General features: G+C 37.0%; 2 protein-coding genes across 3 annotated transcripts in view; both read left to right on the forward strand.

The window, feature by feature from the left end:
* The window catches only part of ttc12 (tetratricopeptide repeat domain 12), a 25,447-nt gene extending 18,337 nt beyond the window's left edge, over positions 1–7,110 (forward strand). Inside the window, exons 13-15 of the mRNA XM_038298587.1 lie at positions 1,482–1,581; positions 3,054–3,282; positions 6,652–7,110. Coding sequence (XP_038154515.1) covers positions 1,482–1,581; positions 3,054–3,282; positions 6,652–6,718 — 396 coding nt within the window. The 3' untranslated portion in view covers positions 6,719–7,110. The remainder of the gene's footprint in view (positions 1–1,481; positions 1,582–3,053; positions 3,283–6,651) is intronic.
* Positions 7,111–30,046: 22,936 nt separating this feature from the next.
* ankk1 (ankyrin repeat and kinase domain containing 1) lies at positions 30,047–42,881 on the forward strand. Of its 2 annotated transcripts, none has more exons than XM_038298545.1 (9): positions 30,047–30,400; positions 30,883–31,165; positions 31,239–31,390; positions 31,737–31,786; positions 34,878–35,033; positions 35,560–35,684; positions 36,327–36,360; positions 38,235–38,475; positions 41,768–42,881. In XM_038298545.1, exons 1-9 carry the CDS (start codon positions 30,216–30,218, stop codon positions 42,813–42,815), a joined length of 2,274 nt encoding a protein of 757 aa, XP_038154473.1. In that variant the 5' UTR covers positions 30,047–30,215; the 3' UTR covers positions 42,816–42,881. The 2 variants fall into 2 exon arrangements, with proteins under 2 accessions (XP_038154473.1, XP_038154474.1); XM_038298546.1 differs by having other exon boundaries at positions 31,093–31,165.
* The last annotated feature ends 29,208 nt before the right edge of the window (positions 42,882–72,089 follow it).

Raw genomic sequence — 72,089 nt, forward strand, 5'->3', positions numbered from 1 at the left:
TGGTGTTCTGAGCAATGTCCTGCCTCAGTCATCTAAAGCTGTTCAACATGCTGTTCAAAGAAAAGTCATTCAAACCATGTGCTCCCTGCTAAAAGTGTGTAACTGTACAAAGATAAATGCAATCGAAAAGACATTGCAATTTGTTAAATTCTTATTTGTTTTATACATTACTTAGAATAGCTAAATAAGCTTTTTAAATCTTAAGATAGCAAACGCTACTTAGCACACTTTGTTTAAATGCATATTTTAGAAATCTGTAAAGGTACTAAAGGTGGTGTTCCTTTTAAAACAAGAACAGCTGCTTGTAAAAGATTCCCTTAGGAATTTCGAAAATTGACAAAGATGTTAAAAAGATACCAGCAAGCAGTAAGGGTTGAAAGTAGTGCCTCCTTGGAGCAATTCTCCTAAATTGCTTAAACTAAGCAGTATAGCCTCAGTGGCTTAAATTATTCATCTATAGTCACCCTGTAAAATCCCTGTGGACAAATTTAATCGTTGCAATTCCCACAAGCTGAGTGTGGCGCCACACACAAAATTATAAGAAATAAAAATGTTCTTGTCAGGAGCAGACAAACAGCTAAAAAGTTGGATAAATCCAACAACTATAGAAATATATATTTTGAGAGGTGAGTCTTATGTCTTCCAATGTGGAGACCTTATTTCTTTAGGGGAAAAGATAAATATTATGCTTTTATGTTCTTGTTCGGAATTCACTACAGTTTCTTAGTTTTTTTTTTTTTTTCTCAAAGCCTCAACTGCCATCATTCTTTACCTGCATAGCCACATTCAGCTCAGGTAGTAAGGGAATGTTTTAAGCCACGGAGGCTCAAGATATAAAGGATCCACCTATAATTGTGGGTTGCTGGTTCAAGTCCCTGCTCCATCCTTCTCAGTCATTACCACCTTAGCCTAAGCTCTTCAATTGCTTGCTGTCTGTTGGTGGCCAATGAGCCTGATGGTTCCATTGTCTGGCAGCCACAATTCTGTCAGTCTGCCACTGACAGACAGACTTATCAGTTGGAAATCCTACTCTGTGCTAACATGGCCTTAACAGACCAGACCAGTGACAGTGAATTTAAGAACCACATACTGTCTATCAATAGGGAATCTCTTCTTTTCACTTTTTGGTGTTAACTGGAAGGGTATTGATAGTTTTACCTCTGGTGCCATGATGGTGGAACTAACTGATTTTTTGTGCTAATATTAGACAAAAAACAAATTTAACAGGAAGGTTACTCTACTTTAAGTTAATTTAAGTGTAGTTAGAGGGAGAGGCGGTATGAAAAACAAGTCCTACTTCTTCATACCCCTTTTCAGACAATTTTCCATTAATCAGTCTCAATTCTCTGGCTCTATATACTGATAGGTTTATTTGGTGGAGGGTTTTGTTTCTATTTATGTTCAGGTGAATTTAGTTAGCATGAAAATTGGTGTTTGGTTTGTATGATGTTAACTAGTCTCTTTTATCTCTACTTTCCCAGGGAGAAAGTCAGACTGCAACCAAGTTTGCCATTAAGACATTGACAGTTTGCACTGCAGTCAGTGACATGGCAAGACAAGAGCTGGTGAAATCTGATAAAAGTGAGAAATTATTAAATTGTTAGCATCAAAAGGCTTCTTGGTTTGTGTTAAGTCTGCAGTATTAGATAATTTAAACCAACTGTTCATTATATTCACGAGGCAGAACTGACATAAACAAATTTTGATCTATTTGCAAGTTTAGTATAGAACTAAAATTAGATCTTTACAATAGTGTATAAGAATGAGTGATGGGCTGTTACCAGCAAATCAGTGAAACCTGTGTAGGACTACTGTGAAATTACCACATTGAACGTGATGTGCTGATAGGGATGCAGCTATAAAAACACCGGGTTTGCTTCAGGGAAAATTTATTTTTAAGAAGCTTCCCAATGGAAACCTCAACAAGACTAAAGCTGTTTGCACCTTGTTCAATGCGGAATTAGTTTACTAGAGGAGTTCTTCCAGTCTCAAGTACCATCTAAACGCAAAGCATCCCTTTGCCAATGCGGAGGATGCTGGCCGGGCCAAGATCTGATATAGCGCAGGGGAGGGTCGTGTTCGTCAAACTAATAATAAGCCCTTTTAATCAAGATTAATTCCAAGATTTCAGTGAAATTAATCTGGATAAAAAAAAAAAAAAGGAATCTATGTTCACCACTAATTAGAATACACCTAATGTTTTATCTCACTGATACAAAATCAGAACAAATGTTTCCTGTTTTTTGCTTTTTGAGATTACCACAATTTGTTATGTTGGCTAACAACCAGTATTATGAGACATAGACTTATACGCAATATTAAACAAATCCTTTGTTTCATATAGGTTAATTCACAACATCCCAAACACTGGTTTGCTCTATTCCAATCATGGTAAAAGAAAAAGAAATCAGCTTTGATATAAGGAAGTGTGGACCTTTACAGGTCTGCTTTCTCTTTGTATCCAATTTTTAGATGCCTGTCACAGGGCCTGGTCACAGGGTTATCTGATCAAACTATAATCCTTAAAAATGAACTGCACTTCAAAGTCCAGCCATTATACTGTTATGAAGAAACAGTTTCTGTGTCCCAGAAAGGAATGTTTGTTTTTATAAAAATGTGTATTAACCTGAACACAAAAACAAATTACTTTGGAAAGACCCTGGCTGAAGCTGATAAGACAGAGAAAACTGCAAACTGATCTTCCAAACAGAAGTTTAATCCAGCATACAGAAAATAAAGTTATATTAAGGAATGGCCTAAAATAGAAGCAAACTCTTGTGGCTATCTTATAGAAGAATGTTTTAAATATATAAACCAAGACAAAGATTTTAATATCCAATTCTAACAAAGACTCAAGAAATGTAAGTACATCTCTGAAACAAAGGAAATTCTGAAAAAAACAAACAGACTTCAAAAGCAGTAAAGGATAAGACTGATTTGATGTAAGATACTGGTTTAAAACATATCATATGATGTTTCTGCCTCTGTTTAATGGTTTAGAAATCATTCATTAAGTATATTCTCTGTTTGGTTTCATCTGTTTCTCTGTGTAGAATTGTCCATGTTACGTCAGTTTCTGAGTTCTAGCTGTGACGAGGTGATTTCAGGAAATGCAGCTTTGTGCCTGGCCCATTGCTTTGAACTGGAAGGTGTTGCCACCCACCTGCTGGGCACTGATATTGTACTTCTTCTACTAAGACTCGCAGCGGGGGATGCTAAGAAGACAGCTGTGCAACAAAATGCAGCTATTGCTCTCAGCAAACTATGTCAGTCTGAGCCCAGGTACACCCTCAATTCACAGACTGCAAGACATTATTTACATTCTGGAAACAAATTTTACTACTGTACGCAGTAAACTGAAATATTTGGCCAATGTTAACTATCACCAATGTTCAATTCTTCATCAATTCAATGTATAATGAGTAGGTACTGTAAGTTTGAATTGGAAATCTTTTGAGACTTTAAAGTTGGATTAAATAGAACAATCCTTTAAGGAAGAGGTCTGGTCATACTCAGAATTAAAACTTCTGTAAGTACTTTAAATATGAAATTATTACATACTTTACAATAAATGATAAGTGTTTTTAATGAAGAGTAATTTTCTAACTTTTGGGACAATATAGTCTGATAAAGAGTACATTTATGTTTAAGCCAGAATGACTTGCCATTTAAATATGACTTTCCTACTACTTTAAATGTGACATGTAGCCACTCAGAAAGTTTTTTCCAAGGAAAAAATACCAAAAATAACCTGTTTAACAAGTCCCTGCATGCGCTGTCTCTACTTCTTTACCTGATGCCTTATCCTTTTTTAATGTTTTTTCACTTTTAAAATTAGTCCACAAAGTATACAAATTGCTTGTAACTTACTAGGCAGGTGCATTTGCCCTGAACCCATAGTTGTGTCAAAAAAGCGGGACAGATGGGTCCAATATTCAAGGTTAGACAGCCAGTAGGAAAGGTTAAAATGTTTATTAATACAAAAAAAGACAGAACAGAAGTGCGCTGCTGTGGAACTGCGACAGCAGCGACCGCAGGTGTGGAGCGCAACCCATTACTGATTTTGGATTAACAGTTCAGTCCACTCAGGAACTGACAGATCCGGGTTCCAGGAATCCATCAGAGTGTGAAGGCAGGTTCAGAGTCCCGTGCGTCGAGCATCCAGCTCAGACAGAAATTCACAGACAGGCAGAATGCAGCAGGAGTCCGACAGAGATTCAGGCAAGCAGATCATACAGGGACAGACAGGGCCAGTGGGTGAGAGGAAACAGAATCAGGAAAACAGAATCACCTGGGAAATGCTTAAACGCTCTCACGACTAGGGATTAAACTAGCCTGAAGACATGGGCTCAAAAATAATCCCCTACTGGACAATGGGATATGAATCTTGGAAATACCGAAAACTGACAAAACCGACACTAACAGAAGGCAAACAGGGAACAAACAGAAACCAAAGGATGACTTGTCAAGATGGCTGGGCTGGACCGAGTATAAGGGAAACGGGCAGGTGGATGAGATCAGAGATGATTAGGAACTGGGCAGAACTAGGCAGGTGAGTGACATGAGCAATTAAGGCCAGTTAACAGGGCAGATCATGACAATTTGATCTTGATGTTTCTTATCTGACATCTGAATTTTCTTGATTGCAACCTGTTTTTCTGTGGTGTTGCTTTACACAATACACTATATGGCCTGTTATATGTACAGTTTTTTTATCTTCAAATGTGGGGCTTCTTAAGTTTTAAAAGTCCACCTGACACTTTTTTAAATCATGTTTATCAGCCATTATTTCTTCTCTCCCAAGTCCCAGCTTCCTACTAAATAAAGATAGACACGTTTTCCAACCTACAGTTTAGGAATACAAAAAAATTCCATGTGTGGGTGTGTGTGAATAAGTTAAATTTTGAATGTAATGTAAAAGGCCCTGGAGTTTCCTGACTTGAAAAGATACTATATAAGTACAGACCATTTACCATCAACCACCACTGACATAGATTTTTATTTCACTTTTCTTTTCATTACAAGTTATTAAGAGAGCTTTGCATTGTGCATTTATCTTTAAATATATGACTACCATTATGCGATATTTACATTGAAAATGTAGAATGGGGAAACTGTTGTCCACAAGTTATGGAAAATATTATTGGTGATTGATTTAATGTTGCTGATGTCTATTATACATGGTAAGGGTGCTGCTGCTAAAGCTAGTCTTGTGTTGGAGGATAATTTCTCCATGCAGCCAACTTCATTCTGGACTGTTCCTTCCTTTTTACATCCTGTTCAAGTCAGCTAGAGGAACATCTCAATGCTCAAGGCTGTTTTTCTGAGTTAGATGACTTATACCTTTGAGGTATAAGTCAAAGGTATATAGGTATATTGACTTATACCACTGTTACCTTATTTGAGGGGTGGATGCAGAGATCAGCTATAGACTTTGGAAGAGCCAAATCCTAAGCTAAGTTAGCCATAACCAAGTTTCAATCTCCTGTGGTTACTCTTCCTCTATGACATTTTATCTGTCAAATAACACAGAAATGTTTCATTCGCTTTGTTATTTATGAGCAAGCCAAGATCAGTAGAAAAGCCTGGCACCACCTGGTTGCTGTTAAACTCTATCCTATGGCACATCCATCATATGCAGAGCAAGAGTAGTTTGCATATATTAGTAATCCTTCAACCAAGTAGGATGGATGCTCAATAACCAGCATTAAATTCTTATTATAGCTAAGACTCATGCACAAATGTTGACATGTGCTATAACCAATCCCCTAGTGTGTACATCAATCAAGAAGAATCTAAATTTGTGCAATCAAAAGAAAAAGCATTGTATGGCCTCATGTCTTTTTCTGTTTTATGTCTCTCGGATATCGCATTGCTGTAGGCTGCCAGATGTTTGTGTTCTGTAAGTCATTTACTATACAGATGAGGTTATGAGTTGAAAGCACAATGAATGGCTAAATTTCCCTTCAGTTTTGTTGCTATTGTATCAACATGACATTTGATTAAAGTCACTACAATTCGTCTGACTGTGTGATGATAAGTTTGGAAATGCAGAAATGATAACATCATACTGTAGCTTTCTATATTTATAATAGTTTGGATCATTTTAATTATAAAAGCTGATTTATTTTAAGATGCTGTCTAAGACATACTCTTTTGCTATGTGCAAATGTGAGGCATTCAAAAGAATTAAGGAAGGAAACAGTGAACCTCCTTAATGCAGATCATTTCCTGTGCTGACCTGCATCTGACCTCCTAATGCTGACTGTTGTCTTATTTTAACAGAACCCCCCCCCCCCCAAACAAAACTGTCCCTACTGTTTACATTTAGACAAATGTTCTGAATCATAGGCTCAGGGACAGTGTGTCAGGCTTACTTAAAATGTGCAAGAGCATCATTTGATGAGCAGATAACGCCAAGCATGAGTGTGTTTCATTGAGCAATAAATGCTAAATGTGATGTAAGTGTCCTTTGCGAAGGACTTAAATGCACCTTCAGGCTGATGGGCTTGGATGTGACTGTTTTTAGGATGAGTTGATTGTTCTATACCGAAGGTCACACTATTGTTTAAACTGAATGCCAGCACTCTGTACATACTGTCAAAATATGTTCTGTCTAAAAAAAAAACGTTTTCATTTTTTCATTTTCAGACATATTCACAAACTTCGGGAGCTTCATGGCCTTGAGATCCTTCACTCCTGTGCAAAACTCCTATGATAAAGCAGTAACAGTTAAATTCTGTCCAAGTCCAGAGATTGGCATTGACATTTCATCATTTGTTTGCCTTAAATTGTTTCTTTTCATTATGGAAAATATTTACTTTCTCTTTTATCTCTAAACCTACCAACACTTGAATTCTAATGAACCAAATTTTGAAAGTATTTTAGCTAGAAAGATGTTCATGTTTAGCCATATTGGTCTTCAAAAGGATAAAAAATTTATTTGACTGAGAATATCCTCATGAGTCTAAGTATTCCCTCTATAACAAGGTCACCTCCTTAAGTGATATTCTTTACTGTTACTGTTTGCATATGCAGTGCATTTTTAGTATGCATTTCTTTGTTTGTTTTCTTCAAAATGGAATGGTCTATTAAAAGTTGTATTCATTCCTTTGCATGAAGTTTGATTTTTTTTCTTTTCTTTTTAAAACCGTTTTTAATGAATTAAGTCGTGGATCCTATAAAACAAAGAAAACAATCAAGACACATTTCCTACAGTAAAAATGTCCAAAAACTGATGTTGCAGTATCTTTATGAAAAAGGTCATCTAGCTTTTGCCTCTCAAAACAAAAACCTCTGCAGCTTTATTGATTAAATCGTAAAACGACTCCAAACATGTCTGAAAGCTAATTTTGGAATTGAGAAAGGAGGCTAATTTAAAGCTTCAGATAATATAATCTAATACAAAGCTGGAAATGCGGCCCTTCACTCCAATGGAACAAAATAAAAAATAAATAAACTAAGTCAAAAGTCAGTTCAGAGCGTGGACATCATCCAATTTCAATTGATTACATTTGTGGTAAGAAGAGGGGTGAAATATCTAATTAAAAGGACACCAGAAGCTAAAAGTTAAAACTTGGAAAACACATTTATCCATATTTTAGGGGGAGTCTGTTTATCACTTTTGAGCAAAAGCAAATTAAAGAAAATCCACAATAAATTAAAACCAGGGCAATAAATAAAAATACCTTTAAAAAAAAAAATCACTTAAGCTTTATGAAGCAGTGTTATGAATATTTCAACCTTGACAAAAATTGCTAAAAAGCATATGTTAAACTCCTTTTTTATAGATACATTTTTAACATTAGTAACAATACATAAGGTGTTGTGCATTCAAACAAAAATAAGGTATGACAAAAGATAATAGTACTGCTTGCAAATCTATTTAACATACACACCTAACCGCCCACTTCAGCGCAGCTTCACTGCAAGAACAAATATGCAGTATGTACATACTCACAAATACATTATCGTTCTTCAACAGTACATAAATAAGACATAGGTAATAACATATAAACACATGCAGTATAGACAAATATACATACATACATACATACATACATACATACATACATACATACATACATACATACATACATACATACATACATACATACATACATACATACATACATACATACATACATACATACACATGTATGCACACAAATACATTAATACATACATTTATACATAATTATATTTACAGTCATACACAAAGTAAAAACAATCAAGAAATAGGTAAAGGGAGATGGGGATTTATTATCTCTACTCACCCTCTATATCACTCATGAAATCAAGACACTGAATATTGAAACTAGGATAAGATTGTACAGCATATGGTGTGAAATAAAAGCATTTTTAAATGCACAAAGGCAAAATTTTTGTGCAAATAATGCATATTAGTTTTAATTCTCCATCAAAACTTGATGAAAATAAAATAAATGAATTAACCTTTATTGATCTCACAATGGAGAAATTAACGTAGAGCAGAGGGCTGCCACTGTGCAACGCATGGAGGGCAATCTGGGGTTAAGGTTCTTGCTCAGGGAGTGGGTTTCGAAGTGACAGCTTCAGGATTTTAAGCCTTATGCCCTAACCACTTCAGTACAACATTCAGAATTTTTTTGACCTGAGAATATTTGAAAAAAGGAAAGAGCTACTGAGAAATGTCATCTTTGTAATAATGAACTCTAGAGGAGAGCCACCCTCTGAGTGATGACACTACCAGGGTCCATGAGGATATATCTACAAACAGATGAAACCTTGTGCTCTGCAGTATAAAGGACCACTAACAAATACCGAAACACTCCATGGTGTTTCGGTATTTGTTAATAAAAAAACAACAACAAAATGCTGAGGTTCTGCTTACTGTTACGTGTTATTCGTGTACTTATTTCTGGGGAAAATAGTAAAGAATATGTTCTTTGTTTCAGAATAATTTTTTGTTAATATTGTTGAAAATTGAAGCATGTTAAAATTATGATGATTATTTCATTTTGCAGATCTAGTTTTATGTTTTCCCATTTGTTCTCTTTTCAAAAACAACAAGATACAGCTTATAAGAGAACTAACACACTAAAATTGCGCAAACATCTTAAACAGAAAAAAAATATTGCACAACATTTAATAACATAATGAATTTATTTATTGTTAAACCTTACATTATATACATGCTGTCTTTGTGATCCTTCATTTGATTGACATGTGACATGTTGCAGTAAAATGTCACATGTGACACACAGAAGAATTCATGCAGCAAACTGACTGATATAAGGACCAAAATTAATAGGGAAATCATTTGACATTTAGTATTTAACTAATCTGTCACACATCAACTGGTGTCTTTTCCAGTTTTCTAGATTAATTTCAGGCACAGCAGGGATTAAATTATACAATTTGCCTTTTAAGAAGCTTATATGTAAACCTATAAAGAATCTGAAATGTCAAATCTTAGCAAATATATATATTTTAAAATTGTTTGAACATATTGCTGTTTTCCCTCTTTTTCTCACAAACTTCATTAGTATGTGTCTGCATTATGAAATATTGACATTTAAAGCTGTAATACATGAGGGTTGAAGAGACTGACTGAAATAATGAGCTCAGTGCTAAAAGTGATAGATGACATTGTCACTGGAGGATTTGTACGTAAGATTGAATATGTTAAATAAACTCTGAAAAAATTTCCCCCATCAGCACAATAAACACTCATATTCAAAAATAGCTGAGAAGTCATTTTATGTGCTGTATCTATTAGCTTTTGATGAATATATATTAAAAAAAAATTATCAGGTCTTCAGTTTCTTTTTTCAGTTATTATGATTTTTTCATACACTACTTGTTTATAGATATACAAAAAACAGTCTTTGAATATAACATATGATTGACTTGTGTTGTGTTTTTAGTTGTTGCAGAGCGACAGGATTTCCGAGGTAAACTCCCAGAACAAACAGAAGGCAGTGCTGTCACAAAATATGGGGTTTTGGTAAAAACAAACACAATCAATCGTGGCATAAAAGCAGAAGCTACACAGCCGACACACCGAGGCACAGAGGCGGAGGCGACTGCAGAGTTTCCAAAAGCAAATGTGTTTGACACAGAACTAAAGCCAACTAATGAGTGGATGCGAACCACAACATCATTATTTACTACTTTACAAAGCATGGAACATCTTCTCTTCGGCAAGGAGCAGAGCTCTTGAAAATCATCCACAGCTTACCCATCAGAATCTAAACTCCCACTGAAGTCTAATTATGGAAAGATAGTTTTGTCTTCCACACAAACTGTGTTGGCTTTGAAGGATACCTTTGAGCCACAGGTCCATTTGTCAGCTAAGGCATTCAAAGCCCCTCCTTGGTTTCATGCTCCTCGTTCAATCAGTAACCACAAAAATGCCAGCTCTGTTATTCCCACATTTGCTGATGCAGGGCTGTTACTTCCGATCCTATCTGCATCTCCTCCTCCTGTAATTGATAACCTGTTGGAGCCGTTCGATGTCAGCGATGATAAACAACCGCAGGGCAAGAGCACTACAAACCTGGGAGGAAATCTGTCTGGTGCAAAGCAATCCATCCGCCAAAGTGATCCAACAGAAGACTGGGAAAGACACACTGTGACAGGCTTGAGTTTAACCAGTCTGAGAGATGGAAAAGAAATGTCCAGTGAGAAATTTGCATCTCATCTTGCTGCACCGCCTCATGTCTCTTTAGGCTCTTTTACTCCTGAATTTCCATCATACAGTTCACATTCACTGTCAGCTGGGGAAAGCAATATGATCAAAGATGGGAACAATGCAACAATTTACAATCACATGTTTCCTGATGTTCCCTGTAATAAGACTGACAGTCCAACTGTTTGTCTCTCAGATTGCATGTGGGATGTCATGCATGACACCTAATCACACAGCAATGCAAAAAAAGGCACACCTCTCCTAGTGAATCTTTTATCACAGCAAGTCCTAATTTATTAACTTTAATATAAATTAACTTTATATTAGTGATAAACCAGTGATAAAACAGGCAGCAAAATGTTATTTATATAAACATTTCCATTAGGGAGCCTCAGTTAAACCCAATACACTTCAATGAGAGCAAGAAAAAGGCTTCTCACAGCCTGTTAACAGACTTGAAAAATCAGGACATCATCAGTGGGCCAGTGAGCAATATGCCTTTTATTGCTCCCCACAGGAGTTTTAACAGTCTTCTCCTAAAAGGTCGCGAACACAGCGCTGCCTGCTTCACATCCAATTGCAAGAATGAACTTGATTGAAGCTCTTGGTGCAATAACACCCCTGAACCCTAACAGGCCGACTGCTTCCACAGTCAAACATCTGAAGCCTTGCTTACTGACAGGAAGAGCCAAAGCTTTCATCTCCGTATCTGGCAGCCAAACAAGATCTAAAGCTACCCCTCAGACCAAAGAACCATTATTTACTGTGTTACCAAAGAGTTCAACAATTAGGCTTCCGTCTGTCACCCATGGACACTTAATAGATGAGCAGGATTCTCAGACTTTTACCTTCTTTCTGCTCTTTCAAAAGATATTCGGATAAGGGATTTTGAATGCAATATGACGGTGAATGTTATTAAATTTAATTTCATTTATGTATCTTACAGTCAAATAATCTTCACAGCCTGAGGCTTGAGGATAAAAAGAAGAAATATTAAGTGTATTTGCTGAAAACAAGGATCAAATTCTTCAGACCAAGAAAAACAACAGCAGAGAAATAACAAAACCAGATAAGATACCAGTATGTCACGATGGAAAAAAGAGAAATATTTAAGTCAGTGGCAGACAAAAACCAAAACACATACAAAGAGATTGAGGAAAACAATATGATCATGACCAAGACAAGCAGACAGGAGCATGTAACTTTAAGATGCAACAAAGATTTAAGACATGGTGAAGTCAAGGACAAGAGAGAAGCCATCAGAGATGGTTTGACTATAATAAAGACTTTAATCCTGAGCACTGCTGAAAAGCAGGCAATTTTTGGAAAAGAAAGGAAGAGAGTGTGGATGTGGGGACAACATAGAATTTACCAAGGATATTTGCAGGGAGGACATGACAAATGTTCCTCTTGAACCTTGAACAAATTGGAAGGAACGTAACAGAGACAAAGAGCTCATCTGTGAAAAGCTGTCTTCCTGTCATGGTTTGAATGAAGAGTTGGGAACCTCTGAGCACAAGAGTATTCATCTGGGTGAAAATGCTTCACAAATGGGAGACCCTACAGGTAAGTCATTTTCCTTTGAGGTGACAAGCAATCTCCTGTTGCCTCAACTACCTTTAAGAACTCAAGCAAAAAATAAAAAGCTAAGAGCAGAGTTTGTAAAAGAAGACATAATGTTAGCACTAAAGGAAGGGAATCATAAAGAATTGGAGGTTACATTTCCTGCCACAGACACACCAAAGCCTTCAGATTTTCTAGATGTGCTAAAACATATATACCATAGCAGCCCTTCTGCTAAAACAGCTGATCTGATCACTCACAACCTCATTTCACAGAGCCTGGCCCCACTTATCAGTAAAACCTTCTCTCAAAGCATCAATTATTGACAGCATCACAGATAAATTTAGCTATTCACTTTTGATGGCCCAACCAGTTTTACATACGGCGAAGGAGCAAGGGCATGCAGAAAACATTACACTATCTATACACCAGCCGATGTATGATGATTCATCTACAAAGCCACCCACAGTCACAGCCTTGTGATTTGAGCCTTGCTTCTCTGTAGGCCCGTTTCAGCCTCGCCGAGGGAAGTCTGCTGCTAACAGGAGTCACTCTACCTCCTCCTCTTTCTGCTCTAACATCACTCCAGGCCAGCTAACCCCTCCAGGCTGTCAGCACATGCATCACATCCAGACACTTTACATACTCCCACTGTGAAAAGCAAGCAGAGTTTTTCAGAAGTGCGGACAACATCAGTGATCCCTGCAGCAGAAATCAATCAATTACCCTTCAAAAGTGTGTCACTGGTGATGAAATTGAGGACATTTAATGGTGACGGGTTAGCCCTAACCCTTACATTGCAGAAGCTAACTAAATCACAGCAGGACGGCTTTGTCCCTGGATCCAAAAACAGCAAGTCCTTGATAGCAAAAACTGGTGAGACAAATCAAAATAAAAGGAAAGAGGATGTGATGTTGTTGATAACGTTAAATGGAAAAGATTCAGAACAAGTTCAGGATGAGAAATATACAACTGTTAGGAGTAAACATGTTACCGGTGACACTGATTAATTCAGCTCTATTTGCCTTCAGGTTTAAAATGAGACTAAACATAATGACATTTTTAAGGCCATTGGCAATGATAAAGCAACCAATATAATAATGACTCCAAAGCATCATCATTGCTTTGAGTTAGAAATGTCTATGTCCAATAACCAACCTGATACAAACGGGAAATTTGGTCACGTTGCAAATTATCTTGACACAAATGGTCGCACTGTCACCAACACATTTTTCCCAGTAGATATGCTGCCCGAAAGGCCTAAAACACACTTAGATGATGAGTTTAGCCTATCATCTGTTATTAAATATCATGCGGCAAAGGCAACTGAAAGGCAAAACAGCCAGTCTCTGTCACAACAGAGGAATAACAACTCAGTCAATACTGCATATAGTAATTTGAGCACTGGTTTAACACACAACCAATTTGTCAGCTAAAAAGAGTCATTACATCTCAATTCCATATGAAGGCGAATAGAACCTCTGACTTTGTCCCTCTTAAAGTGACTCCTTCTAGGTTCAGATGAAGCTTAACATTTCTGCTGACCTTGGGTGTAACTCTACCAGAGAGTAAAAAGTGAGCTTAGAATGCAGTTGAATACAGATCTCAGTTATACGCGCATACCAAGCCTTTTTATTGGAAAGAACTTTCAATAACTCATGCATCTGACAGGCTCACCCCTGTTGTGTTGAGAATAAAAACAATAGAAGCAAATAGTGTGCAGAGGAAGAAGCTTAAGCAGGAGATTTTTGCAAGAGCTGGTGAACAAGGCCAGCATGCCCTGCTTTCTTTGACTACATTATCAAACGCTATTAATATGCCAGAGTCTGAACTTTTAAGAATGGCCCAGAGAGCTGGGGGGCATATGGCCTAACAGCTGCAGCTGCTAAACAAATGAGCAATTTATCATCTAAAGAGATCAAATCAGTTACTCTACTTGAGAATATTTATGGAGAACTCCTGCAAGACAGCAAAGGAGAACATAGAAAGCTCACATTGCCTGAAACAACCTCAATAAGTCAAGCAGTCTTTGGACATATGACAGATTCTGTACCACCTGCAGGGATCCCACCCACAGGGTTTATGAATAAAACCAGCTGCAAGAGAATTGTGTGTGCAAAGTCTGGTGAAACTACTAAAGTTGGTGTGACAGATAATACAGAGGAAATATATGACACCCAAATCCCAGAAAGAGATCATTTTCATGCACAAAATCCTAATGAAACAAAAACCAGGAACTGGCGCTTTTATCGCTCGTTACCTGGTATGTCTGCACTCCAGGCCATCAAGCTCAAAGGGATCCTTTCATCAGTCCCCGGTAAATGGAAGCATGACTACAATAATGATGATTCTGTGTCAAAAAAGGCCAAAAGTACATCCGATAAAGGATTTAATTTGGAAGGAAAAGACACACCTCAGTGGGTTCTGTTTATGAAGGAAACAACACAAATATGATTTCAGAGCAGCTGAACCAGAAGGCATGTTGTCTGTGTCTAGAGCAGCTGTGGTTGAAGCCACAATAAAGTCCACTCAACAAACACTGGCTGCTGAAAGAAACGCCAAAACACAATTAGACAGAAGAGCAGGCAGAGCCAAGATGCTGGAAGAACATAATGCCATTAGGTCACTGCGTACCCAGGCTAAAGAGGAGACGGCAGGCCTGGAGTCTGAGAGTAGGCTGTTAGTGTCAGAGCCAAGCTAAATCAGAGCTGTTAAGGCTGAACCAGAGGAGGAGTACATCACCTCATCAGCATGTCTCTGGGTAATTCTATTGCATCTGCTATAATTTCTATTATTAAACTATTAAAAACATAATTTTATTTTTACCTGATATTTTAACACAGAACACAGATTCATTGGTTTTAGTTTACGTTACAGGAAAGTAATATTTTATATGAAAAACAGGACTTATTTTATATTTGAATTTGAAAAAAATATAGGGATAATTTTAGGTTGTATTTGTCTTAATTTTGATGATTAAAACCTATAATTCAGTTTCTCAGAGAGCATTACATCAGTATACCTACTGTATATCATCAGTAACCATGGAAACCTTGAATAAACATCTCCTCTCCCCTGTTCCCCCAGATACTGAGACCCAAATTTCTAAATTGAATGCAAAAATTACTTTAATAATTTGAAAAGATTAAAGCATATCTGTAAATACAGATTCTTATCTTTAATACGATTTAAAGTACAGTAAAGAATAAAACAAACTTCCTGGAGATAACCATCCTGTATTTGTGTTTTGCCCAACTATTCTTACATATCTCAAGGAGATCATACAAACACAGTCAATAAAGCACATTATCTCCGTTTTGAAATAACAAGCACACACAAAGCTTTGCTAGTGTTTAAAACAAACACAATAAGCGAACACGCCCATGTCACCTCCAGAGGAGCTGAAGGATTTTTCAATTAGTCTTGAGTTGCAGATGATGCATATAATTTTTTTCTTACTTATCATGTACGATAGAAAAACAAACCTGTCTCACGACAATTTAATTAATGTTAGTATGTTAGATCAGTGACATTAAGTATCACAGTCTGTATGTAAAAGCTGTTTGTTGGCAGTTTCTCAACATGCTGGTTGAAAAGTGCTGTTTGGCAGCTTTAGTAGCTGATTCAAAGATCTATGCTCCTCGAGATTACTATTAATCCTTTAAATGTGCTCATTGTGATGGATTACAAGAGGATTTAGCTGTAAAGTCTAATTCCTGTAGGAAAAAAATATGGTAAGAAATTGAAAAAGGTAAGACAATGAAATCGGGTGTTAGATTTCACATGTATGTTATTTAAATAGACAATCTGTCCTGTTACAAATTGCAAAAAATAATGAAATATTGATCCGCTGCTAGTGTGACAGATATTTAAGATGACCTGTGTGGCAGTGGAAACTACAAAGCAGGGATGAAGCTGAAGATGGGAAAAAGTGTGATGCCTGGTGATGCAGTGCTAGCCCAAGGGAACCTCAAAATGATTATTAATCTGAAGACAAACAACAGTCAGATAAACCTTGGTTTCACCTCCTGTTGTCTGTCAATACCTACGCTGGACCTCAGCACCTCTAACCACTGCTTTCTTTACAGGTACATTAGACAGACTCAGATATGGTGGATGAAAAAACGACGTGCTGCAAGCATTTTCCCGTAAGCTTAAAAGCTTTGCAAAAATAAATGGTAATAGGGTAATTGAAGACAGCAAGTGAAATGTGAACTCACTAATCAAAGAGAGAAAACCTGATCTTTGATAATTATTAAAACATAATGAAAAAAGTTATATTGAGATTATATAATAATATTTAAAAAGGGAGAAGCAGTTAAAGGCATATCGATTCAGACAGCATCAGTAGCGTATTTCATAGAATATTAGTGAATATTTTGATTAAACATGAGTGGGGTAATGTTATTGCAGCGTGCAGCACTCAGATAGAAAAACAGATGGAAATTTATTGCTCTCCTGGAGACTCAGACGGCTCACTGTAATAATTTACACACTAATAAATCAACATATCAGAAGGACACCTTTAAAAGCATTAAATCTCAAAAAGTGACTTTAGTCTTTTTAACAGTCTTTAAAACAGGTTAGCATTTCACTGTCATAAAAAAAAAAAACCTACTCAAGCATAGCAGCATGTTTAATAATATTTGTCAAATATCATAACTCAAAAGCTGACCTTTTTCTAGGATGATTTGTTTGCTTTTAAGCTTTAACCTGTATAATTTCAATACTATCGTGTTCTTGATTACCACCTTCCTTTCTGTGCGATACAACATCTTTACTTTCTGAAAAAGGCTGAATCTTCAGTCTGCTTTCAGGAGAAATGCCTCAAACAAGTTTGTAAAATTCATTTGTGCTTGTCTCTCAGGCCAGCAGCCGAGCCGTCGGGGATCACGCTGCTGCCCAATGCCTTGTCAACCAGTGCCAGCTTCACCATCAGTCTCTTCCAAATGATTAATTACTCAGTGGTGTACCTACACTGTGATCTCAGTGTCTGCCTGAGGAACCACTCTGACTGTGAAAGGGTAAGATTGCAGTGGGTTCACAGAGCACCACGGTGCAATGAGTGCAGGGGAATGAAAGAATGAGCAGCTGAGAGTGATTTAAATGTAACAGCCTTGAAGTGTGAAACTGTGGAGCATTGAAACAGACTGAGAATGAACTGGTTTTTGAGAATAAATAAGATAGAGAGCAAGGAGATGAGACAAAGGTGGGGTGCTAAAGTATGCATTGTAGACCCCTTTTTATAAATCGAAAATGATGAGTTATGTGGTTAGCTTAAAAGAATCTTGTCATAACATTTGTTTAAAAACAGTTTTGCAGATTTTAATGCAAGGTTGTGTCTGACAGCCAAGGTCTCAGTTTAACACATCTGTCATGATATTAGGATTGAAGAGAGCTTTTTAAAGTAACAGAAACACATTTTCTTTATTGAGCAGGAAAGGACTCTTTGATAACTTCTATAACTCGGTTTAGTTGCCATGATGTGTCTGATTTAAAGGAACATTAATCATCTAACATGCATGTCTTAAAAGTAAACTTTTAAGCTGAGATAAATTTCTGGAGACTCATTCAGTGGCCTCTCTGAAAGAATATGTAAATATCTCAGAATAACTTCTTTCTAAAAGCTTTTAAGGTCTCATTGCGACTTATTTATTGGCTGCGTTGGACAATTGTTTGATTCACTTTCAGTCCTTAACAGATGCATGAAAGCTCTTATACAAATGTCCAACATTTTCTGACATATTAAACTGTGGTTTACAGTTTAATACAATCTTATATTTGTATGTTTGTGGTAAATGTTGACGCAGTTAAATGAGCTTAATATTGAAGAAATGAAAGAGAAATAAATGAGATTGAACTAAGTGCGGCTCAAGTTCAGCAGTCCAAGAGCTGCAGGGCAGAAACTGCTTATGAGCCCGATGGACTTGCTTTAAATGCTCCTTAGGAGGGCAGAGATTGGAACAGTCTGTGTACAGTCTGGGTGGGGTCCTTCAAGATGCCAATTTTCCTCACCCTGAATGTTGATGTATAGAGGTCCGAACTGGAGAAATGGATGCTTCCTAGCTTCTTCTCTGCAACCTTAACCACCCTCTGAGGAGCTCTCAGCAGCAGATTGCCTGCCATGATACATTATAATGCAGGTCAGAGAACGCTCCCCACTACACAGAAATAATTGTTTCTCAGGACTGAACTACAAGTCAAGCTCTCAGAAGTTCCCTGTGAAGTAGAAATGCTGATAGGCTTTCCTGATCAGGAAGTGTTGGTACTCCAGGTGAGGTCACTGGTTAAATGCACACCCAGGTACCAGTAGTTGAAAAATACCTCCACAGCTGCTCGTCCTAGACACATGGAATGAAGAGGATAATTTTTCCTTCTGAAATCCCCCACCATTCCCTTAGTCCTCTTTACGTTGATACAGAGGTGTTGTCTCTGTACCACTGCACCAAGTGTTCAACCTCCTCCTCGTATTAGGGGAATAACGAGTTGTGATTTTTCCAAGTCGATGAGATGAAAGTAAAAGGCGAAGTTAAGTCGATGCATATGCTATGTCGTCATCACATCATGTTGGTGGGAAGGGTGGGGGTGGGGTGGGGGGCAACTTTTGAGTTGTCCAGATGTGAGTTGACTCAGCTTAATTAAGTCGAGTTGTGGTTTGCTAACTATGCTATCTGATGGCTGAGGTGTCTTGTTGAGCAGTCGTAAGTCAGCAGAGTAAGCAGGAGGGCGCTTTGAAGGGTGTTGTCGGAAAATTTTGATGTCTCTTCTATTATATATTAATTTATCCTATTTACTCACTATAAAGGTTTTCACTCAGTCTGTTTCACCTTGAAGGCCACACCATTCTCTGTGCGATGGTGTTTGTAGACCAGACATAGCTTCTTCCCATAAGAAACCAGATTCTTTCTCAAGGTTTATTCGTAACATGTTACTTTTAACCAAAGTGTCTGTAATTTGTTTTTACTCTGACTACTTTTCCATTGTTGTAAGTAAGGGGGAATGAATGCTGCTCATGCAGAACAGGGCAGAATGCTGTGCTATAAGGGCTGTATGATGAACTGTTCTCTCTTTGCAAAGATATGAATAAATGTGCCGACTGAGTGAAATCCATCGATCTCCGTTTATTTAACTTGGGTGAATAGTTGAATACTTTTTTCCCACGACAAGGGTCACGAAGAAGGAGATGTTGTGGATCCTGGCAGTCTGAGGTCTGTTGGTCAGGAAGCTCAGGACCCAGTAACCCAGTGTGGCGCTCAGTCCAAGACAGGAGAGCTTCTGCACTAAAGTCTATATGATTAGACAGGTGAGCTGAAAATAAATGGTAATAGGGTAATTTTGTAACAAAAGTGAAATATAAAGTAACTAATCAAATAGATAAAGTCTGATCTTTGATGATTATAAAACAATGACAGATTTAAATTATCTTAGATCCATGTATACATGGAAAAACCTACACATTCTAATGAGAATGTGTAGGTTTTCTCTGACATTATAAATCAGAAATGTTCACTAAAACCCTGTGACTTACCAACAATATTAAGTTAGTTTTTGTGGCAGAAAATACCAAAAGTAATCTTAGATTGAAGTGGTAGGTGAGTCATATCGGCAAATGTATATTTGCCAAAGTATAAGCAGTCCATCTGAACTTTTTTTTTTTGCAGCAGAGGAAAATGTCCTAAATTACAACTGATCATAAATGCCCTGACAAACGGGATCCAAAATATAAAAAAAAAAGACAAACACCTGCAGCTGGAATTTTGGTACTCAGGAGAGCCTAGTTTAATTTGGTGCTATTTCGTCAATGAAAGAACAGTCAGAAATCAACCTACTATTGAAACAACATCTGGAACAGATGGATGGATAGAAAGTTAAGCAGGTCCTCCAATGGTCAGACTTGCAATATTTCACTCCTTTGTTATGACATAAAATATGCAATTTTTGGTATTGGTCTATCTTAAATGACCATGACCCCATGACACTTAGTGCTGGCATTACTGTTCTTGTTAACTATGCACAAAGCTTTGCCCCATATCTCTTGTGTGTGATATTTATTGACAGGATCTCAAGGCATAGTTATCGAGAGGGTAAAATCTGCTACAGGAACCTCAGGGTCTTTTTTTTTGCAAATGATGTGTCTTCAAGCATGGGCCTAGTTTACTGAAGTGAGTTATAATCTAGGGTGAAGCAGCAGTCAGCTCCTCTAAGTCTGAGGCCATCGTCCTTAACAGGAAAAAGGTGGATCGCCTCCTCTGGGTTGGAAATTTGTCTCTTTTTCAAGTGGTGGAGTACCAAGTATTCTCATGTCTCATTCAAGACGGATAGAAAAATAGATTTTTTAATGTTTTGGGGTATGCCTGAATTTCCATGAAGTAAGGAGAGGCTTTTCCTAAACCTATCATTCTTACACTTCCTTTCATTTAAGTAATTTAAGTATAGAAGCAACAAAGAAATAGAGCTATCATTTAAATTTCTTTGCATGTTAATGATCCATATTAAAGATAAAGAAGCATCTTTTTCATCACATTTGTATGTAGATAGACTTGATCATGAAGCAAAAAAAACAAACAAAAAACCAAAAACATAATCTCTGAAATCAAAAGGGCATCAAAAGCTGTTTCACCAATAAACAAGTTAGAAAATAAATCAGCTTATATTTTTGCAAGCTTTATGGCAGATGAGTCTGCAGAGAGTGAATAGAAATGCTAAGGATACAAATGAGTCCATTATTTAAATAAAAGCAGCATCAGCTGTAATTCAGATACACTAAACATCCTCTGTGTACAAACCTAATTAATGTGTAGCCCAAAAATCCTCAGATTCATGTTTAAATACTGTTTTTTTCCATAAATTCCTATTACAAAGGTCTTACATCAACTCCAGAGGAGCTGTGAAGCTGTGCAATGAGGCTGCAATACATTATTAAGATTAATAACAGAGCAAAACAAATAAAAAAATGTTAGGTATGATAAGGAGAAAAACACTGGCATATTAATGTTAAACCTCCAGGGATTGTTTGTTTAATCTAATTGTTAATTTCAGGTTTTGTTTTGTTGCTATTTCTGTCACTTTTTTAATTTTCTTTCTGACAGTCAAATTTTCTTGGTTCAAGAAAATGAGAATAGATCACTTTCATAAATTCTTTTGTAGAAATGTTCCCAATGCACTTTTGTAGATGTTATTTAATAGAAAAAAAAATCTTTTTTCATGGGCGCTGTTCATCGGTTCTTTTTATGTTGTTCTTAAAGTGTCATGCAAAGAGCTCCATGAGTTTCTCCCCTAGGGACAGTGATCAGTCGCGGATTTAGCGCATTGTGCTTTAATATGTCCAAACATTGCTATTCTGTGGTGTATGTTCTGCTTAATGTTTCAAAGGCTCTAAAAGAAATTTACATATGCCAGTATTAACTTTAAAGGTCATAACTAAAACTGTTCATTGGAACAATTATTTCTCAAAAAAAAAAAATACCCTCAATGCTTCTGCATATGATGGAATAATAGGTTGAAGTTATATGAGCCAGACCTCAGCCATTGCCAGATCTTAGTAGCTGTGTGGAAGGGCAGAAAAATAGCTTCAAAAAGAAGCAAAACCAAATGAAACATTTGTTTAGGTTCCAGAGAAATGTATCTATTTTAATTATATTTGTGTTTTTTTTCCTTTAAACCTCTATGCTGTTTTGATACAATTTTATTGCACCTGATATGTACATCACTTTTATGTCAGCTGCGGTTGTTTTTTAGGGCTATGCAAATAAAGTTAAGTTCAGTAACTTCCTGAGGAGACAAAATCATTATGGCAAAAACAGCATTTTGAATTTACTCTGGTTATCTTTGTCTGATATTGAAATTTATATGATTGCTTGTGGCTTGAAACAGAATGCATGTTTATTATTTTGTGTTGTTACATGTTTTTTGTTATGAATTTTCCTATCGATTTAAGCAAACTCTTATTCTTTTATCAATTAAACAGTCAGGTTTAAACACTTCTAAAAATGCGCTATGAGTAAAATAGATATAAAAGTACCTTCAAGGTTAAAGTCCCTTTCCCATTCTTCGCTTCAAATACAGACTTTTTATAAATATACACCCATGAGATTAGTTATTTACATTTTTACTGCAATTCTTTTGTAAATGACATTTCATTATTCATTAGTTATTTAACTTTAATTAACCACCCCATCCTACCTCCTGCTGCTTTATATATTCCTTCTGTTTGTTGCAGCAATGCCTTCAGCAGCGGGATGCATTTCCTTTTGAAAGCAAAGACACTGTCGTTGCCAATCTCTGAAATCGCATATCCTTTGGGCCTGTGTTGAAACAAGCAAAAAATACAACCTTCCCCACAGAGATGGGTAATTATTTGCTGGGTGCAGAAAAACAATCAATATGAGATAACATAGCATGGACTGGAGGTGCTCCAGGACAGAAAATGAGAAATGAATGTTTCATTTGTCAATAGAATGTGAGGAATAGAGTTATGTTGTTGAGTTCTTAAGAAATAAGTTGTTAGTTTATATTTTTGGGCGGATCTTTGAGATCGGTTGGCTTTTCTCTCATCTCTGTGTCTGCTGCTGGTGTGGCTGGCCTACCATCGACGAGCCATCTGGTTGTTCCGCCCTGCAGCTCCATCGCAGGCCTGCTGCAGCTGCCTACACCCAGGAGCCGACTTGATCTCACCGTGACCAAGGAGGAACCACTGCCAATTATGTTGATCAAGTCCCCACCAAAATAGCTGCAAACAATTACATTAGACAACAGACAGAGGGGCAGTCAATCATATTAGGTGCAAAACAGAAGCGCCCAGCGTCGCCACCATGCGTAGCACAGAATAGCCAATGAGGTGCAATCCAATTCACACCTCCTTGCACAGGTGACACAGCTGTTGCACTCAGATTTCACACTTAACCATGAAAAGTCTATTATCATCTTCTGAAAATAAACACTTGCTCTAAATAGAAGAGGTGCTCTCCCTTCTATCACTGGCTAGAAATCAATAAACATGGAAAAATGAACAACTTAGAAAATATTTTGTTATGATGTAAGTATTATTGAGTTTCTTTAACAGATTATTTAGGAAAAATGTCACATTTAATTTAGCTGTTACTGCAATGCTTGCTTAGATGATGTTAATCAACATATAACTAAGATAATGACATAACTATCTTTTTATCACAGTTAAAACATTAATTGTTATTTTGTGATAACAAGATAACTATCTCTTTAACACTAGAAAACAGTTATTGATTTCTTGAGATAAAGAGATGATTAACCTCTATGAGTAATGAATGAGGCTGGCCAACAGCCATGGATTCCCAGTCCATCCATGCCTATGGTGCCCGTAGTTCTGCAGTCGCGGTACCACATGTACTCAAATAATCAGATTTTTAGTTTTCTATTTCTTTTCACTCATTGTCAGGTCGTGGTCGATGATTGGATTTCATGGAATATAATAGAAACAAATCTGAATATTTTTAATGAAAGTCTTTAATCTGGACTAATTTTGGAGGTTAATGCCTGTTACAGGCGTAACACTGGAGCTGTTCAGAAAACACCCAGTGACAGAACACCGGTGCAATGCCTCTAGAGGCCTAAGTCTAATTGCTTATGAATATGAAATGGAAGCAAATCATCAATCTAACAATGTCTTCTCATTACCTTATAGTTAAACACAGGATTATTTGTAGAATTACACATAGGATACCGTGACTTATTCTAACTGTATAAATCCTCTCCCGTATCGGAGGGAGACAATCGCTCTTGGCTTCTGTCGATCAATTTGTTGCAGCATAAAATAAATTTTTAGCAGTTTCCTTGTGGATGTTGTGATTTTCATTTATGAGTTTAAGTAGTTCCTTTATTACAAAAGGGGGTAAGTATCTACATCTGTACTGCTCCCTAACAGAACAACTCAGCAAAGACCAAAGACAGACACTCATGGTCTAATGTGCAAAAAAACATAACTTAAAATTTTGGATTACTCTAAAAAGCATTGAAAACTAAACATAGTGATCCTACATACATCCTTTAGTGATGTTTTTATGTGGGTACCCCCTGCTGTCCCACAAGCTGCATCTCCCTGGGTGGTAGTCATGTTTTCCGGTTTCCTTTTAAGCCCGACCTGTCAACAATGATTTTTTTCTTCAAAGGACTATAACATGTAAAAGACAAAAAGTGTGTTACAGATTCTTTGATAATTGTTAAATGTTTCTTTTCAATTGAATTGGAGTGTATGATCATTTCCGCTTCTGCTTTAGAGCAAATGCCTCTTAGAATCTTAATATAAGTATTCTATCATTAATTATGAAAACGGAGAAATGCACATCTACATTGGTTAAGGAAATTATTTTTAAATTCAGGTATCTTTACTTTTTCTTTGATATAAAACACTTACAATAAATGTTATGTGCTAAAGCTTGCCCTTAGCTTTAGGCAAGTCTCAAAATGTTTAAATGGATTAATGGTGTCTCTAAATGTTCTGGTTGTAAAAAGTAATTCCCTTTCAGTTTCAACAACTCTCTCCATAGCTAGTTGTGAATCCATCCAGCAATATTCTGTAGCTTTCACTCTCTTTTCAGCCCACTTTATTTTAGAAAAGTGGGCTGCTAAACTTATTTCCCTTCCATCAAAATTACTCTAAAAGTCAAAAATCATTCATGGTTTAATGAAGCGTTTAATGTTCCCCAAGCTTTATCCAAAACATAGGCCTTCATTTTTTTAAGGAGTCTAATTGTCATAGCGCATGATCTACTGTATGCTTCTTTATCAAGTTCTCTATGATCCTTTTGGTTTATATTATTTATGATGTACTGAGAACCAAAAGGTTATCTACTGTCAGTGTTTTTTATGTTACCATAGACTCGTGGTCTTATACTTTACCTGCATTCTGGATACTTGAAAGACTTGTTCAGCAGCTTTCTGTTTACTCAGCAGTGCCTGAGACGTCTCAGTTCAGATTATTCATGCAATGCTAAATAATATAAAGATATTCAATAGCATTAGATTTTCAGTGATCCCTCATTCTGAAAACGACAAACATCAATATATTCCTTTTCGATATTTTGTGGTAGGTAACACAAGGCATTTTATAATTATCTCCATTTATATATTATTATCTCCTTGAACCCCAGTCGGCCTTGGCAGATGGCCGCTCACACTGAGCCTGGTTCTGCTGGAGGTTTCTTCCTGTTAAAAGGGAGTTTTTCCTCTCCACTGACGCTACAAGCATGCTTAGTGTGAGGGATTGTATTTGAGTCAATGAGTCGATGCAATCAACTGGTTTTCCTTAGACAGAATACTTTGTATCAATTTGACTGTATGATCTGGTTGAACTGTAAAGTGCCTTGAGATGACATGTGTTGTGAATTTGGCGCTATATAAATAAACTGAATTGAATTGAATTGAATATATTCAGATAGCAGGTTGTTGCCACAGCTGTGTTGTATTGTGAGCATTTTACATCCAAGGGGATGAGCAGTGTTCATATTCTGTGACACGTAGAGATTAGAATATAAGCCAAGCTCCACATGTTTGCTGTGTCTCTTTGAAGAGTGTCTTTCATCATGATTTTCCTTCATAAAGACCAGATATGTGAAAGACTAATAGCTGTGATAGATATAGATTTTTTCCCCCCTGAAGTTTGGAGATCTGCCACTTCTTTAATGTGGAGCTTTGGACAGCTTTTGTGATCAATGCTCTCCTTCTCCCTGTTTGGCAGTTCAGGTAGAACTGCTTTATTGTTTCACATTTATTCTTTCAGATGATGGATTGATTTGAAAAGTGAGATTTTAAAGTATGGAATAATTTGTCATACTCTGCTCCTTCTTAAAACTTTTTCACAACTTTAACTCTGCCCTGTCTGGTATTTTCCCTGGTCTTCATGATGCTGTTTGATCACTTATGTCTGAGGCTATCTCACTCTACTTAGAGCACTAATTAGGGTACTTATGGAAGCAGATGGTCTTGCTTTTATTTTAATTATGCTAAATAGGGTTGGTATTCTAATTGGATCTAAATCACACAACAGCCTCCTTGAGTGGATGTTATTGCTGTTCACTGCATATTTCCCACCTAAAATAGATGTGCCAAGATTTCACCAAAAATGTTTTGGGAGTTAAGGAAAGGGCAAATAAAAGCTCAAAAGTGAGTCCCTGACACACTTTGATCGAGGGAAAACAAAAAAGCATTGCCCTTTACGATCTGGTTGTGATTTACTTATGTTTGCCCACATCTGTGATTAAGAGGCTTGAGTTAAGGTGTTAGAGGACATATGGGGCAATAGAAAAGACCTTTAGCTCTAACCAGTCAGATTAGTTGTTGTAGTGTAGCCTGCTAATATGATTGGCTGGCCCTGCAAGCTTCCATCACTGGAGACAGACTTCTCCCCTCAGGTAGCCTATCAGAAATCTGATCACGACTTCCTGGTTTTCATTGGAGCATCAATCCACGGGTCTGTCCTAAATAATAATGGGAGTTAGTGAAGCATGAAACTATGGCTGTCAGTGAATGTTAAATTCATTTTTCACCACCTCCTTTCATAAATTAGGCGACTTGAAAGGTTGTGGGCTTGATAGTTCATTATTCAGCCTGGCGTTGATTTTCTCTTTGGGAGTGTTGATTAATAAAGACAAAACAATGTAAATATGGCTTGTAATTAGTATGTATTGTTTTGAACGTTCGTGGTTGTGTGTCTGTGCAGAGAAATACTCTGAACCAAATAGATTTTTTTGAAGCATCTTTTTTTGTTCATGTCTTATTTAATTTTTTTCAAGGGTTTTTAAAGTTACCATTAGTTGTTTTAGTGTGTTGAAGTAATCAGCAATCTTCAATTAAATAAAGCCCTTTAGTAATGCATTTACACATTTTGGTTTTTGGTTTGCAGCAGGCATTTCACAGAATAATCCAGGCACTGCTGCTCTATAGAATACTAAAAAAAAAGGCTGTGATACTATTGAAGCCAATTTATTAAATCTGAGCTTCTAACCATGCCTTAAAAATTCAAGCATGAACAGAGATCCAGCTCAAAGCATGTGTACAAGGGGAAGAAATGAAAGAGCCATCTGGACCTGGAGCTAACTTACCAGGCATGTTATAAAACCAAAATCCTAATAAATCAAATATACATCACCAGGGTATGAAACCTGGAGGATGACAAGAACAAAGAAAAAAAAAGAAATAAGTATTGTACTGTGTAGGTGGGCTAAGCACAATTTAGAGGTTTTCATTATTTGCTCCTCAGGAGGTATATTATACTATAACTGCTAGAAATGAAGAAGCCTGTGGGCTAAATATCTCCATAAATGGCAAGAAACCCTAAGGATTCCCCCCCAATTTTTCTCTACATAAAAGGTATGTATATGCCTTAATACTGTGATATGACCTTATGTCTCCAGATTATTAGGTTGTAAACGATAGTTTGATATCAAATGGAGAAGCAGGTAGGAATTAAAACAAAGGAAGGTTAACACAGAGCATTTTTCTTTCTCATTTTATTTGAAGACCTCCCGTTTACCACAATTCCCTCAAATAAATTCTATTAAACACCAGATTTCTTAAACAATTTGGGGTGATGAAAATTTTGGACTCACTATGATGCTTTAACAATGTATTCACACATGTCCTATGTTTCAGACATTACATGTTTGAAGTTAAATATTTTTTATTTGTCATTTCATATGATAGACCAACACAACTATTGTACATAATTCAGATGTTTGACATTAATTTACGTTGACTTCACATTATACTGATATCCCTTTAGCTTTTAAAAGTTAGCTAAGAAAAATATGAACCAATGAGTTATAATTTGATATCAGTATGAATACAACCTTTTTCTGAAGACCTTAGAGGTTTGTTCAAGAACATCAATTAACAAAACAGCATCACGACAAATGAGGAAGACTACAGAAGTGTAAGGAAGAATGCTGTGAAGAAGCACAAAGAAGAGTTAGGTTATAAAATGTCCATAAATAAATTATGGCACATCCTACTCAGTCCTGACCATCAGGTGGCAACAAAGAGTCCACAGCAACCTTGGAAGAGCAGCAGAGATCCACAGCTCTGGGAAACGTAAAATACAGTAGATACTCTAGAAAACTGATTGACACAAAAAATATGAGTCATGTAGGTTATAAATCTGCCCTTGGAAAGAGTAGCAGTAAGAGATAACTTGTTGAAATAAAGCCACAAGAATCTTAGTTTATAACAAGCCATAGCAGACAAAGAAAACATGTGGAAGAAGGCAGTGAGATAAGTAGACAATGTGGGAGATCTTTTCACATCACCACAACACATTATTCCCATCAGTTTCCTCAGCAGGGTCAGGTAATCTAGCCAGAGAAGATACTAAGATGGAGTGAAGCAAAGGCAAGGCAGTGCTGGATGAAAAACTGCCACAGACAAAGCAGACCAGCCTTAAACGCAGAAAGACCTACAGTGGACTTCAAACCTACCCTATATTTGTCAAAACAAAACAAAAAAGTGTTTTCTCTATCACTACATTATGATGAACTTTCACTCATCAATTATGAAGTTTCACTCATCAAAATCCTATTTCTTTTGGATAAATAATTCACTCTGTGCCTGCAGAAATGCTACATTTACCCATTTTCCCTCACAAACATCTGTAAACATGGGCCATGCCTGATTAAATGCAAAGTCTGTTTTTTAAGAGAATAAACAAATATTTAATCAAGACATTAAACAACCTAAATGAGCAAGGCTATAACTATATTAGTCCTTTAGGCAAAACTGTAATATTTCTGTTTCTGTCTGCTTCAACCAGTTAAAATTATTATTTTGTAGATAAATAGGGAAAACTGTAGATGTAGAAGTTTTTTAATCACAATAATAGATTCAGAGGAAATCCATGGCATTGTTTATATGAATACTTTGAAATAGCAGTAATCACTTGATTAAAAAACTATTTTAACCTGCACCTTTCAAAAGTTTCTGCTAAAATACAAAAGCTGCTGTCCTTACCTAACCTTGCCTTATAACAGCAGTCATTTGATTGTGTATGGACTCCAGCTGAGGAAAGCTTTGATAGTTTCTCTAATCTCAAAGAGAACAGCTGGCTTTGAGGTTATTGTTCAATCCGTGAAGAGACTGGAAAGAGTTATCTGAGAAAAGACGTCTGTAAACAAAGCTGTTCTAAAATAATGCAGAATACAAGGACTCAGGAAACTAAAAAGACCAAAGTCCTGCTGAATAGGTTACACTATACATAAAAACAGATGCGACAGTTACAATAGAAAGAGACAAATGAGGCTGAATGACAGAAAGCTTTAAATACTGACAGACTTAATTCATGTTTGATAAATAAAATGTTCTTAATAAGATATATTTTATAAGACAACTTAAATTTTACATTATTCAGAGCAGTTGTCAAGTATCTTGCTGTTCCATAAATACACCCCTGGTGTTAGCTAAATGGCCATTCCTTTAACTTCAACTTGGAAAGCACTGAAGCTTACCACTGAGACTGCTGGGGGTTAAATGCCTTGTTAAAGTACATTTAGAAGGAAGTGCACGGTTCATTAGGTAGTTAACTTACTGTAAATACACGCCTGAAACACAGTGTGTAGATATTGTCTTAGCGGTTGGAATGGATGCCCTGCTGCTGTTGTTCAATCTGAATGTTCGGGACAGTTCGACGTTATCTTACTATTGAAGAGAAGAGATTTTAAGTTTAGGTTGAATAGATTACAGAGCTGTTCATTGACGCAACCTGAGGGTAGGAAAACTGGTTAAGCGACATTACAACACAAACAAGCTTTCAGCTTCAGCTCCTCCCACAGTTCAAAACTCTAAACTGTCTCTGCAACCAGCTGTAACCTGTCAAAGCTCTCGTGTATGTTGTGAACTTTCAGTTCCCCGGATGAATCACAGGTTTCTGTAGATTAACTGGCATAGATGGATCTGAAGGTTAAGACAATTTTTCGCTGTAGGATTGGACGGTAAGAACATTCTGTGTTTCCTTCTACTCATGGATTGCTGTGACAGATCCCCTGGACAGTTCAGGGACTTCAAAAAGGATGACTTTGAGGCAGATTGGATTAAGGTGGCTGAAGGCAAATTTGGCCAGGTGTACAAAGTCAAAGTGAAGCTCTGGCGGGAGAAATGTGCATTGAAAACCTTTGATGCAACCTTGTGTGGTAACAACTTTTACAGGTAAGATGTACGTTGAGAAAACTCTCAGGCTTCTGTTTCATATATAAACAATTCTTTTACCATGGCAGAATGATGTCATGATATGTTTAACAAGGATTTTTTAAAGTTTGAATTCAGTGACATAATCCTCCACTTTATGATGGGCTTTGTGGCTTTTGACTTGTTTATGAGCCTCTTTTCTAATTAGTTTGCACCAAAGAAGTCAGCCTTGGTCAACTCACTGAAACTCAGACATAAATGTTTATCTTATAGCATGACCTCCCTCTAGATGGTTTTAGATTGGATAAATCTTCCTATATTCAAAATTCAGATAGTTCTTGTCCACCTCTGGCTCATTAAACATTCATGGGATGTATAAAAACTAAATATATATAGTGGTTCTGAGTGGGATGTATGAACTTAACTTACAAGAGTGATTAATTATCAAACCAGAATTTTGTTCATTGAAATAATGGGTGATTTTTTTTCTTTTTATGTCACAGGAAAATAAGTGATGAAGTATCTAACATAGCAAAACTAAAGTTCAAATACATTATGTCCATCTATGGAGTGTGCAGCGAAGCCAATGCTGTTGTTATGGAGTACATGACTAATGGATCCCTGAACAATCTCCTTGCCAGTCACAACTTTATGTGGAAGAAGAAGTTTCAGATGATTCATGAAATCTCCATGGGCATGAATTTCCTTCACAGCATGAAACCTCCGCTGCTGCATCTTAACCTCAAGACATCCAATATCCTACTGGATGATCATCTTCATGTCAAGGTCAGTGATATACCTGCCTGCGTATTACATAGTCATGAATGCTGATGAGTAAATCCAGCTCTTCTTGCTTCAGATTTCAGATTATGGTATAATCCAGTGGGAAGATGGCATGAGCAAGACTGTGTTGATGGAGCGCCTGACAGCACGAGGCAACATAAATTACATTCCTCCTGAAGTCTTCACCCAGTGCTCTGATTCACCAGGAACTGCTTTTGATGTTTACAGGTGACCTGCAAGGGGCTTTTCTCAGAGGACACAATCAGAATCTCTGTATTTCATTTTTTGATTCAGTGCACAACCCAACATTCACACAGCGTACACTATTTCTCCTCTGTATTCTGGATGTTTCTGGTATCTTCCAGTCAAAGAGATATCCGGCATTTTTCTCCCATCTGATTCATGGTGTGGTGCCCTTTTTTTAAAATTATTTTGTTGGATGTGTCAGAAAGAAGGACGGGGGGATTGTCAGTGTCCTTTGTGTGACATAGTAAAGGTCACAAAATTCCCTGAAATCTTAAAATGGTAAATACAATTTGATCACTGAACAGCTTCTTTCTGCTTTGATCTGCAGCTTCGGGATTGTGATGTGGGAGATACTGACACAGCAGAAACCCTATGCAGGTAGGAATTAATGAATTGAAATAAATCACATCTCCACATCAAACAGATTTATTACTGTTGCTATAGCGGGGAGTCATGTAACTTTTAACAAGTTCAATTTAAAAGTAAAACATGTCTTTAAAGCTTAAATTCATTGTGGCTTCAAAGATCTTACTGGTGTAGTCCAACATGTCAGTCCAGCAAATATGATCTACCCAGAGACCACAAACCTTAAAGCATTTTACTGAAATTCTATGTGATAAACAAACAAAAGCTAGCATATGGTGCATCAGAGAGGTAGAAAGAAAAGGAAATCTAAAAGTTGTTTATTGCATTTCTAGTCTACTCCGTTTGTTCCAATATCAATAAACCATGCCTTGAGCAACCTTTATTAGTAACCTATAAGTAAACAGAGTCTGGTTGGGTTTGATTTCATTTCTGTGTGTATGCAGGTGTTCTATAAAATGAAACAACATGCAGGTGAGGAAGGAAGTCATTAAGAATTTTAATGCAGTCTTAGATGATAAAACAATCTACAAGAAATTATGCATTTCAGGGAGAACAGATCAATCTAGACTGACAGATGGGGCAAGAGGAGGATTAATATGAGAAGCAGTCTAGAGGACTTTTTAAACATCCTCTGCTCTATTTGAGGAATACATCATAAGTCATGCAGTAAACAAAAAGTTATCAAAAGTGAACAAACCCATGGTAAAACTAGGGGCGGGAAGAATCATGTTGTCAAGATTACTGTTCCTCTGAACTAATGTTAATATAGAGCGAGCCAATTCCAAATAAAAAAAATAATTTGTATAAATCTGGCAGTTGTTTCCTTTCAGCATGACAACTAAAACATACAATTTATGTGTTTGAATGCCTCGATCAAAATCCAAATCTGTGGCAACAACTAATGATGGTCACATTCACTCTTACACATCTGAATAAGTTTGATCTAATTGCACTGAAGAATGGGATTTTTTTTTTTTTACATCTCTTTGTGATATAAGTTGGTGGAGACATACGAAATTATCTGCAGCAAAACTTTGTCCTGCAAAGTATTAATCCACTGAGCTAAATGCTAAAAGGCTGTGTGTGTGGGTGTATTAACTAAATTATAATTTGCTTTATCTGATTTAATGCTCTCGCTTCATAAGCAAAGGGCTTTCTGGGTTAAGTTAAACTAGCAGTGATGTAGGATTAAATTGCATATAAGAACATGTTATCTGCGCTCCAGATCAGTAGTTAACCTGAGTATTAAGTCAACTGTTTAGATAACAGTTTTATTCCATCATTTGCTGCTTATATTTTAAACCTAAAGTAGATATACTTTGTAATAAACCAATTAGGTACCAAAAAAAACAAAAAAACTGTAAGTAATGCCAAAGCTAAGCCAACATTTTTACTCTTCTAATCATTTAATGTATGCAATTTAATTGAACTAAAGATCTTGATTAAACATTGGAATGATATATAATGCGCAGTGCATACTTGATAATCTTTTCAGAACAAGGATGTCGCTGCTGCTGGACATTCAATGAAGTACAAAACCGTCTGATATCTTACAGCAAATAGTTGAGTCAGAATGCTTCAGAACTACTGTACCTTAAAGTAGAATCTAGCTTTAAAGTGAACCTAAACTACTCAAGGCATCTATAACTTTTTGGGAGGCTTTGGTCTTTTTCTAGAAATATGCTCTACAGTGAGAGAGAGAACCTCTTGATTTTACATCATTTGACTTAGTCAGGGGGTAGTGCATACAAAAGTAATAAGCATATATTAGATCCCATCCAAAAACAGCTATCAGATTATGGAATAATGCTGGATATATATAGACTACATGAATTAACTCTGATTATAAGATCAGAATCTAATTAAATGTATGGATCTGATAAGATTTGAGGCAGAAAAAATATTATTTTACTATTACAATAAAGACAAAAACTGTTAGAGGAAAGTCCGAGATATAATTTAAAGAGGAAAACAAACTTAACAATGGAAATAATTAATAATAAATATTAGATTTATATAATATGGGAAGAACAGGAATTTGGTAATTCAGTGCTTGTAAATGGCAACATAAAAAAACACATTAAAATTAAGTGGTTTTGTTCTTTCTTTCATGTTCCGTTGCTGTTGTACTATAAGTAATTAGCTTTGAAAAAGTGAAGAATAAAAACCATGAGCATTCAGGTAAGCTAGTAAAATCAAATAAGATTATACTTTTTCTTTTTGAACATGATTTTTTTTAAACTGAAAGAAATGTAATATTTAAAATCAGAAACGTTAAAAATATGAACATTTAAACATGCTTCAGATTAAAACATCTGTAAGTTCAATTCAGCTTACAAGAGGACCCGTCATTTTTATGTAGGGCTGAGTATTTTATCACAAATACTGAGCGATCTCATTGTTTGCAATGCTAATAATGAAAAGTACAGTTTGGAATGAAATATAATTGGCTTTCATATTGAACTAACAGGAATCAATATTTTGCATTCTCCTATGATTTTTAGTTTGTTAAATGTTAAATGTTAAATGTGTTACGCTGAGCAGTGGAAGCATCATCATGACAAATGCGAATCAGAGAATTGTTAGAAATCTGCATTCACTGTCACTGTTTTGTCTTAATTGCCATTAATGCTTCTAAATAAAAAGGTTTGAAAAAGGTTGTTATGTGCCACACCTGGAAACTGCAATGACAAAACAAACTTTATCAAAACAGAAAAGAGTAGGAGTTGTGAATAACAGAAAGCCCTTTTGAGTTGTCCTTAAAAAGGTCAATTATTTATGTCGTTCGTTATCCATTATATGCAATTGCTAATCTTTACCTGTCAAAGAATCACTAGTTGGTAAATGCAGAACTCATATCACATATTTGTGTAACATAAAGGCAAGGTCATGGGGTGTTTAGCAACAAGAAACAATCATATTTCCCTGCAGGCATAGAGGCATTATGGATCTCCAATGCTATGCAAATGACAAAAGCAAAATAAAAATTTTTATTTTACAGTTGCTCTATGTGTCTTGCAGTTATGGTTGGTGTATTATATTGAGAAGTGGTCTTATTATGGATAAGCTGAACTAAACTGTCAGTCATACTTTGCTGTCTTAGGGTGCGTTATGACCAAAGTGTTGCTGCAAGTGTCGAAAGGCAAGAGGCCCTGTTTGGAGATAATTCCTGAGAAAAGGCCCCAGGAGTGTGATGAACTGATCACCATCATGAAACAGTGCTGGGACAAGAAACCTCAGATGAGGCCTCCATTCTCAGGTGCAAAAGCCAAAATGATTAAATGTACAATTTATACATTTTATGTGATTTATGTTAGTTTTACCAAAACCCAATGTTCCTGCATTTTATGTTTTCCTTTTTGTTCAGTGTAAGGTGACTGAAACTGTATCATGCAGTAACATTTGGTAACGCTTGTGGATGAATAATGACAATTTTAAAAACCCCATAAAATTGGATTTAATCATTCCCATAAGGTTTTACGAGCACATCTGCGTATCTACAGGGGTTGTTTTGCTGAACACAAATCAGTGTCATGTTTATTTATAAAAAGTTGATTTGCACATTTGTGATGATTCCCTGATCTCATGGCTTGTATTACCGTAGCTGTGACTGAATTTAGTGCTAAACCATGCATGAACAACCCATAGTGAAGCAAATGTTTGACAATCCCACTGGGTTTTGAGTTACAAGTCAGGGAGCACCATTTTGTTGCAGACAGTGTTCTTGTTAAATAGGAATCTTGTCTTTAATTGTCTGAACAGTGATTGCTGCTTTATCTTTCCAGACATTGTGAGGAAAACAGAGACTCTGAACGATGTCCTAAAGATCCCAGGACAAATCACCTGTCAAAGAAATTGTGATACTGAGCAGAGATCAACTTATCCCTGGATGTTGTCTCCAGTACATAAAGTTAGTTTGCAATGTTTTTTTACTCACCTAGGCTATATGGTATCTAATATGTGCTTCAATCTACATTTTTTTCCTTTTAGCTTTCTTCTGTTAGCTTCTCTTAGTGTTCTCCTAACACCTCCCAGTGTTTCTTTATTACCACATTTTCACCGTATAAGTGATCTCCGCTTGTCTAAAATATATATTTTTTTTAATCATGCAAAAAAAACTTTTCCATTTATTCTATAGCCTTCCAGACCTAATAATGTCAGTCATGTTTCGCTTAATTTTCTGACAATATATTTGAGAATATAGAATTATAGACAGTGACTGTTCAGAATTCCTCTACGAACCCTCATGAAACGTTGTTTTATATTTGGTGATGATTTTCTAATAAATTTTGCCATGTAACAAAGTACCTTTAGATGTACAAGTAAAGCTGCTACCGTCATGAATGACTAAAATGCTCCAACATTCTGAGTTAGGCATTTTGTATTGATTTCAAAGGTTGATTGTTGCATGAGTTACAGGCTCTATTTCCAGAACATAGCCACCCATGCATTAGCTTTGCAATGAGGTGAAAATAACCTTGTTTAACTGAAAATGTGAGTTTACAAGTATGCAGTATGTAGTCCTAATACATTTTCATCTTTACCTCTTCAGATCACCTTACCTAAATCATCTGAAACTTCATCAGGTAAGGTCAGACACTTAAATATAGTAAGTTAATGAATCCCTGTTCTACACCTGTGCAAAGGTGCTTCATTGTCATAAAACACAAAACACATTGTTGAATAGTCTTAGAGTGGTTTCAGACTTTTTTGTTTTTCTCTATGAAGCCTAAAACATCTAGAACTGATATTTGTAAAATGTTACATATTAGATAGCTTAAGCTATATTGCTTGAGCTCAGTGTAATCAGCGAGCACCCATTTTTAGTTGTTTTCATGGTGGACCAGAGATGGCAAAAGTACTCACTTTCCGTACTTGAGTAAAAGTACAGATACTTGTGTTAAAAAATACTCTGGTAAAAGTGGAAATACTGATTAAACTTCTTTACTCAAGTAAAAGTAACAAAGTACAGGCTTGTAAATTTACTTAAAGTATAAAAGTAAAAGTAGAAACCACTTTTTTCATGCCGTTACCCACATTTTAAATGGATGTCTGCCAATAGGACTAGATCTCCGTTGTGTTCATTTTCAATCATCTCGTCGTCCATACTACTATGCTAACGCCACCGCCACCAAGCTACAATGATTTGCCACGAATGAATACCACCCAAACCGTTCGATTCATCTTGTAGTGGTGCGTCAAATGCAACGTAGATTCCCATCCAATTTGATTGAATTTGGTATTGATGACGGGAAAAATAATAATGGTAACTCCATTGAAATGATTCAAAACTAAAGTAACGAGCCAGTTTTTAAAAATGTAAGGAGTAGAAAGTACAGAGATTTGTGTAAAAATGTAAGGAGTAGAAGTAAAAAGTTGCCATAAAAATAAAAAGTAAAGTAAAAAAAATATCAGAAAAATCTACTTGAGGACAGTAATGAAGTATTTGTACTTCGTTACTTCCCATCTCTGTGGTGGACTGATTGGTTTGTTCAGAGTAATGCCTTGTGTTTCCACTATACACAACTACATTTTGTGTATTGTGGAAACATTACAATATACGTGCTCTGTATTCTACTTCTCTTTGCTGAGAAGCTACAGTACGCACCTCTGCCATCCTCTTTCCATTTTTTGATGAAAACAGAGGTCTGTGAGATATTCACAGCTTGAGATATTTTTATAGCATAACTGATGCTATAATGTAACTAATGCTTTGATCTAAACATGATCCCTGGACTCCCTGCTGTGTTTCTTGGTCATCATGATACCAGTTGTCTACTAACATCCTCTAAGGAACCTCTGAGGCCGTCACAGAAAAGCACAATTTGAGAATGACACATATACTTGGACTATGTTTACTTATAAGGCAACTCTTAGAAGACTATTTGAACTATAATTCATTTAAGCTTTAACATGTTGAACAAATGCATGCCATTTTCATTTTATGTGGGTCACTTAAAAGTTATGTCACTATAAGGTTAAATATGGCATATAAATATAACTTAATCTCTTCTGACTTACAGCTTGTGAAAAGGTTTGATCTTTTTGATTTGCTTTTAATAACCTCACATAATCAGCCTTATTCATGTTAGAAACAATTTATTTGCAAAAAAAAGAAGAATAAAGCAAACAGTAATCTGTGAAGGTATTACCAGTGTCACCAAACCAGAATGCATGTTAAGAAAGTGACTTTGGACTTGTCAGTGTTTTATTTGTGTGTGTAGGACTAAGTTTAAGTAAAGTTTACGAATATACATGAAGTTGAGCTTCCAAGACAAAGACAACACCTTAGGGCAAATTACTAACTTCTCCTTTCTTGTCAAAGCCACGCCCTGTAGTATTTCAAACATGCAGTTATGTAATGAAATAAGAAAGGTTAGCTTTAAGAGAGCAAAGTTCTTTGCAACTTTATTTTACAATTGCCTGATCTGCACTTCTGTACCTTGTTTTCCTTTCACAGATGACCAACATGGCAAGTATGGCATTATCGCTATGCTATCCAAAAAGGACTTCAGTAGTTTCAGGCAGTCTGTGAAAAGGGAGGACGTGCAGACACAGTATTCAGGCCGAAAGAGCCTACTTCACTTCACAGTAGCCAGCGGTGATGCAGAAAGTGTCAAGCATGTCCTGAGTCTGGGTGCTGAAGTGAACTGTACAACTGCTCGAGGTTACACTCCCCTTATCATCGCTGTTCTGCAAAGGTCTGTATGAAAATCTGAGCACAAAGTGTTCTATGAGTGGAGCAGGCAGAGTTGTTGTTGTGTTTTGAATGTATTAACATTTTGGGAAGAACAATAATAAACTCATCATGTTTTACACATTTTATTCTGTTTGGAAAAAAAAAAAATTAAAATAACGCTCTTATGCAGAAAGGATGTTCTTACTACAGCAAAATGCAAAAAAAAAAAAAAGATTGCTTAATCAAAAGAAGACAACCGAAAAAGGGCAAAATTTAGATTTAATAATAAACAATAAATAAAAGTAATGAAACAACAAGCAGGAGGATTACTTCTCAAACTTCTTATCATTTGAATAGCTAGAAAACAAGGCCAAGAAATTATCTTTCACAACAGTTTTTTATTTTTCAGGTTTTCACTATTTTCTTAGTTACAATATACCCCTTTGGCTTATGCATTTTTGTTTTGTGTCTTCTTCTTGTATTTTTGTCTCTGTTAATTTCCCCTTAGTTTGAATGTTTTTTTGCACATTCTGTTAGCAGTAATGATTTTATGGGATTCTTTATAAATGAGATTGATTAAATTAAGATTGATCTTATTAAAAAGATCATTATCACTCCTCTAACTATGATTGGTTTATCTCTGGAAGGTGAGGCAGAATCTGAGGTAGCCATAGATTCTGAACCGGGTTTAGACTGCTTTGATCCAGTGGAACTTTCAGAGTAAGCAAAACTATCATCTCCATCTAAGCTTTCAACTTGTATGTTAGATCCAGTTCCAACCAGATTATTTAAGGAGGTATTCCCTTTGATCTAGTCCTACATTTTAGATGTGATAAATCTATCCCTGTTACAGGATATGTAGCCAAGGGTTTTAAGGTTGCTGTTATTATCTTTATTTAAGAAACCGTCTCTTGACCCAGATGAATTGGTCAATTATAGACCTATATCCAATCTTCCTTTTTTATCTAAAATTATTGAGAAAGTAGTTGCCAAACAATTGTGCGACCACTTACACCATTATGAACTTTTTGAAGATTTCAGTCTGGCTTTAGAGCTCGTCATAGCACTGAAACACCTCTGGTCAAAGTTGTTAATGATATTTTCATGGCCCCAGATAATGGACTTGTATCTGTGCTCGTCCTGTTGGATCTCAGTGCTGCATTTGATACAGTTGACTATAATATTCTTTTAGATGACTTGAATATTTTGTAGGAATTAAAAGCACAGCACTAGACTGGTTTAAATCTTATCTATCTGACCGATTTCAGTTTGTTCAATTTAATGATAACTCTTCTTCATGCTCAAAGGTTGCCTGTGGGGTACCACAGGGATCAGTGATAGGGCCAATTCTCTTTGCGTTATATATGCTCCTAATCGGTAGAGTTATAAGACAGCATGGGATTAATTTCCACTGTTATGCTGATGATACTCAGCTATATGTGTCTATAAATCCAGATAAAGCTAACCCATTACATAAATTACAGGCATGTCGTAAGCACATAAAAACCAGGATGACTCTTAACTTTCTGCTCCTGAATGCAGACAAAACAGAAGTCATAGCCTTTGGACCAGAGTCTTTGAAAAAGAAGTCGATTAGTCAGACACTTCATTTGGATGGGATTCAACTAATTTCAGATAATAAAGTTCAAAATCTTGGAGTTATTTTTGATCAGGGCCTGTCATTTAAATCCCATATTAAAGAGGTTTCTAGAATTCCATTCTTTAATCTGAGGAATATTGCAAAAAATAGAAATATCCTTTCCAGGGTGATGCTGAGAAACTAGTCCATTCATTTGTTACTTCAAGGCTGGACTATTGTAATTCTTTGCGTTTAGGAGATCCACAAACTGTAGTTAAAAGCCTTCAGCTGATCCAAAATGCTGCAGCTAGAGTTCTGATGAAAATGAAAAAGAGAGATCTCATATCTCCTATCCTAGCTGCTCTTTATTGGCTTTCTGTTAAATCAAGAATAGAATTTAAAATCCTCCTTCTCACATATAAAGCCTTTTAATGGCCAAGCTCCATCTTATATCAGAGATATGATTGTTCCCTATGTTACTAACAGAGCCCTCGTCTCAATCTGCAGATTTACCAGTGATTCCTATAATTTCTAAAAGTAGAATGGTATGCAGATCATTTAGTTATCAGCTTGATCTATAGGCTATAGGCTCAAAACTTTCCTTGTTGATAAAGCTTATAGTTAGCGTAGCTCAGGATATCCCAAGCTATCTCTATAGTTATGCTGCTATAGACTTCTGGAGGATATAGAAGTCTATAGCATCATCATTCTGCTTCATTCTATCTCTATTTTCCCACCCTGCAGAATCTGTTTGTTCAATTTCTAAGGTTATACTCTCTCTGCTTTTTCTCATAGTAGCTTTCCCTCTTGTTCTTCCTGTTTGGCCGTGACACCCTCCTGGAGAGAAATATCAGCTGTGCTGCTGCCATTAACACCTTAGTTTAAAGATGTTGGAGATCTGCCTATTTTTCAGTGTAGTCCTGATTCTCTGACTGTGACTGGCTGGATGTTCTCTCTTCATCCTCTGACATGGGAGCTGGCTCGGAGCTTGTCTGCCTGGCTGTGTTTTTTCCTGGACAGGGCCGCCTTTTACAGCTGACCTCGGCAGATGGCCGCTCAAACTGAGCCTGGTTCTGCCGGAGGTTTCTTCCTGTTAAAAGGGAGTTTTTCCTCTCCAGTGTCGTAACAAGCATGCTTAGTGTGAGGGTTTGCCTCCAAGTCAGTGAGTTGATGCAATAAGCTGGTTTTCCTTAGAAAACTTGGAAACAATTTGACCGGATGATCTGGTGAACTGTTAAGTGCCTTGAGATGAAAAATGAATTAACTGAATTAACTTTAATTGAATTAAATGAGACTTATTTTGATTCTTAATCTTCCAGGTGTACAAATAATTTTGGACTTACCTGTCAAGCCCTATAACATCCTTCTTGTGTTTGTCTTCATTTTGTAATTGATCATATTCTTCCAACTAGCTTTATCTTTTTAAAATTTAAAAACAAAATAAATCGTGCTTGGAAGTTTCTTAGAATATGTATAGAGAAGGTGCAGTATGACTGAAATACTGTATATGTTAAACTTCAGATTTGGACATGCCTTTATAAAAGCTTGAAGGACCATTTTGTATACACCTTTTACTAAATCAAGATACCTTATGAGTTTCAATCTATAACCCTCAAAAAACAGAAGACTCTCTGTTGTAGCCTTTTATTGGCTGTTCTTTCATAAATCATGTCAATATTTGTGTTCAACAAAGCGCAATACAGAAAAAAGGTTAAAATATTTCTCTTTTCACCAGGTTTTCTGACATCATCTCTTTGCTGCTGGAACATGGAGCAGATGCAACTCAAGGAGACGAAGACCAGTGGACACCTTTGCATTTTGCTGCACAAAACGGTGACGACAGAACCATCCGTCTGCTGCTAGAAAAAGGAGCTGAGGCTGATGCCCAAGAAAAGGCTGGTTGGATGCCGCTTCATCTGGCATGTCAGAATGGCCATGAAACAGTGGTGCGCTTGCTACTTTCGCGGCTGTCGGAGGACGCCACTGTCGCCCCAGAGGAGGATGAAGGAAGAACACCACTCCATCTTGCCTGCTCCTATGGACACCTCAACATAGTCAAACTTCTCCTTGGACGGGGGGCTGATCCCGATGCTACTGACTATTTTTTTTCCACTGCTCTTCATCTAGCAGCAGAGCAAGGCCATAATCGTGTAGTAAGACTCTTGTTGACTAAGGAGGTCAAAACTGACATTTCAAACATCAGGGGATACACTCCACTTCATCTGGCTGCTTTGAAGGGCCATGCAGGTATTTGCAGGCAGCTACTGGCAAATGGAGCTAACCCAAACTCCAAGACTGACCAAGGGTGGACTCCCATGCACCTGGCAGCCCTAAGAGGACACGACTCTGTGGTGGTCTCTCTGGAAAGTACAGGTGGTTCAGTGAATGTAAAAGGCCAAAACGGATGGACTCCACTGCACCTGGCCTGCCACCAGAGCGAATCAGAGGTAGTGGCAAAGCTCCTGGCAGCAAAAGCGGACCCAAACATCAAAGAGGACAGTGAGGGATGGACACCCCTGCATGTTGCCTGTACTAGTGTTAGTTTCCCATGTGTCCTACACTTGATATCACATCAGGCAGATGTCAATGTAGTGAACTCAGGAAATGCCACACCTTTACACCTGGCTGCCCAACATGGCTGTGTGTCCATTGTTAAAGGTCTGCTGATGAATGGTGCAGACCGCACACTGAAAGACTCTTCTGGATCTACAGCTCTGAACATAGCCCAGCGGAGTGAAAAATGGGAAATTGTGGAGCTATTGGAGAACGGATATGAAGCATAAATTGAGTTTTATTGTAACCAGTGGGAATAAAATAGGGCTCCATGTTACCAGTAAAGAAAAACGGTATTGACCATACAAGAATATTATTTGGCTGCTGATTATTGCTTTGGTAAAACAGTTTAAGGTAGGAAAATAAAATTTTGAATGTTTTAGCATATTTGTTATGAAAAGGTTTTTATTTTTTATTTGATTAAAAGTACAAATGTAAAGTTTCATGTACAGGCTTTCTCCATTTTTTATGTCCAGCTTTTCAGCTAAAAGATGTTGTAGGCCCCAATATAGATTTTGCTCAGATTGGATGGGTGCAGTATACTCACTCTGGTTCCCTGAGTAGGTCCATATTAATAGACCCAGTTACCCATTATATAGTATCTAAATTTTAACTGGTTTCTGAAATGGTTTACAAATAATAACAATAAAAAAGAAACAATTCAATTTATCTAAGGGGATATGGATCCTACTTTACATCTAATTACCATGAAGATAGTTTGTAACCAGGGTGCATGTGGTGCCCACCAATATGTGATGCCTTACTGTATGTGGGAAGCCACGTTGCCTACATCATGCATATATTAGTTCATATAACACCAATTTTAAATGTTGGTTTGAATTCATATTAAAGCAATATTTTCTAATTCTTCACCAAATCCCCTTATCTCAGTGGAATGGTGTGACAAAACACTGCACACTCAAATAATGTATTGCCAATATTGCCAAAGCAGGCATTTAGATTACAGATAATTGCCTTCAGACCTGTTAAACCTGACATGTACATTACAGTGAAGCATGATCTTGAGTCTACATATTGGGTTCAAAATAAGGTGAAGTAGATTTTAATAGCAAAACCTATTGATTCACCTCTTTGAAGCAGTTCATGTGTACTCAGGGTACATTCTTCTTGTTGGAAGAAAAAAAAAGATGAACATTTGAAAGAATTTCTAAATCCTATCATTTCATATAGAGACTATTAACCTTTAATCTGGTTAAATAAAATTTGACAGACTCAACACTGGTGATTTTAAATACAATTCTCCTAAGTCTGCTTAATGGCAGGGGAAGATAATTATTAGTTATTCTTAACAGGGCAATGGAATTGCAACCCTGCTCATGCAACGCTCAATTACCACAGTGACATCTTATTAAAATGGAATTAAATGCATGGATTCCGGAGCAGCAATGACCTATGCTTCACAAGTTTGTCCTCAAACTGCATGTTCTGCACATTTCACAGAGAACTAAGAGATGAATCCAATCAAACTGCTATAAATGAGGAGCATAGATTTGTGCTTGGTTCAAACCAGGCTTCAGTGTTTTTTTTTTAAACATCATCTTAATGTATCCTGTGGCATGTGATTGAATTTTTTTTACTGAAAAAATGTTTACTTTTTAAAAATCAATCAATTCCTACACTTAATGGCCACTTTGCTGTTCTTTCTTATTTCTGTTTAGTCATATATATAGATCAGTGGTGCCTGCTGCTCTTTAAAACATGGGAGGTCCAATAGTGTAAATTAAATAAAATGTCATGTATTGCATTAACAAATGTTGAACCACATACAGTATAACACCTTACTACAACAAGTAAAAATAGCTGTTGTAAAGCACTCTAAAATAATAAATTCCAGAAACCACAACAAGTGTTAAGCATAAGTTGACTGTTCTGACTGAAGGATCAATTTTCCCTCGTGACTCATGAGGAAAACCTCTATGGCAGGAACCCCTGCAAGAGTAGACCAAAGGTTAGCAACCACATCTATCTGGCAGACGATGATAATGAACGTGAGTCACTAACATGTTCTTATAGTTCAGTCTGTGCCCAGAGAATGAGGTTGGTCCAAGCCAGTTGGCTACCAACAAGATGCAGGTGGGCACCGCCCAGAGAGTCCCAGATGCCGAACTCCTGGAGGACGGAGAACAGGCAGACATCAAATTTCGAGCAAATGAAGGAAGGCAGGATAATCCAGAGGACAATGCCAAAGCTGGTGTAGAGGTCATGCTCGGAAGTCAGAACCATTTGATCAGACGTCTGAAGAGGTAACGAAAGGAAATCCAGGACGGTGTCAAGAAACAGTTCCAGGTTTGGTCAACACACAGAATCCAGCAGGACTCCAAAGACAGGTCAGGCAAACAGTTTAAAAGGGGACAGGCAGGTTTAGAGGACCAATGCAGAACAGGTCAGGATAAGGCAATAAGAAACATACAGGTATACTAGAGAACTCTCACCAAAGGCTTGAATAATCTGGCACTAATGACTGGAAGCAGGCAGGTTAAAGAGACTAAAGCTGGTGGATAAGATGAAAGGTAATAAAAACTGGGCGGAGCTGGGCAGGTGAAAGAAATAAGTAACCAGACCAGTCATCAGCGCCAAGATCATGACATTAATTACTACATTTATGAAGTCTTTAATATATATAACAATATATATATTTTACCAAATTTTACCAATAATTTAGTTTCTCAAAATAGCCACATTTTGCTTTGATTATTGCTTCACACACTCTTGGCATTCTCTTGATGAGCTTCAAGAGGTAGTCACCTGAAATGGTTTTCACTTCACAGGTGTCCCCCGTCAGGTTTAATAAGTGGGATTTCTTGCCTTATATATGAGGTTGGGACCATCAGTTGTGTTGTGCAGGTGGATACACAGCTGATAGAATTTGTATTATGGCAAGATAAAAACAGTTAAGTAAAGAACAACAAGTGTTCTTAGCCAATGCTTTGTTAAGCCAGTGGAAGAGTTTCCTGATATCTACCACTTCGACTATGTTTCGGTGGTACATTCCTTGTAGGGGCTTATCCTCCCATGACGGAGTCTCTGGCACCTATATATATATATATATATATATATATATATATATATATATATATATATATATATATATATATATATATATATATATATATATATATATATATATATATATATATATATATATATATATATATATATATATATATATATATATATATAATTGCATATATATATATATATAATTGCAGCCTTTTGCTAAATTCATTGGTGTCTTAACAGAAATAAAACCGCAATGTAGAAATTCTTGTAAATTTATTAAAAAAGAACTAAAATATCAAATCATCATATGGATTTAAACTCTTTGCTCAGTATTGAGTAGAAGCACCCTTTGGAGATGGTACAGCCATGAGTCTTCTTGGGAATAATGCAAGATCAGAATCAGAAATACTTTAATAATCCCAGAAGGAAATTACTTTTGTTACACGCTCCAGTTACAGTTTTATATAATATATACACACATCCAACTACACAATATGATAAAGCTAAAAAATAGGAACAAAAAGAGATAAAATATAAACACATATAGCTCTTCTGTATATATATAAATGTACGTATATCTATGCATATGTAGAAACTAAATCCAAATAAAGTGAAAATCCAAGTAAAGTGATAAATCCAAGTAGAGTGATACTTGGCGTGCAAAAATAGTGCATAAATGTCAATTATGGGGTGGGGGGGGCTGAATCACTTGAGGGAGGCGTTATAGAGGTTGATGACCACAGGTAGGAATGATATTCTGTGATGCCAAAAGATGCTTTTCACACCTGGACTTGAGGATCCTCTGTCATTCTTGCTTGCAGATCCTCTCCAGTTCTGTCAGTTTGGATGGTGAGCATGGTTGGTCCGCCATTTTCAGGTCTCTTCAGAGATGCTCATTTGTTTTTAGGTCAGGGCTGTGTGCTTAGGGTCATTGTATATTTGGAAGGTGAACCTTAAGCCAAGTCTGAGGTCCAGAGTACTCGGGAAGAGGTTTTCTTCCAGGATCTCTCTGTACTTGGCCGCACTCTTTTCCTGTCACTATCATGGCATCTTTCAAATGAACTAAATGCATTGATAATTCATTATAAAGCATAGCCTAAACAGACACATCAAGAGCTGGTAGTTTTTGTGGGAAAGTTGCATATGTGCTGTGTAAACAGAGGATGGCCTGGGGGATGGTAGGTTTCATGCAGTTTAATCTACACACAGCAATAGGATCTGCCTACACAAACTGGTTAGAGTCACATAGTTTCACTTAATCCTTCCTTCCAGGTCCTGCATTCATTTTCCCAAAGACTCATGCCAAACCGGTTTTTATCATTTTTTGTTAACAGATGACACATATCTAAGGCATGCATTGCCTTGTCACTGCATTTTTGCCATTCCAATCATACACACCTCCGTTTTTCTCCATACCAAAGTCCTAGGACCAGTTTCAGGCACAAGAAAAGAATATCACACAGATTTTCCCACCTCTTTTCAGTAAGAGGCACTTAAATCAATGTTTTTTCCTCAACCTTTTTACACAGACATGGAACGACACATCGGATAGGTTCTATCTAAGCCAGTAATTGGGTTTTGGGCACCTAAACTAATTTTATTTCCTAATAGGGAGACAAGCAGGAAGAAGATAATGTCATGTAAGTTGTTGTTACCTCAAACAACAGAAGAAAAAAAAGACAGGGGGACTGCACAGCAGTGGCCTTCAAATTTAATAGCCTTTGTTTTCTGCTATATTCTGTCTTAATTACATTGTTTTCACTGTATTTATTAGGTAGAATGATAATATTTGCAAGGCTGTTCAGCTGGAGATTTTTTTCGTCTGAATAAATTTAATCAAATACAATAAAAATGATAAATAAATGAATCAATACTTAAGAAACTTAAAGTGTACATGAAAATTTGCAGACAAAATTTGATAAAAGCAATAACAGAATAGAACTGAATAGAAATATTGTCCCACAGTGGGAGAAAATACAGTTCAACAACAGCAAAATAACAAGCAAATGGAAGCAGGCAAGTAGAAAAAAGATTAAAAAAAGGCAATAAGAGACTGTACAGCGAGGGCAATTTTACAACATAAGATGTATACAGTACAGACTAAAGAAACTGGCAACTGACGAGTTTGCCGGATAAAAAACTGTAGTTATAAAAAAAATGTAGTTCTGTCACTAAAGAATACCCTAATTCTGCAACAGATTGCTGCATTAGGTGGATAAATTCTCCAAGAACTTAGAGAGTTTGATTAGGCTGAGGTTGCATTCTGGAACAAAACTGGCTTTCCTGAGTTTATCTAACCCCTCCCTCTGAGCGGTAGATAATCTGCTGCTCCAGCAACAGCCTGTTTGCCTGGAAGGTGCTGCTGGACCAAGGCAACTTGAATATGGAAAGAATTTTGTTCCATTACTTTTGCAGACAAAGAACATGTTTTGTGAAGGGAATAAAAAAAAATGTAGTCTAGAAATGAAACTTTGAAACATATTTCTAATAAAAAAAAAGAGTAACTTCCCTGTTTTCTCAAATTTGATAAAAAATAAATGGTATCTTTCATATTTTTTGAAGTTTTTTTTTAAATATTTTAAATTTTCCTGTTTACAGATTGAGTTTTACAAACTGTGTTCTCTTCATTTCAAGCCCAATAGAAAGACACTTTCTTAACAAATACAAATATAGTGACTTTGTCGCTAAATATAGCGACTACTCTTGTCGCCCAGCGGCAGGTGCTGCCGTGGGGCGCCTCCCCGATCCCAACCCCGTTCTCCTCTTGCTTCCGCAGGAGTCCCTCTCAGCACTGCAGTCAGAGCCACAGCATGTTTACCCTCAGTGTCCAGACTGCAAATGAACAACGCGCATGCACCGGAATTGACGGCGTAGGTTGATCACGCAGTGCCGTCGCGACCTGGGTTATATTCAGGGCGGGAGCAAGCGGGATGTAAATGTAAAATGTTATTTGGTCTAATAACTGAATTTGAAATGTTTTACCTTAAATAAATAATGGCTTTTGATTCACACAGCCACAGTTACTTAATCACTGTGTCCATTGTGTTTTCTGCTATAAGACAAACATTGCTCTGGCTAGCTGGAATCATTATGTCTCAGGCTAAACTGTAAATTCAAAAATAAAGAAAAGATTGTGAATCAAACCCTGAATTCAAAGGCTGGTTGAAGCTGTTTATTGGAGATGATACATGGGCATACTGCTTGTATTGAAAGACTGATTTCTATGCCAAACTTAGCGACATTAAAAAAACACCTGACAAATCAAAAACATATACAAAAGGCAAAGCCTTACAGTTCTACACAAGCCAAGCTGCCATTCATGGTTAGACAAACAGACTCTGCAAAGAATGTAGAGCAGTCTCCACTGCTGCTACCCACTTCAAAATGCACAGGGCAAAGTGTACAGAAATGATAAACGGCGTTTTAGCACCTTATTTTCTGAAAAAAATCGTCACAGATGGGGTTGACCAGAGTTTTAGCGTCCTCCTCGATGAGTCCACAGATATAAGTGTTTGGGGGTTGTGATTAGGACTGGGACTGGTTGAGATGGAGGGAGGAGATGCCAGATCTATAGCCTGTGCTGTTGTGGCTTTTCTTGAGAAGTGTGGCCTTATAAAAGAGAAACAGCTGGGGATAGGGACTGACAATGCCTCTGTTATGACGGGGATTAACAATCGAGTCCATAAAGTGCTAAAGGAGGAGTATGGCCTCAAGGATTTTGTTCTCATTCACTGTGTGTGCCACTCTCTGCAGCTTGCTGTAAGTTATGCTATGTTAAACCTATATGTTATTCTATGAGTAAAACTGGCTGTCAGACTATGTGAAAATGCTTTACAATTCATGTTAAATCTGAAACAAGTCTTTCTTCCATCATAGCATCAAATTATATTTTGCTTCTCTCTTTCTGTTGCGTTTAAATCCCTAAATAACACCAATGACTGAATGCTAAATATGTAAAATTAACAGCAAGCTTTTAATAACTTGTAGGGTTTTGCTATAAAATGTTTAAGGCTGTTGCTACGGACATGATACTTTGGATGTTTACTTCAAATGATTCCATGACACTTCTTTAAGTCAATAAGATCCACCTGAAGCAAACTGATATCCATGACTACATTAATTAACAAATAGTTAGGGCTACTTTAACCAGCCTGCTGAATTCTTATTATGTTTCTTTAAATCAACATTTTAATAACCTGAATAAAACATCATTGGTATTCATATTTGCTATGCTCTGTTTAATTATATTTCTCAAATGTCATTTAAATTATCATACACAGGTATGAGAATAAAGATGATCCAGAAGGGCTCTTTGATAGTCACACCACTCATTGTGAGAGGAAGAATGTATTCTGAGTGTTTAGCATCTCAGAAGAGAGACACTGCAAAGGGTCTAGTAATACACATTATAAAGCTCAGCACGGTGGAGCAGCTGCAGCCTTGATTGATGCAGCTGAGGCTTTCGGTCCAGGTGTGCAGCCTCCGCAGCTCCAAGCAAGCATTTGAGGTAGATGTCTCCTGTCATGGCCACTGTAAATGACTGAGTGATCCCTTCTGGCTCCTAAGGGAGGATTTTATGACATGGGAAATATTTTGGTGATCTATCACTTTTCTATGTAACAGAGAATAAACAGTGGGGTCAGTCTCTCTACATCCCCACAGGGAAGATAAAACCTCTGCTGTAAGTGGCTTCTGTTTTCACTAAGCCTAATTTTAGAACAAACGTTTTTTTTTTTTTTTTTTTACCAGCTCAGTGAATTGCATTGTTTATTTCTTCCTAGTCACATAAAGACTTTGAATAACTGACTTACTTAAAGAAGGAAAAATGTGCCATGGCTGTTGAACTATTGGCAATGACTTACCTTCTGTTCCAATGTGCATTGTTATTCTTTCAGCTTTCTTTCCTTGGTGTTGTCATGCAGTCCTGAGATGATTAATGGTGTATTACATTCCTATCTAATGCTGAACAGACGCTTTCCAACACTCATTTACAATGCACCATTTCATTACTCCATAGTTTGTCATATAGCATCATCTTCCATTCATGAGTCTGGTTTGTTAGAAAATTCAGCTTACGCCTCTGTCTTTTAAGCAGAAAATGGTCCTACTGACCATTCTAAATGAGCTAATTCAGCATTGTTTGTTTTTATTACTAAACTTTTATCTTCTTGAATAAGTGTTAATGAATATTATATTGTCTCCCTTTTTGTTTTTAACATATTTTGCTAATAATTCTGTGCATCATACAAGTCAATACTTTATAGAACCTTATTCCTAATTTTAAAGACTGATATTTTCTCAAAATTTTCTTTGAAAAATAAACCTAGCTGGGTCAAACTGGATCAAGACCTACTGTAAATACTTCTATAACTTGATCTAAAGCATGGGTTTTCATCTCCAGCTCTCCCCTGTCCTGCAACTTTTGAATGAAACCTTGCTCTAATTCAGCTGAATCTAAAGGCTGGTTTAAAAGCTTTTCATATCAGCATTTTTCAAAGGACTGATCATAAACTATTCATTTATTTCTGGTGCAGTGAAGCAGCGATCCATCCAAAAGTATACAGGACTACAGTTGCAGATGTCTAATCTAAATCTTACATTGTAGCTCTGTATCCATGTTTAGGGTCTCTGTTAAATATAGAGAACCAAACAAGTTCTGTTCCATAATTACTTGTATTTGCATCCTTACATTTTATCACAAATTCTGACTAAAATTATCGTGGCTAAAGTAAAGGATCCATGCAGCAGTATGTTGCCGCCACCATGTTATGCTGTTTAGGATGACATGCGAGTCTAGTTTTTCTCCACACATACTATGGAGAGAATTTTGTTGCCAAACAGAATTGTGTCTGTAATGTTGGATTTGTAATTTTTTGTAATTTTTAAATAATACTTTGTGCTGATTCAAAGTATCTCTGTGTCTGTAATGCTGGATTTGTAAAATTTTGTAATTTGTAAATGACTATTTGTAATACAGTATCCGCTATTCAAAATGACCCTTCCCAGTCAAACGATAGTCGAACGGCAGCTCACTTCCCTGCAACTCCAAGCAAAATCCCTCCAACTTCCAGCCACTGGTGTGACCCCCTCCTTCTCCTGGGTAGGCTTTTTTTTTTACTCTGACTCCACCCGTTCACTGAGTTACAGGGTCTGACTAGGTGATGGTGCTTCTCTTTTGATCTTAATGTCCACAAATCATGACAGAAAAAATATTTTAGTACAAAGAATGATGTTTAAAAATGAATTGTAGGGGACCAGCCAAGAACCAGCCAAGGGCCGATCAAGGAAAGCTGGGAAATTTTGAATGGCTACTACTGTACAGTAACTTCAGGTACAGTACTTATAAATATGTGTTCATAAACAAATGCATATACAATCAAATTATGAATGTAAAATAAAAATACAGACACAAATCTGATATTTAAAAATTCAAAAAGGTTTCCACACATATAAACCATTAAATTCATGCACACAAATAACATGAAACACATGCACGAAATGACAGTTGAACACCAATCAGGTTTGAGTACACAATGTTTTTAGACATGTTTCATGCTTATAGAGAGGACACAGATTCCTGTGTACATGGAGGGTATAAATGCTGATGGAAAGCTGGGTCATTTGAGTTTTGTCCAGCGTTTTTTTCCAATGAATTTATTTCACTCTATACTTTTGTCGAACTGGGAAAGACAATTTTCTGTGTGCACCCCTTAGTTATAAGACATACACTATATTGCCAAAAGTATTTGCTCACCCATCCAAATTATTGGAATCAGGTGTTCCAATCACTTCCATGGCCACAGGTGTATAAATTCAAGCACCTAGGCATGCAGACTGTTTTTACAAACATTTGTGAAAGAATGGGTCGCTCTCAGGAGCTCAGTGAATTCCAGCGTGGAACTGTGATAGGATGCCACCTGTGCAACAAATCCAGTCGTGAAATTTCCTCGCTCCTAAATATTCCACAGTCAACTGTCAGCTGTATTATAAGAAAATGGAAGTGTTTGGGAACGACAGCAACTCAGCCACGAAGTGGTAGGCCACGTAAACTGACGGAGCGGGGTCAGCGGATGCTGACGCGCATAGTGCGAAGAGGTCGCCAACTTTCTGCAGAGTCAGTCACTACAGACCTCCAAACTTCATGTGGCCTTCAGATTAGCTCAAGAACAGTGCGCAGAGAGCTTCATGGAATGGGTTTCCATGGTCGAGCAGCTGCATCCAAGCCATACATCACCAAGTGCAATGCAAAGCGTCGGATGCGGTGGTGTAAAGCACGCCGCCACTGGACTCTATAGCAGTGGAGACGCGTTCTCTGGAGTGACGAATCGCGCTTCTCCATCTGGCAATCTGATGGACGGGTCTGGGTTTGGCGGTTGCCAGGAGAACGGTACTTGTCTGACTGCATTGTGCCAAGTGTAAAGTTTGTTGGAGGGGGGATTATGGTGTGGGGTTGTTTTTCAGGAGCTGGGCTTGGCCCCTTAGTTCCAGTGAAAGGAACTCTGAATGCTTCAGCATCCCAAGACATTTTGGACAATTCCATGCTCCCAACTTTGTGGGAACAGTTTGGAGCTGGCCCCTTCCTCTTCCAACATGACTGTGCACCAGTGCACAAAGCAAGGTCCATAAAGACATGGATGACAGAGTCTGGTGTGGATGAACTTGACTGGCCTGCACAGAGTCCTGACCTCAACCCGATAGAACACCTTTGGGATGAATTAGAGCGGAGACTGAGAGCCAGGCCTTCTCGTCCAACATCAGTGTGCAACCTCACAAATGCGCTTCTGGAAGAATGGTCAAAAATTCCCATAAACACACTCCTAAACCTTGTGGACAGCCTTCCCAGAAGAGTTGAAGCTGTTCTAGCTGCAAAGGGTGGACCGACGTCATATTGAACCCTATGGATTAGGAACGGGATGCCACTTAAGCTCATATGTGAGTCAAGGCAGGTGAGCAAATACTTTTGGCAATATAGTGTATATGCTTTTCATTATTCTATGGTTAATTATTTACATGCATTTGTGAGCTGCACAAATACTTAAGAATTACTGGGTTACAAGAAACAACCACTAGGTGGCCAAATAAAAAAGGGAGGCAAACTGAGAGGCACCTCACGGCCCAATAAACTCAGCTGTGGAGGCAATAGAGTTGCCAATTTGGATATATCCTCCCAAATTGAATTTGTGCAGTTTGGTCATTACAATATGATCTGCATATTGATGAATGTAAACACACAGAAAAAGGTGCGCATATGCTCTTAGGAGAATTGTAAACCTAAATCATTTTGCACCTTATGCAAAGATCTGCTCTGCAGTGCAAACAAATGTCCACCTGTTTTAAGACAAGCAAACCTTCTGCAGATTAGGCCTGTAGTGTTTTCTTTTACTTTAGCAGAAATTTTTTTTTCTCATTTTCTTCCTTCCTGTTATCAGGAAACACTTTCTTATTACCTGTTTTGCAATTGCCAGGTCAGGTTTGTGAAGAAGAGGACTAATCATTTTTTTTAATCACTTTTATTGACTGTTTAGCCCTGTCACATAAACATGCCACATTTTCCATACATGAAAAAAAATGCCACTTCAACATTATGTTATTTTGTGTTGGGTTATTGCAGGAGATAAATAGGGGAGTGGAAAGATTCAAACTATATAAATGTTTTTAAAAGTTAACATATATTCTTTTTCATTTAATGCTTAAATCCCTCAGTTAGATAAAATAAATTCCAACATTAAGAACTATATTTTGGAAATATAATTAGTGACTATTAGGCCATGTTTTAAGTCTATAAATGAAAATGTCATTTGTGCAAATTAGCAGAATAATCTTAAGGGATGCTTTCAGCCTCCCTTTTGCATTTTCATTACACATGAGTCATTCACATTATTCTACAATTCTCTGTTTTAGAAATAGGTTTAATAGATAGGTGTCTGTGGTCAGAACCCTTTGCAAAATTTTATGGAAAAAAAGAGAAATAAGAAGATGCTTGTTGTCAGATTGGAGAGAGCTTAAACTTGATCAGAATTGTAAAATATGGGACAAGCTGAACTCAAAAGTTTTTTATTATTTATTCATTTTCATTTGGACTCTGATGCATGAACTGCAGAAGTTGAAGTGAATCACAATTACATTTTTTATTGAAAATGTTGAATTAATGTATTACCGAGGAAACATGTGCTCAGTCAGAGATGCAGAAGCCTACCAGGAGAGTAAAAGGCAGGTTAGAAGGGTTCAGTTATATTCCAAAGTATGGTATTTTGATTAGACAGTGTTTTTAATTAGCTGGTGGAGGGTTGGTACCCTGAGGAAGAGTGGGTGGTTCAGGAGCAGTTGAGTAAAAGCTGGTAAGTAGATGTTATTGGTGTTAAGGTGTTATTTTTTGAACTTCTAATGATGGAAGGTTAGATAGTAGACTGGCAGGTACAGTAAAGACTAAAAGTTGTTCATAAACTATAAAGTTTAAGAATTTTAATAATTTTTTTTTGTTTCTGATAGAAAATGAGACCCATATCTCTTGAACGATAAAACAACAGGAAAAGAAATAAACATTTTGAAATCTGTTTCTTTCAACAATGTATGAATAATAAAAAAAATTCTAATTTATATTATTAAGATAAGGAATACATATTTTGTGATATTGCATCTTGACTTTGATGAAACAGATAAGGGATAGGATAGAATTGGTGATAGACTCTTAACCTCACACTGCTCCCCGGATGCCGCACAGTGGCAGCCAACTGCTCACCAAGGGGATGGGTTAAATGCAGAGGTGAATTTCTCCAGTGTGAGATTAATAAAGTTAAATTATTATGATTATTAATTATGTTTTTGAATATATATACTTGTATGGGCTTTCTCCCAAACAGAGGACCCCTGTTGTGAATAATGGTTGGCCTGCTGTACATTGCACATATCTACAGTTGTCCTCACCCTAGAGATTAAGGAGCTACCATGTCATGTCAACTTGTACTCTTCTGGTCAAACCTTTCTTAGATACTGTAGCTCTACTTTGGAACCTCATTCTAACATTCATGCATGCTTGGTGAAACCCCTTACATTCATGAAGACCTCAGACCATGATTCAAACCTGGCAAATTCTTATTGCAAGGGATAGCTGTTCAGATCTGCTTAAATGTTAAATGTACAAAGATCATTGATATAATTATGAAAATATGTTTCCAAATGAATTTATTAAATTACTTAATCTAAACCACTTTAAAAATATAGTATAGCCTTTAAGACTTAAACCCAAACTGTTTGGCCTGACCTTGAACTGGTTGTTCTTAATTAAAAATAGTGGATCAAATCAATTATACAAAGAAGAGTACACCAGCATCTACCCACAGTAATGCAAAATAATTAACACTTGTATGTAAATTCTTGATTGCAATTGTTGATATCAAGAGAGACACAACCTGTTAGTAGTTGTCTCATATACCCCGTGCCATCTTACATTTGCTGTTATTCAAACTGTGCATGCCTCAGTATCAGATGGGTAGAATGGTGTGGTTATAATGTTTTTTTCCTTAGGTCCATGTGTGCTGCTCCACTATCAGGATTCAAGGCAGGTATGCAAATCTATAAAGGGGACTTATGAAAAGGAGAAGTTCTAAAATGTAAATGCCCTTTTAACTCATTCCTGCTAAATAACAGCTCTATCAAGATTCACTCAAATTAATGTTAGTTTTAACTTTTTTTTTTTTCCGCAAGCTTTAGACATTTTTATAGTCCTTCCTGTTCTTGCAAATGCATATGAATGAGTCATCTTTTCTTTCATTGTAGACAGAGCTATTCACTCTTGTCCATAACCTTGGAAATACAGCAGCAATTGGTCATACTTCTTCCTCTCTCCCTAAACTTCTTACATTGTGTGGTTGCCTTACTAATCAAAAATTTACTAAAAGGGAAATGGTTAAATGTCAACTGTACATGCTTATAGAGTAGCTACATAACCATTAATATCGTTATCATCATCATCTCATCATCATCATCATCATCATCATCATCATCATCATCATCATCATCATCATCATCATCATCATGTTGGCTAGCATTTTTCTTTATACATTCATTTCAGTTTTTATGTATTTACAAAGTTGATTAACATATTCTCATGTTTTAGTTAAATGTGATAGATTATACAGTCATATTTTTCAATTTCCCTGGCTTTCTAAGTACATATTTTTTTGAGTAGCTTATCTGCCCTGTTTGATTGTGCTGTTTTCCTATTTACGAGTAGGTTGACATTTTTTAAACTGAGTTTCTGTGAAGTGCTTATCAGTACTTAGAATTGCACCTGCTTTAGACCAACACTTTATCAAAGTAAGCCATAAAAGAGAGAAAAATTCACTTGACAATCTGACTACAGGAGATTGAGAGGAGCTTTTTTAACCACTAGAAGCCAGTACTTGGTCATTTTATTGAATAATCTACTTTTCTATAAAACTCCTCTGTAGCTTGCTACTGGTTTCTCCGGTAATTTTACCTGTCGGCTCTAAGTGTGTAAAAAGTTCAGTAATGTCGCCTACTGCAGTGTTTACCAACCTTATTTGACTTGTGTACCCCTTTGGGCATTTTGTCTTACCATGTCTCACTCAAAACTATTGATGACTGTCCAAAAGTGGAAAAATATCATAAAATAAAACCTATTTTATTTAGTTTTTTAGACAAATATATGGCATTATATGCATTTCATCTCAAATAAAAAAACAACATATTTATATTTTGCCTGGAAGTTAGTAAGGAATTAAAATAAATACAAAAGAAAATCTTTTTATAAACCTGTATTTATGAATCTGGAACTCCTCTGAGTAACTCCCTTATAATCACATTTGAACTTCATGAATTTGGAGCAAAATACAGAACAAAAATCATTGTCAGTCTGACTTGATTAGTTTTACTTTGTTTTCATCAAGACACCTGAGCTGCTTTGATGAGCTCCAATAGCTCAGTGTGAAAAACAGGTGATACCAGACTGTTCTCTATATCCAGTCTGTTCCTCTGCTTGGTTTTGATTAGGTCAAAGCTGAAGGTGAACTCAAAGAAAAAATAATTTTTGACTGATTAAAGCTTGCCTAACTTTTCAATTTGGTTCTCACACAGCAAAAGAGATCCAAGTCCTATTAATTTTACTACCCAATGTACCCATTGCAATCCACTTGCGGACCACTGGGGGTACAAGTACCCCGAATAGTGGGAATCACTGATCAGTGGGAATCACTGATCTACTGGATCAAACCTAAAATCAAATGTTTTTCTTTGGATAATGAAAGAAAACAAATAAATAATAAATAATAGTTTAGCCTGGGGATCCACTTACAGGGGGACTTGCAATCTTTAGTAACAACATACAATGGTAGTTGAAAGATTCTGAGGCTGACACATACTTATCTTATTTCCAGAACTAGACTCCTCTACAAAAGTACTTAATTGATATAGCCACCGACCACAGGTCGAACATCATGCAAAAAAGCCCACAAATTGGTCCCCAGTGTCCAAAATTAATATCATGGTTTATGGACCAACACCATCAAAATAATCCATACCAGCCATAGGCAAAATAGCCTATTAGCACAAAAAGTGACTCATCTTCAACTTAATGCTCTGCTCCAAAAATCATGGTGGAATCACCCACAGCTTCCTACCTATAGAAGACCTGCCATCTACAGCTTACCAAAAATAAACACACCATAAACCTATAGACTACTAATACATTTTATACAGTAAATCACGTCAGGTTTTTAAAATCTTTGTGTTGACATTAGCACCAAATATAAATTTTAATGCTGTTTTACGGCTTGAAGTGGACAAGTCTTATGCACATTACAAGCATGATAAAACACAAAACAAACTTTCACAGAACAGTGCTAAACAAGGTTAAAAAAATAATACGTACTTTATTTATTTGAATTTATTGGTTTTTTAACCTGTGTTTTGTGATTGTATAAATGTTTTATAACAGAAAAGGTCTAGGGCAAAAATGTCATTTGATGTAAAATACAATATTACCATTGTGGGTAGACATCTCTCTTCATATAAATATTATAAATTAAAAGATCTTAAATAAGGTTATACTTTCAAAACTGCTTAGATAAAATATCTTCAGGTTAGAGGAGGATGTTTTTCTCACTTTATTTTGTTGGTTTTTAAAAGAAGATCAAGTTTATAAACCTAAACCTATTTCAATGAGCAGAAAGAAAAGCCAGTCATCAGAGACTATCTCTATTTTTAATTAACACTAGGCCTTTTTAAAGCTCAGTAAAAACATCATATTCCTCAAGGTGCAACATCCATTTATTTTTTATATAAGTTATTGACTGCAGCTGAAACAAAAGAAAATGAACAAATGAAAGTACTTCTTGCTTTGAAAATGCCTTAATCTTCTAAGGTAAACATGAAGGGTCTAATTTTTTCTATGATTTTTCAGAATTATCCAAAAGTCTGCAGACTGCTGATAAACCATATTAGTCTTTCATTAAAACCTGTATTTATTGGGATCTTCATTTTGTTAGGCAGTCTTTTCTTCAACTTGTCTCCAATCAGCAATTATTAATTATACATTTCTCCCCAGAATGTTCACATCTTGGTACAAAGTAGACAGTTTTGAAACCTTCATATGAAAATACGTGAATGTTTGCTGACAGGGTTTCTGTTCAGCAGGTCACGTTGTGATTTACTGCTTATGATAGATTAGCACAGTTTCCATAATGTCCTTATGTGCTTAGGTTTGCCGGCTTGATTGAGCTTGTCATTTTCACAGTTAAGACCCGTTGCTAATTTTTAAAATCAAGCACTGGGCATGGAGACTGATGTGGCATTGCTTCTGTCATCAGGAGAGACACAGCTCATCAGATATCTGTAAAGAGTCATTTGCATCAAATTAAGCTTCAGTTACATGTTGTAGGTGAAGAGATAGCAACTTTTAGATGCTAATTTGTAAACCAAGGGTTTTCATTTGAGCACCATGTTGCTGTAGCAGCTATTTCAGTTTTCTCCAGCACCAACTGTTGCATGATGTTGAGCCATATACCATGATGTTCATTTTGGGCATTGGGAACCAATTTCCATGCTGATATTACCTTTGATCTTTGATTAAGAATGTGCTGCTTGCTCTGCATTACCAATCACAGCACTTTGACAGAGCCGCAAATCCCTCTCTTTCCTAGACACTCTCTAAGAAGCTTCTAAAGGGAAATATGATCCTGCCCTCCACTGTGATTTGGGACAAGATATTCAACACAGATTCCTTTTCTACTTTATGGAGGAAGGCTTTCTTTGGGGAGCCAACATCATAGACGTTCACAAGCAAAATTTGCAGACCAATCAAAGGTCTATTGGACCTTGTGGATAACTTATGAACCAAATTACTGCAAAAACAGACAGTTCTGCAATGTTTCTCTCTGAGTTTACAAGAAAGTTTGAGATTCCAGAAACTATCTGGCATCTGTGTCATTACCTTAGCACTGATGTTTTGTCTGATAACTAATTTCACACACCTGCACTCCACCCAGTTCTCATTACTCACTTATCTTATCCACCTGCATTAGTCTCTATTTAACCAGCCTTCAGAAAAGTAATCAGTGGCAGATTATTTTCAGGCTATCGGTGAGATTTAATCTAGCGTTCCTGTATTCTGATGAGCTGATCCTTACCTGTTCTGCCTCTTGACCTCTGAGCCTGGCCGTTCCCATCTGATCTGTTTGCCTGACCTGTCTTCTGAATCCTGCCGGATCTCTGCCTGTTTATGTACTGTACCTGGAACTATGACCCGACAACGTTCTTCGATTCTCCCTCGGCACATTACTATAGTAGATCTCTAATCTCCTGGCTCTGATGACCAAGCACATCACAGACATTGGCTTTGCCCTCTGGATTATCCTACCTACATTCGTCTGCTCGGTTCAGATCTCCCACCTGTCCTCCAACCACCGATACATTAGCATCTACTCTGTGCGGCGACCGCCATGCAGTCCTGGCCGCCAGCTGGCTGGAATTATCTTCAACCTCTGGGCTTGGACTGAACTATAAGACAAGGTTAGTGACTCACACGTTCATTATCATCCACTTCCAGACCCTGCTCACTCTGGTTCAGTTTTCAGTAAACATTTTGAAAAAGCTAACTGTTTGTCTGTTTTGAATCCTGGATCCCTCTGTTCTTAGCTTTACAATCCGATAACAAAAGGCAGCTTTCTTGCTGTTGTGATCAGTGGTTGCTGATGTAACTGGAACTACTTCGCTCTGAACACACACCCCTCCGGCGAGGTTTTAAAAGGACTAGCTCCCCGTATTAGCGTCCAATTTTGCCGGTGGCTCTGTGCCCTCTCTGAAGGCTAGAAAAAGCACTTCCAGCTGGAGGCTACGCTAAATAGCAACCAAGTCCCTTCAGAGAAGTCAGTGCTCGCTGGACCGAGTCAGACTGCCTTTTTCCTGCGATGTGTTTTTATTCTTTCTGCGATTCAAACCAAGTTGAATGCAGTGTATCCTGTGACTGCCTACAATGGAAAGATGGAGAAGCACCAAGGAGGTGCTGTTGGAAGCTCCGGTTACAAGCTAACCACCGTAGCTAAAACTACCTGCTACCTTGAGTTATAAAATTAATTGTTGACTTGAAATGATGCAACCCTCTTTCAGCTGGTGTTGGACGATAGGACTGGACCGAAGACAGGGTCTGCAGAAAAACGGACCGAGCTGAAGGCCTTCACTCCACCAAACCAAAACAGTAACCTCATCCCTGCCCCTCCTTTCCATCTGATGCTTAAAAAGTGCTCTGCTTGGGTTGACTAGATACAATAGATAGTCGTGTGTATTCTATTTGAAATAAGCTTTCTTAGATTAGATTAGATTAGATTAGATTAGATTAGTTGAGCTTTATTGATCTCACAGCGGAGAAATTCGCTCGTCACATATTGGCATAGAACAGGCATCCCCAAACTCGGTCCTTGAGGGCCGCTGTCCTGCAGGTTTTAGAGGTTTCCCTGCTTTAGCACAGTTGATTATGATGATTGCAGTAGAGCAAAAGCCTGTTAATCAACTATCAATTAAAATCAGCTGTGCTGGAGCAGAGAAACTTCTAAAACCTGCAGGACAGCGGCCCTCGAGGACCGAGTTTGGGGATGCCTGGCATAGAAGTTACAGAAGGTGCAAACAGGGAGGAAAAAGGTGCATTAAGAATAAACAATATATATACAGTATATCCAGGTATATACAGTATATCAAGATAAATAGGATTAAGGTGCAAGTATACATGTATCACACACAATGAAAAACAAAATAAAAATAAGACAATAAAAAAATGATTCAACTGCTGATCGTTTTTAAGAGTTTTACTGAATGCTAATGTTCACTGCAGACTGAAAGAGTCACATGTTCCTGAAGCTAAGTGCTACATAGTGAGCTAACGCTCTCATTGTTTCGGTTGGACCCGACCAGTACCAGAACCTGTGGGGCCAGCTAAGCTTATGGGTCTTTCAGCCTCATCATAGTTTAATGCATTTCTGAGTCATTATTCATTTTTTACCATAAACTGAATGAAACTTCATTTTTTTGACTGCAGTTTCTGCGTCAGGGTTTATTCACATTTTATCTGCTGCTATTATAAAGACACTTTCAAATGCAATAAACCTTAAACTTCAAACATTCCTCAGACATAAACGGACACTTAACCCCTTCTTCCACTTTTATTTATTCAATTGAGCTTATTTTCAGTAGTGTTTAGTGTTTGCTTAGTTATTAGGTATAATACTGTGTGATTGTAGCTAATAATGGTATCATTGTATTTTAACCCGTCGTCTTTTGTGTTCAATTTACACAGTGAACAATTTATCACTCAGGCTGGATTCACTCTTCTTTGCAGTAGCACCTGAACGAACAGACAAACATCAATTTGGTTGGTAACTTTGCTGATAGCCATAGCCTAAATTACTAAATTGGTGAAAGACAGCTGGATTTTTAACAGCCAGCTTTAGGAGTCCAACCTTTTAAGTGAGGGGCTAAAACCCTGGTCAGTAAGCAAATTACAGTTATTATGGTTCAAATAATAATAAATAACTAGTTTTACCTTTTATTTGAATTACCTATTCATTATCTATAACTTCAAGTTCTACTTATTTAATATATTCATAATCTTCTAGTAAAACTTACAACACTTCTTTAGATCTGCCATTCTAAGCTGTTGAATATTGTAGCCAACTGAGCCTTTTCCAAAAGTGAAACCGCCAGATATTACAGGTCTGGCAAAAGTTAGGGAGAGTGTTTTCAGCTAAACTATTTGGGCTTTTTTTTTTTTTTTTTTTTTTTTTTTTTTTTTATAATTTCATGTGCTTACTTACAAGAAGACATGCTAACAAGAAATTATTGGTGACTGCGTGGTACTCTCCTCTGACATATTTTGAGTTATCTATAAAGGTAGAACAAGTTTTCTTTCACTAAGGATTTAAGCACTAATATAATGTTAACATCTATGAGTTTTCTCATATACAATTGAATACCAAAATATGACCAAAGAGTCCTTTAATATGAGTTCCATCATGTTTGCTAGCTATATTAGTAGCCCATTCACAGAAGGTTAAGATTCAAATGACTAAAGGTTATTGATTTCTGATAGAGCAAAGCTTTTAATAAAATATTATTTTCTATTATTATTTTATTCTTTAAAATTAATTTCTAAAAGTAGAATTGGTGGTAGAACTTTTAGCTATCAGGCTCCTCTCCTATGAAACCAACTACCAGTTTTAGCCTGTAAGCTGTTTAAAGCTGTATGCATCGGAACTTTGTTTGTATACAAAACAAAGTATTTTTCTATAGAGATACATATCATTTTGTCTATTGTGACAAACAGCTGTGTGTATATCTGTAGATTATGTACTGTATCTGAAGAATCTTTACCATGTGCAATAAATTAAATCTATGGCAGTGTAAAGTTATTGAACTGCAATTCAGTTCATTTTAAACTAATGCCAAAGCGAGTTGGAATTGGATTTTTTTTCTCTCCAAAAAATATAAAACCACATCTAAAAAGAAATTTCAATAAGATAGTATTTACAATCTTATATATTTGGCATCTTTCAAGAAATCACAACCGTCTTGCAATAACCAATATATTCCAAGTGCCAAGCACTGTAAAAATAAAAAATAAAATAAAATTTACTTTTCAGAAATGACATTAAAAGATATATAGTTATTTGTTCTTTTAATGGAACCACAGAGTCCACCCATCTCCAGTCTAAAGCCCCTGTCTCACCTTGATTATTTAGCCAGCATATGAATGATGTACGAAAAATCTGGTAAAAACGCTGGCATATGTTGGATAAGTTATGGGAACGTTAATATATAAGGTATGAGCACGCAGAAGTATAAGTTCTGGACTCGTTATGTATATGCTATCTATACACCCAAACTTGAAAAAATACATAGAAAGTTCAGCATATGCCAGCATTTAAGGAAATTCTGCAACATCAGGCTTACACTGGGTAAATCGGCAAGGTGTGACAGGGCCCTAAAGAAATACACTTTGAGGATTTGGGGGAACCAAAACGCAACAGTTTTCATTTTATTTTTTTATAAAAAAGGTTGACAACAGGTACAACTAAATGAGCCAACTTAATTTGTTTTACCAATTGATTTTATCATTCTGGTTTCTATTTAGCATTTTCTGTTTAAATAAAGCATTAACAATACGTTACTTTTAGCCCAATGAGTAGCATGAGAAAGCAACCAAGAAAAAGAAATAGAAGTAAAAATGGTGAAAGGCACAAGAAAACAAGAATCAACATCAGTGTTGTTTTTGCCTGGTGAAGACAGTTTATTGGTTTTCTGTATGGATGCAGAGGTTGGAGACATTCTGCTAGACAGGTCAGTCAGTTCAGTATAAGAATGAAATTTATATTGCAGTTATTTTAGATACAAGGCACTGTAGTCCAGCAACTACTCTGTTGTCCCTCCCTTCTCTTGGGCTCTATCACTCAGTAGTTGGTGCTGAATGAGAACATGGTCAGTACAAAGAACAGCTGTCATCTGAGGTTAGGCAAAAATGTGGAGACAACCAACAAACAATCAATATCTTTGAGGTAAATTTTGGGATTTAGTTCCATCTATTTAATTTAACATAAAAAAAATAAATAAAAAAACAACAAATAATGTTTTGACCTGAACAAAACTTTAAAATAGCCCTGGAAACAGTGTGCTTACAGTCACCAAGAAATATTTGGATATCAGAATAGATAGAGTTTAAGAGGGTGAAATTGTTTTTTAAATGTCTCAAGGCCATAAACCTCCTGTTTTCATGCACCCTTAATGCCAATTAGATATAAGCTGATTGTTTTATGACTAGTCTCTCAGAGAGCATTTGCATTGCATTAAACTCGACCTGTCATCACTGCAGCAACAATAATATAGTTGGAAATGAACCTTCACAACGGTCTTAAAATACAGGTTGAAAGGAATTTACAATCAGATGAAGGGTTAAAGCCAGAGGGACAAAATTCTTATGAAATCCCAGGGTCTCCTCTTTGGTTAAGCAATTCTATATATACTGTAGATAAATGGAATTGAATCCCACTATTGTAATTGAATAAATATAAAGCCTATCTCTAAAAAAAAAGGACCAGCTGTTTGAGCAAATGAGAAGGAAAAAAATAATCTGTGGTGGAATAATACCCCATCAATAATTTATTGGAGATATTAAAAGCTGTTTTTACAAGGGATTCCTAAGATAATTTGTACAGCTATATTTTCTTCAAATCATCATTGCATCAGAATGTCACTTGCTCACATAACTGTTGGGATCTGGAGGTTTGTCCACTTTCTCCACCAGAGGGCGCACGAGATCTCCTGGAGCATGAGCCGACCGCACCACCTGTCTCTCATCTGCTCATCAGGAGATCCGTACTTAAGGAGGCGGAGGGCTTCACTCCAGTGCCAGAGTGTTTGCCAGTAACGGTTAGCAAGCCTGAGTCAACCTGCCTGTCTGTGAACTCTGACTTTCTGTAAACCAAACCTGATCCCGTTTTTTCTCTTCTCTGCCTCCCAGGTTGATCCTGCCTGAATACCTGAAACTCTGGAGAGTTTCTCTGCCGGTGATCTGTCTGCTCGTTCTCAGTAGGACTCTGGAGAGCAGCCTTAGTCAAGTATCTGCCTGCCCGCTCTCAGAAGATTACTGGAAGGAAAACTCAATCTGCCTGCACTCAGTAAGCATTGCTTCCGCCTCTGCCCTCAGCCTGCCGACAACCTCTGGACCCTCTAGGTTCCCCCCCTCTGCAGCTCTGCTCCATTTCCGAACAGGTACAGACCTGAACACTCACAACCTGCAAAAGACCTGGACCTCCACTAATCTCTGTGTCCTCCTCAGCAGTGAACCCACTCGTGACCAGTCAAGCCCCCTCTTGGATCTGAACATATTTTGTACATTTATTATTAATAAATCTTTGAACTTTTTCATCTGCCTCCGGGTGTTCTGCATGTGGGTTAGACACATTAATCCAAACATGACAATAACAAGGAGACAATTATGTGTTAGTAAATCCCACATCCTTAATAACTGCCAAGCTTTTTCTGTGATGGCTTAGCTGCTTGGATGTTGATGTGGTCTCTTGGGCCAATAAATGACAACTAGGCAAACATTCTTGTAGTTTGTCTAAGCTGGGACACCATTAAAATTTTAATTAAAAAAACTAAAACATGTCATTTTTAAACTGTTGTGATGAGTTTGTCTATTTCAGTATCAAAAAACAAGAAAATGTTTGATACTGTATGGACCTGTATCTAATTTTTTTCAGTATTGAAAACAAAAAACTGAGACAAATGTCCATCAAACCACCTTTGAGTTATTAAATATTATCTGTCATTTGTCTGAATAAGCAGATACGCTAAATTGTTTTCAAAAGAATTAGAACTGCCTAATTATTAAAACGTAACTACATGTGATTACCAATATTGTTTTTGGTTCAGTTCCAACAGTCCCAAACTTGATTTATGTGAGAGCTATACAATTAAATTGTTTAAGCAGAGCCTGTCTGAAAACATGAGGATGGCTAGAAGGTCTCAAAAACACATCAGTGCATGATCTACTGTAAGAAAATAAATTTACAGAAGAAACAAAGTAACTTATATCTATCAAATAAAAAAACAATATGCAAGGCTTTAGCACACCAGTTTGAGAGCCATCATACTATCAAAGAGAAAGCCTGAAACAGTTGTGAAGTTTCCCAATGGTGGCAGGCACAGCCAGTCACAAAATATCCAAAAGTAGAATGTGAACATCTGTAGGATTCCTACTGTAGGTCTCTGTTCAGCACTTAAGAATAAGAAAGGGTCCCAAACAGAGTCCCAAGAAATGACCCAGAGGGCTACTATTGATATTCACAAAACTATCTTAAAAGAAAGTATTCATCCAGTATAAAATTTAAGGAGGATTTAAGAAGAGAACAGGGCACACCTTGAGATGCATTGTTGACCTTAAGGTGAAGTGCAAAAGTCAAAGGTTTTCTTATAAGGTAGCACCAGCAAAACCACCCCTGAAATAAATTTAAAAACACAAAATTAGAGAAGTGGACTGCATGGTGGTGTAGTTCGTGGTGCTGTTGCCTTGCAGCAAGAAGGTTCTGGGTTCTTGGCCCAGGATCTTTATGCATGAAGTTTTGCATGTTCTCCCCATGCATGCATAGGTTCTATAGTGGTTTGGGGACCCTCACTTTCCAAAAACATGACTCTTGTGTTACCTGGCTACTCTACATTGTCCTTAGACATAAGTGTGTGGGTGCATGGTTGTCTATCTTTGTGTTTAATTTTGTTTCCCTGCGACAGACTGGCACCCTGTCCAGGGTGTACTCCACCTCACGTCCACAGACTGCTGGAGATAAGCACCTGCCCCACCACAACGCTGAAAAGAACAAAGCAAGAGAAAATTGATGGCTGGAGAATTGGACAAGCCTAGTCAAAGTCTAGATTTAAATTCAATTCAATTCAAAATCCACAATGTGGCTGAATTAAAAGCATTATGGAAAGAAGACTGGGAAAATATTTCTCCAGTCATTTAAAATTTGAGACTAATGGCCAATTATTACAGCTACTTGATGGCAGGTGATGCCACCAACAATGGCTCGACCAGTTACTAGGATTAGAAGACAACTACTTTCAACAAATGGTGTCATGTCTGCAAGGATATATTTTGTCAGGGGTCTGGCTGCTGACCCTCACTGACAGTACTTTTCCCCACTTAAATACAAAGAAAACCATGTTTTATCATTTTTTAGGTGATTTTCTTTTACTAACGAACAGAGGTTATATATAAATCATTAAACAAGAATAGACAAAAACATTTCTATTGTGAAGACTTAGGAAATAAACATGGGAAGGTACATTTTTCTGATATACCAGCTTTTATTTTATGCTGCTTTTATTTTGAAAGGCTTCAAATACACTTGCGGTTTTGACAGGGCAGGACACTTCACAGTGCAGTTCTGCAACGAAAGGATCCTCAAATTGCAGGTCTGTAGCTAGACTCTCTTGTATATTTTTTCCTTTCTTATAATACAATACTGTTGGTTTATAAACTGAAAAATACCAGTACAATAAAAAGGAATATTTGGAATGGGAAAATCACATGATAGTGCTGTCTGTTGTTCAGAAGCTTGAAAAAAGAAATATGATATTAAAGATATTGGAAACCGGGCCTGTCTAATTTGAGAATTACCACCATAGTTTTATCTGTTCTCTCACCGCCTCCATCTTTAACACATTACTACTGCATGCAACACAAATTTTGGCTCTGAGATGACGTTTCATATAAGAAGTGGCAAGAGTTCATGTCTACTTCTCCTAAACATGTTCAGTTGAAACGAAAATTACATGTGAATCATGTTTGATGCCTAACAAGCTAAAACACTGGATTTTACTTGAAAAAGATCCTCACTATTTCTGGTGGTCCTGTGCAATATGGTAATGCCTCTCCTGTGAATTGGGAAGTGCAAAGGCAGAAAATGGAGCTCACTAAATGGAAGTGAGAGGTGACTACAGAAAAAGGAGAGGGGCAGTTTCTCCTAGAATGTGATTAGAACTTTTGCTCTGCACCTTGAGAGCTCGTCTTCACCCTCCGTTTTTCACTCTAAGCCCTATTAGGAACTCACCATGGTGCTCAAATACCCTCCTCAAGCTTCTGACTTGATGGATTGTGCTAGGATTTAGACTGATACTCTGCTTTAGGGAATAAATAATTACTAATGCCATGGGCCCCTCTTTGTAGTTCTAATCTTAAAATGAAATGAGCCTGGTTTTACCACATGGTAAAAAATAAGTGTGAATTAGCGAAGACTAAGTTTTGCCTTACTGTATATAAAGCTCACCTCCATACAAGCATATAAGACCAAACATAAATCCCATCAATTGAGCTTGATGAAATCTTATGCCTTCCTTATGCTTAAAAAAAAAACAAAACAAGTTTGTTTGTGGCAAGTGATGAAGAAGATCGCTTCAAGCAGAAAGATCATCTGAAACATGGAACTTTGGACAGAGCCATTAACTGAATACATTATTCAAGAGGTTAAGTTAAGGTTAGATTAACAAGCTCTGAATCATTTTCTACCGTCCACAGCCGCATGGACATCCTTCCCTTCTCTGCCATTGAGTCTCCTGCTTATGAGTTAATTTTTAGCCAAATCTGAAGATGGTGCTGCTCCCTCCACCTTTCACCTGTTTGTCTCTAGAAGTCAAGTGAAAAGGCAACTGGAGAGATTGAATCGTAATAAGCCACCAGGCCCTGATGGTGTCATCCCCAGAGTCCTGAGCAGCTCTGTGGGAGAGTTCAAGTGATGTCGAAGACCTCCTGCCTTGTCCTAGTACCAAATAAGACTCATTTCACAGTCATCAGTGACTATTGACCTGTTGTTCTGACATCGTACATCAGGAATGTCCTGGAGAGACTTCTCTTGGGCCACCCTATCAAACAAACAAACAGCTAGCAGGACCCTCTTCAGTTTGCTTCTCATTGTGGACTTTGAGTTGAAGATACCATAATCTGCTTAAAAAACCCACCATCATTTGTACAAGGCAGGCAGTACTGTGAAAATATTTTCTTTGATTTCTCCTGTGCATTTAACACAGTTTAACTAGACTTCAGAAGACTCGGTTGGAAGCATAAACTATTGCCTGGATCAAAGACTACCTGACAAACAGACTACAATTTATTAGACTGAAGGGTTACATGTCTAATCAAGTAGTCAGCAACACAGGAGCACCACAAGGGACAGTACTGTCATAATTTCTTATTACTCTGTACACCTCTGACTTCCAATATAAGGGAGAGTCATGTCATTTCTAGATATACTCAGATGACTATGCATTCCTTAAGTGCATCAGAGATCGACAATAAGTTAAGAACAGAGAGCTAGTGAAAAGTTTTGCGGTATGGTGTGCAGTGTTGTTTTCGTCAACGATAAAAAAATTATTTAGCTGACGCTCCTTTTTTTCATGACAATAACGACAACTGAAAAAGCTAAAGATGGATCTTTGATGATTTAAACATGACTAGTCATAGTTATAAGTTTTTCGTCAATCAGACGATACTAAATAAATATTAGCTGGTGGTCTGTCAGACATTTAAAACGCATCTTTGTGCTGTAACCTTTCAGACAAGCTAAGCAGTATAAACCATGCTGCTGCTTCCTGTTTGGTAATGCCACCCACCTGCACATTCTGCATGACAACAGATGGATCATAGCAGCAGCGTCACAGGAAAAAATAAGCCAGAATCGTCCAGTACTGCACGCTGAACTCTGACAAACTGATTTTCCATCTGTGCTTGTGCAGAAATGCATCTTTGCATGTGTATAGCTCAGAGTCTGTGCTTTATCTGAGTGGTGGCCTAGTGGTCAGTGCATAGACCTTGGCATCCTGAGGTTGTGAGTTCAAAACCCTGCCACTCTGGGTCTCTGAGCAAGACCCTTAACCCCCAATTGCTTCCCGGGCATCCCTTAATGGCAACCCATTGCTCCCTAGTGGTTGGATTCCAGAGGTTCTGAGTTCAAGACCCACTTGCACAGACTTTCACTCTGGGCCCCTGAGCAAGACACAACCGCGACACTGCTCCCAGGGTGCCGCACAATGGCGGCCCACTGCTCCCCAGTGGTTATGGGTCAAATGCAAAGAGTGTATTTTGTGGCTTTTTACTTGTGTCAGTATAATGACAATAAAGTTGAAATCTATTCTATTCTATCTATGCATCACACTGATGGATCGCTCTCAGCAGAATGGCTCTTCTTGCCTTCGCTACTTAATAAACTATATGTGGCTTATCATCCAAAGCCAAGCGTAAGATCCCCTTTGTGTAACTATCAATATTTTATTTCCTCCATCTCACAAGAGGTGATGCTAAATATTCTTTAATTTCTGCCAAAAGGAAACCCTAAATTATATCCAAAGCAAATATTTCATTGAATCATGTTGTACAGCTGAAAAGGTACATAGATCTTTGAATATTTCTTTCTCATAATTCTCATTTCTGTCTATTCAAATATGATGTGAGTGTTTACTTGTAATTTCATTAAAATATTTTCTATGTTTCCTCTGAATATGTTAACATTTTAGTTAACATATTCCTTTAGTTTAGGTCTGGATTGCGATGGAAATTCTCTAGGTTTTCTATGTATTTTTTTTTTTATATCAAAACCATGTGAATTTAAATCTTCTTTGACCCCTGAGCAGCAGTAACAAAGGGAAAAATTCTCATAAATGAAGCCAAAATTGCCAAAGTAGAAAGAAGAATGTTTTTGCTCTTTGTTTTTTTGTTTTGTTTTTTGAGGAATGAAGATTTTATTGATCTGTGTATAATGCATAATTCTTACTAGGTCAGGAAGTGTTTGTTTTCGAATGGAAACGTTACAAGTCTAAAACCATTCCTTGATTGTACATTTTGTTGACTTGTCAGTCTGCTATATTAACCAGTGTGATGTGTTGAACTAGATCTGCTATTTTCATAGCTTTTTTATAAAGTAGGGCATTAAAGCTACAGTGTGTAATTTTCAGCGACATCTAGCGGTCAGACTGCAGACCGCAGCAACATGAACATCTCCCCCCCACCGCTTCTCCCCCCCAACAGTACGGCGAGCGTTACGGGACAAAATGTCTTCCACGACGTCCACATCACCTACCTTCTCAAGTGATGAGGTTTGTTTACATAGATAATTTTACAGATAGTATTTCATTAGTCTGAGTAGGGTATAGATTTCATGTAGACTTAAGATAATAAATATACCCGTTATTTTTTCTACATCGTTGTGACGTTTTGGTGAGCTGCTTTGCATGGTGATATAAACAGACGAAGTAATTGTAGTCATTAGTTTTACAGCGAGATTGTGTTCGCTGGAAGAATATATATTCCCCGTTTACAGAGTCCAAGTCATTTTGGTGGCACAGGGGTTACAAGGCGAGGAAGTGGGAGAGGACGAGGGCGAGGGCAGGGAGGCCGTCCAGCTAGGGCCAGGCGAGGGAGGGGTGCCAGT

The sequence above is a fragment of the Cyprinodon tularosa genome, unplaced genomic scaffold (assembly GCF_016077235.1).
Source record: "Cyprinodon tularosa strain WSP-4 unplaced genomic scaffold, ASM1607723v1 ctg41, whole genome shotgun sequence".
Taxonomy (NCBI): domain Eukaryota; kingdom Metazoa; phylum Chordata; class Actinopteri; order Cyprinodontiformes; family Cyprinodontidae; genus Cyprinodon; species Cyprinodon tularosa.

Coding starts and splice junctions, on each gene's coding strand:
- ankk1 (XM_038298545.1), top strand. CDS start 30,216: ATGGATTGCTGTGACAGATCCCCTGGACAGTTCAGGGACTTCAAAAAG. Junction 31,391..31,736: donor ACTGCTTTTGATGTTTACAG/GTGACCTGCAAG, acceptor TTTGATCTGCAG/CTTCGGGATTGTGATGTGGG. Junction 31,787..34,877: donor ACAGCAGAAACCCTATGCAG/GTAGGAATTAAT, acceptor TTGCTGTCTTAG/GGTGCGTTATGACCAAAGTG.